Raw genomic sequence first — 70,256 nt, forward strand, 5'->3', positions numbered from 1 at the left:
GCTTCAAGTGTCCATGGCCAGTCTGGCTGTGGCTTGGAGGAACCTGCGATAGTGGAAGGTGTCCCTGCCTACGCGAGGGCATGGAAGTAGTGTCATTAGTCTTTCCAACCCAAATATTCCATGATTCAATGATCTTCATTCAATGTAATCTAAATTGGACTCATTTTCTTCCATATCCAAAAGTTCGGGAATAATAGAATGTGATTGGTTGTTATAACATAAGTGTCAGAAGAAGTGTGTTAGACAAGTTTATTTAAGCATGCTGGTTGAGTCCTGTGGTTTCTTTTGTCTCTGTTAGCCTAAGACTGATGTCTTAAACAAACTGGGGTTTAGCCAGCATGAGGGAGAAGACCAAGAAGAATCAGATCTGGTGGAGGTGGGGCAAATTTCTTCTTTCTCATGGGGCCCAACTGACGGAACAAAGCAGGGCCAGCAGTGGTCACATCATTAGAAGGGGCCATAAACCATCAAAGATCCCCAAAGTGTCCCCCAACTCCACAGTGCTGCATGACCCAGTGTAAAAACCCTCCCAGGGGAAAAGTGGGGAAACCCCACATAATCCTGAATTCACAGAACCCATTGGACTCTTTGTTGCACAGGACCCTACCTCCAAAGGATCAAGAGTAAGGACATCAAAGTTGCTGTCTCATTGCAGGAGCCATGGGGGTATCTTGTACGACCTGTTGGCACCTCTACCCACATTTTCATCCTCACTTGTTAGAGAAGTATGTGGAGTGTGATGCTGACACTTGTGCGGGTGTTATGGCATCTTCTGTTCATGTTTGGACACTGAACCTCCTGTCAGGATGGGCATTGTTACTTTACTGCTGGTGGAAATTTCAGTGGGAAGCAACTTGTGGTTTATAGATGAAGTGAACCTGCAATCCAGCACTGCAGCAAGTAAACTTTATTGTGAATGCCTGTGTTGGGACTGAGCAAGGTGAAGGTCACAGCCCTTACACTGCTCTGTTGGTAGCTGCACAGGTGTTGATAAGAGACCAGTTTTTTGGCTACTGCAAAGCAGCACTGTCCCTCTGACATTCCTTCCCCCATCAAAGGGGATGGGAGTGGGCAAGTTCCTGGGCGGGGACACAACTAGGCCAGCTGACCTAAATTAGCCAAAGAAATATTCCATAGCACTTGACTTCAGCTCAGGTATATAAGCTAAGGGAGAGAGAATGAAGGAGGGGTGTGTGTGAGTGTTCAATGCTGGCCTTCTAGAGGAATTGTGCCCTGCTTCCCAGGAAGTGTCTGAACATCATTGTTGATGTGAAGTAATGACTGGATTTTGCTCTCTTTAGCTCTTGCACACCAGGCACACACCTTCCTGGAGTGTGTGTGCGTGTGTGGAGATTCCTCCTTGGAGTGGAGATGCCTCTCAAGGTCACTTCTCGAGGCTGAGCCAATGAGATTTGATCATAGTCATTGGTATGGGTGATCTCTATTTAATTGGTTTTGCTGGTTTTAATGTAACTGCTTTAATGCATTTGCTTCAATACTGCCTCATAGAGCACTATATTATACTAGTAGTTATAGCTTCCATACTGTGAACTAAATAATTCTGATTGGCATATTTTTGCCTTATCATTATAATCTTAAACCATATATAATTATGTAAATATGTAGGGTTTGCAATCCTCATACCTACGGGACAAGTTGTATAAAGTTACAATTACATCTAGATCAATCCTTTAGATGGAAACAATTGACAAAATCTGGGGCTCAGATTGGATCCAGCTGAACCTGGATCCAGCTGAACCAGGGATCCAGCTCCCTGAGAAGGAGTTTACAAAGCCATGGAGTCCTTTCTGCAGCTCATGACTCAACAGTAAAGTTTCACTATTAACCTTTGCCTGAAGCTCCCATTCTGCCCACAAAACCATTTTCAAGGAAAAGGAACTCCCCACAAGATCCCTAAATGTTCATGGTCAAAAGGAACAACAATCAGAAGACATCTAAAATTCCACAAGGCTTTATTAGTATATTACACACTTGGCGTTGAAATTGTTATGTTAGTTCCTAAACTACTCTATAAGCAAGTTGGCAGTAGGTATCCTTTTATATAAATTTTCCTGACCAGAAAACAGGTTTCTCACTTCTTAATTGAACATAGATATCATGTGACGTCTGCTCTCTCAGACCTTCCTGGAAATGAATCAGAGGTCTTTGGGAGCCTTGGGTTGTCTTGCTCCCTTCTACAGTCCATTTGTCCCCCTGTATTCTGTTCTGGTGAGACCTCACCTGCAGGGCTGCCTCCAGCTCTGGGATCCACAACAGAAGAAGGTGACAAAGCTGTTGGAGTCCAGAGGAGGCCACAAAGATGCTCCAAGAGCTGGAGCACATCTGCTCTGGAGAGACGGTGAGAGAGCTGAAGGTGAGGGAGCCTGGAGAAAGGACTCTTGGGAGAATTTGGATGCCTTCCAAATGGTTTTAAATGAGGAAGGGACTTTTGACAAGGGTCTGGAGTGATGGGATGCAAGGGAACAGCTTTAAACTGAAAGCAGATGGGGTTAGATGTTAAGAAGAAATTCTTTACTGTGAGAGTGGTGAGGCCCTGGCATAGGTGGTCCAGAGAAGTTGTGGCAGCTTCATCCCTGGAAGTGTTCAAAGCCAGGCTGGACAGTGCCACGGGCTGCTCCATCCCTGGAAGTGTTCAAAGCCAGGCTGGACAGTGACACAGGCTGACCGCTTGGAGATGACCACTGCTAGCCCAAGCTCCTGGCCCGTGCCAAGAGTGGCTGCTCCCCATCTGCCCCTTGGGCCGCTCTGGGGGGCAGTAAAGCAGGGCAGCCTCACCCTCAGAGGCAGCAAAGCTGCTCTGTGCAGCTGCTGCTAGAATCCTGAGTCAGGGAGTCCAGAGTGAAGGAAAAGAGAGGGATCACTTGGATAGGTTCTCAAAAGGCTTTAATCTGACAGGATCCAAGAACAAGTGACAGTTCCAACAGGGTAACAGCATTTTAAGTTTGGGGGAGGGAACATGGGGAGGATACAATCTTGGACCAATGGTGAGACACATGGGGAGGGGCACAAGGTGGGGTACACATCATGACATCCAATGGGACGCAACAGGGGAGGAGAGGAGGCCAAGCAGACAGAATAGGTATCTGGGATCCAGGATGGACACAGAAGTTTCTGGGAACAAAGATGGGGTTTCTGTGATGGACAAAAGAGGAAGGCAGGGTCTCCCTGAGTGTCAGGGAAGGTTCTGAAATAAGGGGTTGGTCTTTAGGTAGATGGACAGGGGAATGGGTGGACATTGCTCAGGAACAAACCAATATGTATGGGGTACAACTGGAACAAATAAATTTGAACTTATAACATCACAATTTCATAACAAAGAAACCTACTAGCACGGGACAGGGCTTGGAGCCACCAAGGATAGTGGAAGGTGTCCCTGCTCATGGCTCAGGAGCTGAGACTACAGGGACAGTCTTTGAAATTCCTTGAAACCGAAACCTTTCTGTGGTTCTATGACATATGGCAAAAGCTCCTGAGCCTATTCCAGCCAGGATGTGAGGCTTATTCTCGGGGACAGTCACTGTCAAACAGGGAAACCTGTCCCCTCCCATAGAGCTCAGTTAACGTGTCCTCCAGCTCTCCCAGTGTGAGGAGCTGAACCTGGTTCCTGTCGTTCTCAGCAATGACTGCCCAAGCCTTTATGTAGTTGTTGTCCACCACGCAGCAGGCAGCTGACCAAAGGTGGCTGGGTTTATTAACCCTCCCCTTGGCAATGTAGTTGTTCCCAGGCACAGCACCCACGATGACATAGGTGGTTTTGCAGTCCTGGGTCCTCCTGATCATCGTTTGCTGCTCGTAGTTGTTCCAGGCGCCGCCGTTGAGTTTCTCATCCTGGGGCACTATGTTAGTGAGGGTGAAGGTGGCCATCCTGCTGCTGTAGTCATCGTGGTGGCCATTGGGGTTCAAATGGCCCCGGTTCAGACCCGTCAGGTTCTTGTAGTCATGAAGGATAGCCTGGCTCTGGCTGAGTTTCTCTAAGGTGACATTGTATTGATTTAAGAGTGTCCACTCTTTTTCCATAGTTTTGGGATAAGTTGGGCCAATCAGCTTGACAGGAAATAAAAAGAAAAAGCTGTTAATGCTGGGGATGAGCATAATTGAACAGATTTCCCTAGAGCAGAAGTGTCTGAGTGTCAAGATCCTGTTTTTTGTCTGCTCCTGATGTGGTATAATACCAGATTAGTTGCTTGAGTTCCTATGAGGAACTCACAGTGCAATCAAACTGCAAATATTTTTTTTGTTTCAGAAATTAATTTCACATTTAGTGCATTATATTTAGCTGTCCTTTGGAACACTACATATGAGTTTCTTCTGTGGTTCATTTTCACCTAAATCAATCCTGCCCCTCTGTCTTTAGCAATGACAATAATTTCCTCTTTTTGTGCCCATTATTTGATTGGCCTGTTTTCCTAAAGTCCTGAAGTTTGACTGAAAGACATCTCGGAGATCTCTGTTGGTTTTGGAGTTCTGTCTGTCTGCTGGATCCTTCTAGACCAAGCCTGGGCCAAAGGTGCTCAGGGGTCACTGCCCATGGATGGAGATCACACCCTTGTGACTGGACCAACACTGATGCTCCTCACTTTGCACTGCCTGAAATGCCCCTCCAGAGATCCCTCCCCAGTTAACCTGACCCTCTCATGGCCAGTGCCTTTTCCCTCTGGGTTTTGTCCCTGGGCCATCTCTCTCCCTTCTGAGTTTCTCCTCACTTCTCTCACACCAATCACAAAGCGTGTTTAACACTTCACTGGGAGCAGTGAAGCTCTGCCAGGGGTGCAGAACAGCTCAGGGCAAAGTGGGAATCACAGCCCAGCAGGACTGTTGGTCCCTCAAGTTTTGCCTCTCCTGGATGCCTTTTCCCCATACCCAGCAGAGCAGGGCACAGGGAGGGGAAGCATTTGACTTTGTCATGTCATGCCAAGTAATGTGATTTGCTGTTCCTGTCAGGTGAAGGCAGAGAGCTGGGCACCTTTGGGATGTGATTCATCTCATGCTCCTGCTGATGTCTCAGGTGCGTCAGAGAAATCATGTGATGAACAAGTTTGAAGTAAAATGAGGAGAATCCTGTCCAGTGGGTCCATTTGCATGTGTATAGTGGGTTGGTACAAAATATAAATGGTTATTGTAATACTGCTTTTAATGACTGGAGGGTGTTGTGCTGTAAGAGAGACACTCACCTGCGGCTCAACCAGCCAAGTTTTAGGTCTTTTGCCTGGTCCAGGCTGGTAGATGTAAGCAGAGTAGACAGGAATACGCATCATCCTGTCATACAGGGTTGCAAAGTAGTACTGGTTCTTGTAGCGCTGGCAGATCCAGGCTGGTTTCTGTGGCTCCAGGGCTTCATTCGGGGGGATCTCCCGGAAAAAAAACTGAGGACATGAAGTTTCAAAGGAGTTCACCACCTCGCTGTGTCCCAGCCAGAGGCAGCTGGCCAACACCTGCAGCAGCAGCAGCCCCAGCATGGTGGCAGGATTTCAGTGAAGGGCTCTTGCTCCCCTGCAAGGCAAATGCAGAGGAGGGGACTATGAGAGACCAAGGAGGGGGTAACTTCTGTCCTCCTCGGTAAGGAAAAATCATCAATACCATGGGGTTGTGCAGGGAGTTGACTGGGGATAAAAGGATAGTGTTACAGGAGAAAATACAGTTGCTCCTCCCTGGATGAAACACAGTCAGCATGCCTGGCCTCGCACACACAAGGAGGACTAAATCTAAGGTGGGCCTAAACAGCAGGTGGAGTGGAGACACCATGGCCAGGCTCTGTCAAAACCCTTGCAGAGGAGACACCTTGGTGGCGTTTTCTAGCTGATAATCTGCATGACAAGTGAAAACCATAGGAGACAAATGAAGATGTCCTGCTGCTGAATCAGCAACCATAGCAAAATCCTCTCCTTGGACTGAAAGACATGCCCATCCCAAGGTTACTGCAGGTACTTTACTGAGATATCCACCCCGAGGCATGAGAGCCTCTCACTGAAAAAGATGTTTGACTACATGCAAACACCACCTAAATGTAAAGAAATAGTATAAAAGTGAATTAAAAATGAAAAGAAGTGATGGAAGACTCCATTGTAACTACTGGAGTTAATTGATGGGCTGAACCTGCCTTCTCTCCCTTAGAGATGCCTATTGGGTAAGAATCCTACTTTAAGCATGCTAAATGATTATCTCAAGCCAGCTTTTGCTGAGGAATATATTGTTCTGAATTAATATCTCACTTTGAATGTCTCTTTGCAGTCAGATACTTTCACTGGCAAGTCTCAAACCTCAACCTGTCACAGTTTTATTAATAGTGTTACTCTGTAAACAGTTAAAGTGAGTCCTTCAGGGGCACTGGCAGTTTCTGGCAGTGGGTAAAGGTGTGCAGACCCAGGAGGGCTTTCTCTGGTTGGTGTGTGACCCTGAACAAGTCAGTCAAACCCTCCAACCCAGAGAACTGCTCAGTGAAGGGTCCCTACGACAGGACACCAACAGGCTGAGAAGGGTTTTGGCTTTCATGTGGCAGTAACAGGCTGAACACACACTGAAGGTTTGAGTACATCTCCCTTTTTCACATGAGAGGATGAAATCTAAAATAGGTTTTAAGTGCCCAGAGGAGGCAATGGTGGGGGCATAGTCTGTCCGAGGGGTGTTCCAAACTCACCCAATGCCTAAACAGCTCTCAAGGCAAAGTTATCATGAAACTGAGATATGGCACTGGGACAAGGTCACCTTTTCCAGCCTATTTCAGTTGAGCTCAGAGCTCAGCTTTGCACTGGCACTGGAGAAAAAAACCCTTTGACAAAACAGGGCTGGGAAGCCCCTATTTCCAAACGTGATCTCATAGAATCACAGAAGATGCTGAGTTGGAATGGACCCATCAGGATCATTTGGTCCAACTTCTGGCCCTGCCCAGGACAGCCCCAGAAATCCAACCATGTTCCTGACAGTATTGTACAAACACATTTTGTACTCAGGCAGGTGTGGTGATGTGACCAGTTCCCAGGGGAGCCTGTTTCAGGACTCAGCCACTTTGTGGGTGAAAACCTTCTTCCTCATATCCAGCTTAAATCTTCCCTGACTCAGTTTTAGGCCATTCTCAGTCCCTCCTGCTCTCAGCACCTTCCCACAGCACACACCTGCAGCTGGGCACAGACTCTGCTCAGCCCCCTGCCATGCTGGGCTGGGCTTTAATCTCATGGGCCATTGGGCAGGCAAAGAACAGCAATGCTGCACTGCCTGTAGCTCTCTGGCCCCATCCAGGTTCACACAGACACTCAGCTCTTCCAGTCAGACCCAATACTGAACCCCAAATCATGCACCTGGGCTCCTGCCTCTCAGCTGACGTTGGGGTATTAAGCTGCATATCCCCTTGGCTCTGATGCAAGACATCTAATCCTTTTTCTCTTTAGCAATCCTGCATCAGTAAACTGGAAACTAAGAACTCTTTAGCAACCCTGTGACCAGTAAGCTGGAAACTAAGAACAGGAAGAACAAGTGGTGACTTTTTACAGTACTCTGCAGAACATGCCCACAGCTGCCCCAAATCAAGTAGACAAGTTCCTGAAAAGTCCTTTTGTATGATGCCCTCCACAAGTTTAAAATGTATTTAGCTGACTTAATGTCTAACTTAATATCAGATATATAGAAACCAGCCTACCGTGGGAAGGAGTGGCGCAGGATTCTGCTTGAGCCCCAAAGTGGCAGAGGAGTCTCAAATGCCTCTGCTGCAGTCTCAGACTGGCTGCTTCTATATGATCTCCAAGTAGGCAGAGCTGTTAGGTTTCCCACAGTGTTTAGAGGGATTTTGTCCAGGAGTTCAGCCACCTGTGTTTGTCCAGAGGCCTCTTGCAAGGTCATGGGTGGAGTTTTAGTGCTCAATAAACTCCTTCTTGTTAACAGTTTTAGTCTCAAAAAGAGCAGGCTCAGGGAACACTACAATTTCCTGAAAGGAGGTTGTAATGAGGTTGAATTTGGTCTCTTCTATCATGCCAGTAGTGAGAGGACTAGAGGAAAAGGCTTTAAGATGAGACAGGGGAAATTCATATTAGATGTTAGAAAAAACACTTTCAACTGTCGTGTTGCCAAACAATGGAAAAGGTTGCCCAGAGAGGCGCTGGAGTCACCATCCCTGGAGGTTTCAGAGGCATTTGGATTTGGCACTGGGTGATATAGATTAGTGGTTTAAGGTTTACAGTGATATTGCTGAGAGGATGGTGTGACAGGTTGACCTTTGAGGTGTATTTCAACCTTGAGTTCTGTCATTCAGTAATTCTGTGAAACTGATTCCTTCTTTTTGGCTTCCCAAGCATTTCACAAGCTTGCTGTGGAGGACAGGGCATTTCTGGGTACTGCCAGGGGTAAAGGTCCCCAGGACAGCCCAAGGAGGTGATGGAGGTGGCATTGATGGCGTTGGTCAATCATTCATAGTTCCAGAGCCTGGAAAGCTGAAGCAGTGGACATGGAATGAGCAGGAGTGAGGATGAGTGTGGTCTCAAGCCCCAGCCAGTGTGCAGAGGTGGGTGAGCAAGTCAGAGGCAGCCCCTGAGGTACTGGAATGTCTTTCAGCCTGAAATAGCACTGATGTCGTGGGAACTGTGACATTATTGGTAGTAGAAATTTCAGCAAGAAGGAACTTGTGGTTTATACATGAGATGACCCTGCAAACCAGAACTGCAGCAAATAATTTTTATTGTGAACCACTTAAGAAGTAAATGATGTGTCCTGTGATGATCTTTTGATTATGACATTGAATACATTGAACACATTTCTCCAAATCGGTTCCCAGTAATTTTGCAAAAAAGCTTCAGAAGCAGGTCAGAGAATTAAGGTATCCAAACATTGCATCACAGAAATTTATCTTTGGCTGCTCAAAGCTTCCTTTATATCTAATGCCTCATCCTGCCTGCCTGATACCACAGGTGCTGCTCTCAAGGTGCAGTTTCAAAAGCAATCAAACAAAAGCGTGTTTCACGATCACAGAATCACTGAATTGTTGTGTGTGGGAGGGACCTCTCAGAATCTTCCTGTCCATATCCTTGGTCAAGGATGGTCATCTAGAGCAGGTTGTCCAGAATCTTGTCCTTGCACCTGGAGTGCTGTGTCCAGGTCTGGGGCCCACAACAAGAGAAGGACTAAAAATATACTGGAGTGGACTCCAGTGGAGGCCATGAAGATGTTTCAAGGTCTGGAACATCTCTGTTCTGGAGACAGGCTGAGACAGCTGAGTGTCTTCAGCCTTGACAAGAAAAGGCTGTGGAGAGAAGTTCAATCCCCTTCCACTACCTAGAAGTTCACCAAGAGATCTGGAGAGGGATTTTGGACAAAGGGATGGAGTGACACGACAAGAGGGAATGGTTTCACACTGACAAAGGGCAGGGTTACATGAGATGTTAGGGAGAAATTTGATACTGAGGGGGTGGTGAGGCCCTGTCACAGAGTGAGCAGAGTAGCTGTGGCTGTCCCATCCCTGGAAGTGTCCAGGGCCAGGGTGGATGGGGCTTGGAGCAACCTGGTGTAGTGGAAGGTGTCACTGCACAAGGAAAGGGATGGAACAAGATGATCTTTGAAGTCCCATAACACACACAGCATTCTGTGATTCCAATGGCATGTGGGGAAAGCTCATGAGCCTTTTCCACCCAGGATATGAGGTTTGTTAGGGGGGACAGGCACTGTGGAACAGAGAAACCGGTCCCCTCCCATAGAGCTGGGTCAAGTTGCCCTCCAGTTGTGATCGTGTGAGTTTCTGCACCCGGTTCATGTTGTTTTCAGCAATGACTGCCCAAGTCTTCATGGTGGTGCTGGTCTGGCAGCAGGCAGCCGACCAGATGTGGCTGGGCACATTAACCCTGTTATTGGAGATGTAGGTGTTCCCAGGCACAGCACCCGTGATCACGTAGGTCTTTATACAGCCCTGGGTATTCCGAGCCATCGTTTGGCTCTCGTAGTCTTCCCACTCGCCCTTGTTGAGTGCGCTGTTCTGGGGCACTATGTTGGTGAGGGTGAAGGTAGCCCACTTGCTGTTGTTGCCACTTTGGTGGCCACTGGGGCTCAAGTGACCACGGTCCAAACCCTGGAGCTTGTTGTAGTCTTGGTTGATAGCCTGACTCTGGCCAATTTGCTGTAGAGTGATCTTGTATCGATTACGGATGGACTTCTGTGTATCTATATCCTTGGAATAAGTTGGGTTGATCAGCTTGAGAGGGTAAGAAGAGAAAAAGGTTGTCAGTACTGAGGATGCATGTAATGAAACTGATTTTCATGGAGCAGAACGCTATAATGCTCAAAATTCCATTTATTGTCATCTCAGTGTAGGAAAATGAATGAATCTGAGAGAAATCATATGTTTTCACCCTCCTGCATGAAGGCAAGAGCTTTAAAGAGAAAGCAGCTCAGAATCTGCCTGCTCTCAGTTTGACTTTTTGATCCTTTGTGATCCAGCCTGCAGCCTTTTCTGGGAGCATGGATGATTGCATGAGACAAGGAGCATTTCCCACTCCTAGGGTTTAAAGGTGACTTTGGTGATTCACCTCCCCTGCCAAATCTGCTTCCCTTTCCTCCTGTCTCCACAGCCCAAATCTACCCAGGACTCTCCCTGGATCCCCTCACACCACACTGTGATTCTGTGATTTGATGTGGGGTTGCTACAGGTGTAGCCCAGTCCTGGACCACCAGAGGTTGCCTCCTGTAACCCCATACACAGGGAGAAGTGTCAGGAAATCAGTCCTGGAGCTGAGCTATGCATGGGAGGGCTGCAGTTCATTCAAGGATGAAGAGTTTTGCTCAGTAGGCAAAAAGATCTCAATGTGAAATGGAATCTGTTACAGCAGTGCCGGGAATGTGTCTCAGAGCTTATCTGGACTAGGGGGAATTTTCTGCAGCATCATGGGTATGAAATAAAAAAACATCAACTTCTGAGAGGAGCCTGTAATCCCAAAAGAGTCCCGGGGGAACTAAATAGCCAAAAATGCCTCTGGAGAAAGTTACTAAAATCAAGGTTTTTCAGGTATCCTGTGTCCAGGGTGTAGGAACATAAGGCCAGTGATGTGTTTGGAGCATGCTGGTCTGGTGGCACATCACCTGTCCCATGCAGGGGGTTTGGATTGAGATGAAATTTAAGGTTCCTTTCAGCACAGACCACTCTATGTTTCTATGATTCTACAAAATGACAGAAGTTTTTTCCCTCCCTAATGTGGAGACTCCGGTGGTGCAAGACCAAATTAGTTCCATATGTTCATGTGAGTAACAAGTGCAAATGGTTATTTTTTTCATATCTTCAGTACCTTGTTGTTCATCTTTAGGGAAACATATTTAGCCTTCCTCTGGAATGGGACATTACGACCTTGCACATTTTCACCAAAAACTCTCCAACAACTCTGCTCATGGAAAGGTCCTGAATGTGTTGTTCTTCTTTTCCTTAGGTGGACTGGCCTGTCCTACTGAAATTTGTCTTCAAGGACATTTGTCTCCTCTAGAGCTTGTGGTCTGTCTGCTGGATCCTTCTGGACCAAGCCTGAGCCAAAGGTGCTCAGGGGTCACTGCCCATGGATGGAGATCCCACCCTTGTGACTGGACCAACACTGATGCTCCTCACTTTGCACTGCCTGAAATGTCACTCCAGAAATCCCTGCACAGTTAACCTGACCCTCTCATCTCCAGTGCCTTTTCCCTCGAGGCTTTGTCCCTGGGCCATCTCACACCCTTCTGAGTTTCTCCTCACTTCTCTAACACCAATCACAAAACCTGTTTAACACTTCACTGGGAGCAGATAAACTCTGCCAGGCATGCAGAACAGCTCAGGGCAAAGTGGGGATCACAGCCCAGCAGGACTGTTGGTCCCTCAAGTTTTGCCTCTCCTGGATGCCTTTTCCCCATCACTTAGTCACCCAGCAGAGCAGGGCACAGGGAGGGGAAGCATTTGACTTTGTCATGTCATGCCCAGTAATGTGATTTGCTGTTCCTGTCAGGTGAAGGCAGAGAGCTGGGCACCTTTGGGATGTGATTCATCTCATGCTCCTGCTGATGTCTCAGATGCATCAGAGGAATCATGTGATGAATGTGTTTGAAGTAAAATGAGGAGAATCCTGTCCAGTGTGTCCATTTGCATGTGTGTAGGGAAGGGGGAGGAAATAGAAAAATCGTGTTGAATGCTGCAGCTCATCTCTGAGTGGCTGGAGGGTGTTGTGCTGTAAGAGACACACTCACCTGAGGCTCAACATACCACCATTTAGCTCTTTTTCCAGATCCAGGCTTATAGATATAAGCAGAGTACACTGGAATTCTCCTGTTTCTGTCATACAGGGTGGCATAGTGATACGAGTTCCTGAAGCGCTGACAGATCCAGGCTGGGTTCTGTGGGTTCAGGGCATTATTTGGAGGGGTCTCCGAATAGAAGAACTGAGGACAACTCGCAAAGGGTGTCACCACCTCGCTGTGTCCCAGCCAGAGGCAGCTGGCCAACACCTGCAGCAGCAGCAGCCCCAGCATGGTGGCAGGATTTCAGTGAAGGGCTCTTGCTCCCTGGAAGGCAAATGCAGAGAGACACTCAGCTTGGAGAGAGCAGGTCATGGCCTGGAGCCTTTTGGTGCAGGGGGACAGAGCTGGCAGAGCAGGGGATTGTGAGAGATCAGGAAAGGAGTCATTTCTGTCCTCCTGCATGTGGAAAAATCACAAGGGCAATAAGGGTAAAACCTAAAACAGAGTTTAGGTGCCCAGAGGAGGCAGCAGTGGGAGCACTCAGCCTGTAGGAAGAAGGAGCCAAACCCACCAGGACTGCAATCAGCTCTCACAGCAAAGGGATCTTGCAACTGAGGCACAGCCCTGGGACAAGGTCACCTTTGCCCACCTCCCTCCTGCTCTCAGCACCTTCCCACAGCACACACCTGCAGCTGGGCACAGACTCTGCTCAGCCCCCTGCCATGTTGAGCTGGGCTTCAATCTCATGGGCCATTGGGCAGGCAAAGAACAGCAATGCTGCACTGCCTACAGCTCTCTGGCCCCATCCAGGTTCACACAGACACTCAGCTCTTCCAGTCAGACCCAACACTGAACCCCAAATCATGCACCTGGGCTCCTGCCTCTCAGCTGACATTGGGCCATGGGTGTCCTGCTGCTCACCTTGCATTTCCACGTCATCCATTCCCAGACTCTGAACTTGCAGGCACATGGAGGGAGCAAATGAAGGGGCCAAGCAGATGGGAGCAGCAAGCATGAGGGATAACACCTCTGTCTTATCAGCACAGTGGCTGCTACAATGCAAGCCCTGAGGGGCAGCTCTTGTTCTGGTTGCTTGGGATTCCTGCTGATGCCCATCTTCAGCTTTGCTGATTGATTTCTCTGTACAGATAAAGGCACCACTGCAGGAATTTCTTGGACAGCCACCTGTCCTGTCTTTCTCAGTGGTGACATGATTTTCAGTAGTCATTAAGGTCATTCCTTTATGAGAAACCTGCTGAAAGTACCTTGGGATGCTGGCAAGCAAACAAGGGGCTTTGTCTCCTTTCAGAGGCAGCACAGGTTTGGGAGAGCAGGGATGCTTCCATTTGCATTGCCAGACACTCACTGGACAGATTTAATATCATCAACATTTGGGATAAGGCAGCTGGGAGAGGCAGTTCAAAGGGTTCCTGGCACACAAAGCTGCCACAGCCTCTAAAGCACAAAGCCCACCTTGGGCTGGCCAGGGGCTGAGCTCAGCACTGCTGAAGGCTTCACAGGTCACCTTGCACATTTGCCCTTGTCTTGTTCTTCTCCCTGCCCCACTTCTCTCCATTTACACTGGATTCAGGATGCTGAGCTGCACACAGCCCTGCTCTGACCCAAGGTATCTGGTCCTTTTTTCTCTTGCTCAGCCCTGGATCAGGAATGTGGTGACCAATGAGCTGCAAACTGAGAACTGCAACTACAGGTTCGCATTTTTACGGTACTTTGCAGAGCATGCCCAAAGCTGCCCCAAATCAAGCAGAGAAGGGTCTTCTGAAAAGTCCTTCTGCATGACCCACTCCATGAGATTAAAATAAATCTTACTAAGGTAATATCTAATATAACACATTCATAGAAAACAGCCTACCGTGAGAAGGAGTGGCACAGGATTCTGCTTGCAGCCCCAAAGTGGCAGAGGAGTCTCAAATGCCTCTGCTGCAGTGTCAAACTCTCTGGGTTTATATGCTCTCCAGGAAGAGGCAGTTGTTGGATTTTGCAAGAAGCTTTTTGAGTAAATTTTCCTGGAGATTTAGACCACACCTGTGTTTGTCCAGAGGTTTTTTTGAAAGGTCATGTGTGGAGTTTCAGTACTCAATAATCTCCCACATTTTTCTTGTTCAGCTGTTTGTTAGTTTTCAGATTAATTCAAAAGTGATTAATTTTCAGGTGAGCTGGCTTGAGTTTCTTTCCCAAATCACTTCCACTGTCCTTGCCCTCCTTAATGACAGAAAATACTCAAGTCTTACAAACTTCAGTGCATGCATAAGCTCTGATTGCCCCTTGGAGCTCAGCATCTCCAGCCTCACGTTTGCATATGTATATTTATTTCAAAACTCCTGTGTATATTTATTACAAAACTTTGAATATTGGAGGCATGTTTGACGAAGAAGCAAGAGCTTACCTTGATGCAGAATCTTAGAACAGTCAGCTGAATCATTCCTTCTGTTTTCTCCCTGGAGGAAGGAGAGTTTGAATCCCCAGGAGTGCACCTGCAATATATATCCAGGCATAAATTTGCCCTTTCTTAGAAACAGGGAATTCCACAAAAAGGAGAAGTTTTCTATTTTTATTTACAGAGTTTGTTCATACTCCCCCTGAAAGTGGTTGACAGTTGTTTTAGTGTCCCCAGACTTTCTCCCAAATTTGCTGACTTGCAGCATGGTGTCGAAGTCGAGGCAGTCACGACATAAAGCAGAGACCACAAGCAGTCTCAGTTGGTAACACTTGGCAACAGTTTATTAATGAAAATGGCTGATCTTTTATACACTTTCCAGTTGTTTGCCCTTCTTCTACCTTAGCTATTGGCCACAATAATTCAATATCATGCCATTGGTGAAAAGTTACTCTGACTCCACCTAACTTTCTAAAATCGCTTCATCCAGCTGCAGAATGCTCTTATCTTCCTTCTCTCGATCTCCTTGGTTACGGCCTTGGAGAAAGCTCCTTATCAGCTTCTTCTTCTTCTTACTTCTTGCTCCTTTAGCTAACAGGCCCGCTGCTAGCCCCTTCCACAGCATAGTATGTCAGGATCAGCTAACAGGGTCTGGTGGGTTCCTTGATCATTTCATCAGTCCCACCAGCTGCAGCTGCTGCTGCTCCAGCACCTACACGTGTTTCTGCTCCCAACAGAAATGCTCTGCTGACATTGGATGCACTGGCCTGACTCTGATACACTCAGATATTCACAGTCTGTCCTTCTGCAGCCTCCCCTGAACATCATTCCCATGGTCAGGCTACAAATATTCTCTTGCCTGGTTGCCAGGGCTGTGTGACAGCTCCATCCCAGCAGCCTGGGAAGGAGAAGGCTCTGGGGATACCTCAGAGCACCTGCCAGTACTTTAGGAGTCTACAGGAGAGCTGGAGACAGACTCTGCACAAGGGCTTGGAGCTGACAGGTGTGCTGGGTTCAGAGTTAGTTTTCTTGTCAGTGGCAGGTGTAGGGCTGTGTTTTGGAGTTGTGCTGAACACAGAGTTGATAACACAGAGATGTTTCTGGTATTTCTGGGCAGAGCTTTCACAGGCCAAGGCCTTTTCTGCTTTTTGTACGGCCAGGCTGGTGAGGAGGCTGGGGGTACTTGGGAGTTTGGGAGGAGACACAGCCAGGACAGGTGAGCCCAACTGACCAGAGGATATTCCAGACCATGAGACATCATGCTGAGGATACAAAGTGAGGGGAAGGAGGAGGAAGGAGGGGGCATTTGAAGTGGTGGGTTTTGTCTTCCCAGGTAGCTGTTAAGTGGCATGGGGCCCTGTTCTCCTGGAGGTGGCTGAACACCTTTCTATCAATGGGAAATGGTGAGGGAAATCCTTGATGTGCCTTGCTTGTGTGTACAGCTTTTGCTTTCCCTGTTAAACTGTCTCTATCTCCACCCAGGAGTTTTCCACCTTTTCCCTTTCCAGTGCTCTCCCTGATCATGGTGGTCAGGGAGGGAGGGAGTGGCTGCGTGGGACGTGGCTGCTGGCTGATGTTAAACCACACCATTAGGACAGAATTCACAGAATTCACAGAATGACTTCGTTGGGAGAGAGCCTCAAGATGATCAAGTCCAACTCATGCCCCAACATCTTAACTAAACCATGGCACTGAGTGCCATATCCAGTCTTTTTTTAAACACTTCCATGGATGGTGACTCCACCACCACCCTGGTAAGATCATTGCAGAACTTCTTCACTCTTTCAGTGAAAAACTTTTTCCTGGTATCCAGCCTGTATTTCCCTTGACACAGCTTGAGACAAGGTGAAACAGCTTGAAATGGAAGGAGTGTTGGTTTAGAGTGGATATTAGGAAGGTATTTGTGACTGTGGAGCTGGTGAAGCCCCAGCAGAGGCATCCCACAGAAGCTGAGACTGCCCCAATGCTTCAAGTGTCCATGGCCAGTCTAGCTGTGGCTTGGAGGAACCTGAGATAGTGGAAGGTGTCCCTGCCTATGCGAGGGCATGGAAGTAGGCTGGTCATTAAGGTCCTTTCCAACCCGAAATATTCCATGATTCAATGATCATTCATTCAATATAATCTAAATTGGACTCATTTTCTTCCATATCCAAAAGTCCAGGAATAATAGAATGATGAGTTGGTTGTTATAACCATAAGTGTCCAGAAGAAGTGTGTTAGACCAAAGTTTATTTAAGCATGCTGGTTGAGTCCTGTGGTTTCTTTTGTCTCTGTTAACCTGGGACTGATGTCTTAAACAAAGTGGGGTTTAGCCAGCATGAGGGAGAAGGCCAAGAAGAATCAGATCTGGTGGAGGTGGGGCAAATTCCTCCTTTCTGATGGGGCCCAACTGACAGAACAAAGCAGGAGCAGCAGTGGTCACATCATTAGAAGGGGCCATAAACCATCAAAGATCCCCAAAGTGTCCCCCAACTCCACAGTGCTGCATGACCCAGTGTAAAACCCCTCCCAGGGGAAAAGTGGGGAAACCCCACAAAATCCTGAATTCACAGAACCCATTGGACTCTTTGTTGCACAGGACCCTACCTCCAAAGGATCAAGAGTAAGGACATCAAAGTTGCTGTCTCATTGCAGGAGCCATGGGGGTATCTTGTACGACCTGTTGGCACCTCGACCCACATTTTCATCCTCACTTGTTAGAGAAGTATGTGGAGTGTGATGCTGACACTTGTGCGGGTGTTATGGCATCTTCTGTTCATGTTTGGACACTGAACCTCCTGTCAGGATGGGCATTGTTACTTTACTGCTGGTGGAAATTTCAGTGGGAAGCAACTTGTGGTTTATAGATGAAGTGAACCTGCAATCCAGCACTGCAGCAAGTAAACTTTATTGTGAATGCCTGTGTTGGGACTGAGCAAGGTGAAGGTCACAGCCCTTGCACTGCTCTGCTGGTAGCTGCACAGGTGTTGATAAGAGACCAGTTTTTTGGCTACTGCAAAGCAGCACTGTCCCTCTGACATTCCTTCCCCCATCAAAGGGGATGGGAGTGGGCAAGTTCCTGGGCGGGGACACAACTAGGCCAGCTGACCTAAATTAGCCAAAGAAATATTTCATAGCACTTGACTTCAGCTCAGATATATAAGCTAAGGGAGAGAGAATGAAGGAGTGGTGTGTGTGAGTGTTCAATGCTGGCCTTCTAGAGGAATTGTGCCCTGCTTCCCAGGAAGTGTCTGAACATCATTGTTGATGTGAAGTAATGACTGGATTTTGCTCTCTTTAGCTCTTGCACACCAGGCACACACCTTCCTGGAGTGTGTGTGTGTGTGTGGAGATTCCTCCTTGGAGTGGAGATGCCTCTCAAGGTCACTTCTCGAGACTGAGCCAATGAGGTTTGATCATGGTCATTGGTATGGGTGATCTCTATTGAATTGGTTTTGCTGGTTTTAATATAACTGCTTTAATGTATTTGCTTCAATACTGCTTCATAGAGCACTATATTATACTAGTAGTTATAGCTTCCATACTGTGAACTAAATAATTCTGATTGACATATTTTTGCCTTATCATTATAATCTTAAACCATATATAATTATGTAAATATATATGGTTTGCAATCCTCATATCTATGGGACAAGTTGTATAAAGTTTCAATTACATCTACATCAATCCTTTAGATGGAAAGAATTGATGAAATCTGGGGATAAGACTGGATCCAGATGAACCCACACAGCTCCCTGAGGAGGAATTTACCAAGCCACAGGGTCCTTTTTGCAGCTCATAACTCAACAGGAAGATTTCTCTATTAACTTTTGCCTGACACTCCCAAAACCACTTTCAAGGCAAAGGGACCCCCACCCCCGCTCAAGAAACCTAAATGGTCATGGTCAAAAGGAACAAGAAAAATCAGAAGATATGTAAAATTCTACATGGTTTTATTAGTATATTACACACTTGGCATGGAAATTGTTATGTTAGTCCCTAAACTACTCTATAAGCAAGTGGCAGTGGGTACCCTTTTATATATAAATTTTCCTGACCTGAAAACAGGTTTCTCACTTCTTAATGGAACATAGATATCATGTGACATCTGCTCTCTCAGACCTTCCTGGAAATGAATCAGAGGTCTTTAGGAGCCTTGGGTTGTCTTGCTCCCTTCTACAGTCCATTTGTCCCCCTATATTCTGTTCTGGTGAGACCTCACCTGCAGGGCTGCCTCCAGCTCTGGGATCCACAACAGAAGAAGGTGACAAAGCTGTTGGAGTCCAGAGGAGGCCACAAAGATGCTCCAAGAGCTGGAGCACATCTGCTCTGGAGAGAGCTGAAGGTGAGGGAGCCTGGAGAAAGGACTCTTTGGAGAATTTGGACGCCTTCCAAATGGTTTTAAATGAGGAAGGGACTTTGCACTAGGGTCTGGAGTGATGGGACAAGAGGGAACAGCTTTAAACTGAAAGCAGATGGGGTTAGATTAGATGTTAAGAAGAAATTCTTTACTGTGAGAATGGTGAGGCCCTGCCATAGGTGGTCCAGAGAAGTTGTGGCAGCTTCATCCCTGGAAGTGTTCAAAGGCACGCTGGACAGTGCCACGGGCTGCTCCATCCCTGGAAGTGTTCAAAGCCAGGCTGGACAGTGACACAGGCTGACCGCTTGGAGATGACCACTGCTAGCCCAAGCTCCTGGCCCATGCCAAGAGTGGCTGCTCCCCATCTGCCCCTTGGGCCGCTCTGGGGGGCAGTAAAGCAGGGCAGCCTCACCCTCAGAGGCAGCAAAGCTGCTCTGTGCAGCTGCTGCTAGAATCCTGAGTCAGGGAGTCCAGAGTAAAGGAAAAGAGAGGGATCACTTGTATAGGTTCTCAAAAGGCTTTAATCCGACAGGATCCAGAAACAAGTGACAGTTCCAACAGGGTAACAGCATCTTAAGTATGGGGGAGGGAACAGGGGAGGATACAAACTTGGACCAGTACTGAGACACATGGGGAGGGGCACAAGGTGGGGTACACATCATGACATCCAATGGGACACAACAGGGGAGGAGAGCAGGCCAAGCAGACCAATAGGTATCGTGGGATCCAGGATGGACACAGAAGTTTCTGGAAACAAAGATGGGGTTTCTGTGAAGGACAAAGGATGAGGGCAGGGTCTCCCTCAGTGTCAGGAAAGGTTCTGAAATAAGGGGTTGGTCTTTAAGTAGATGGACAGGGGAATGGGTGGACATTGCTCAGGAACAAACCCATATGTATTTTATAACATCACAGTTTCATAACAAAGAAACTTACTAGCACGGGACAGTGCTTGGAGCCACCAAGGATAGTGGAAGGTGTCCCTGCTCATGGCTCAGGAGCTGAGACTACAGGTACGGTCTTTGAAATTCCTTGAAACCGAAACCTTTCTGTGGTTCTATGACATATGGCAAAAGCTCCTGAGCCAGTTCCAGCCAGGATGTGAGGCTTATTCTCGGGGGCAGTCACTGTCAAACAGGGAAACCTGTCCCCTCCCATAGAGCTCAGTTAACGTGTCCTCCAGCTCTCCCAGTGTGAGGAGCTGAACCTGGTTCCTGTCATTCTCAGCAATGACTGCCCAAGCCTTTATGTAGTTGTTGTCCACCACGCAGCAGGCAGCTGACCAAAGGTGGCTGGGTTTATTAACCCTCCCTTTGGCAATGTAGTTGTTCCCAGGCACAGCACCCACGATGACATAGGTGGTTTTGCAGTCCTGGGTCCTCCTGATCATCGTTTGCTGCTCATAGTTGTTCCAGGCGCCGCCGTTGAGTTTCTCATCCTGGGGCACTATGTTGGTGAGGGTGAAGGTGGCCATCCTGCTGCTGTAGTCATCGTGGTGGCCATTGGGGTTCAAATGGCCCCGGTTCAAACCCGTCAGGTTCTTGTAGTCATGAAGGATAGCCTGGCTCTGGCTGAGTTTCTCTAAGGTGACATTGTATTGATTTAAGAGTGTCCACTCTTTTTCCATAGTTTTGGGATAAGTTGGGCCAATCAGCTTGACAGGAAATAAAAAGAAAAAGGTGTTAGTACTGGGGATGAGCATAATTGAACAGATTTCCCTAGAGCAGAAGTGTCTGAGTGTCAAGATCCTGTTTTTTGTCTGCTCCTGATGTGGTACAATACCAGATTAGTTGCTTGAGTTCCTATGAGGAACTCAAAGTGCAATCAAACTGCAAATATTTTTTTTTGTTTCAGAAATTAATTTCACATTTAGTGCATTATATTTAGCTGTCCTTTGGAACACTACATATGAGTTTCTTCTGTGGTTCATTTTCACCTAAATCAATCCTGCCCCTCTGTCTTTAGCAATGACAATAATTTCCTCTTTTTGTGCCCATTATTTGATTGGCCTGTTTTCCTAAAGTCCTGAAGTTTGACTGAAAGACATCTCGGAGATCTCTGTTGGTTTTGGAGTTCTGCCTGTCTGCTGGATCCTTCTAGATCAAGCCTGGGCCAAAGGTGCTCAGGGGTCACTGCCCATGGATGGAGATCCCACCCTTGTGACTGGACCAACACTGATGCTCCTCACTTTGCACTGCCAGAAATGTCACTCCAGAAATCCCTGCACAGTTAACCTGACCCCCTCATCTCTGGTGCCTTTTCCCTCAAGGCTTTGTCCCCTGGCCATCTCACCCTTTCTGAGTTTCTCCTCACTTCTCTAACATCAATCACAAAGCCTGTTTAACACTTCACTGGGAGCAGTGAAGCTCTGCCAGGGATGCAGAACAGCTCAGGGCAAAGTGGGGATCAGATCCCAGGAGGACTATTGGTCCCTCAAGTGTTGCCTCTCCTGGATGCCTTTTCCCCATCACTTGGTCACCCAGCAGAGCAGGGCACAGGGAGGGGAAGCATTTGACTTTGTCATGTCATGCCAAGTAATGTGATTTGCTGTTCCTGTCAGGTGTAGGCAGAGAGCTGGGCACCTTTGGGATGTTATTCATCTCATGCTCCTGCTGATGTCTCAGGTGCATCAGAGGAATCATGTGATGAAGATGTTTGAAGTAAAATGAGGAGAATCCTGTCCAGTGTGTCCATTTGCATGTGTATAGTGGGTTGGTACAAAATAGAAGTGGTAATTGTAATACTGCTTGTAATGACTGGAGGGTGATGTTCTGTATGAGAGACACTCACCTGAGGCTCAACCAGCCAAGTTTTAGGTCTTTTGCCTGGTCCAGGCTGGTAGATGTAAGCAGAGTAGACAGGAATACGCATCATCCTGTCATACAGGGTGGCAAAGTAGTACTGGTTCTTGTAGCGCTGGCAGATCCAGGCTGGTTTCTGTGGCTCCAGGGCTTCATTCGGGGGGATCTCCCGGAAAAAAAACTGAGGACATGAAGTTTCAAAGGAGTTCACCACCTCGCTGTGTCCCAGCCAGAGGCAGCTGGCCAACACCTGCAGCAGCAGCAGCCCCAGCATGGTGGCAGGATTTCAGTGAAGGGCTCTTGCTCCCCTGCAAGGCAAATGCAGAGGAGGGGACTATGAGAGACCAAGGAGGGGGTAACTTCTGTCCTCCTCGGTATGGAAAAATCATCAATACCATGGGGTTGTGCAGGGAGTTGACTGGGGATAAAAGGATAGTGTTACAGGAGAAAATACAGTTGCTCCTCCCTGGATGAAACACAGTCAGCATGCCTGGCCTCGCACACACAAGGAGGACTAAATCTAAGGTGGGCCTAAACAGCAGGTGGAGTGGAGACACCATGGCCAGGCTCTGTCAAAACCCTTGCAGAGGAGACACCTTGGTGGCGTTTTCTAGCTGATAATCTGCATGACAAGTGAAAACCATAGGAGACAAATGAAGATGTCCTGCTGCTGAATCAGCAACCATAGCAAAATTCCTCTCCTTGGACTGAAAGACATGCCCATCCCAAGGTTACTGCAGGTACTTTACTGAGATATCCACCCCGAGGCATGAGAGCCTCTCACTGAAAAAGATGTTTGACTACATGCAAACACCACCTAAATGTAAAGAAATAGTATAAAAGTGAATTAAAAATGAAAAGAAGTGATGGAAGACTCCATTGTAACTACTGGAGTTAATTGATGGGCTGAACCTGCCTTCTCTCCCTTAGAGATGCCTATTGGGTAAGAATCCTACTTTAAGCATGCTAAATGATTATCTCAAGCCAGCTTTTGCTGAGGAATATATTGTTCTGAATTAATATCTCACTTTGAATGTCTCTTTGCAGTCAGATACTTTCACTGGCAAGTCTCAAACCTCAACCTGTCACAGTTTTATTAATAGTGTTACTCTGTAAACAGTTAAAGTGAGTCCTTCAGGGGCACTGGCAGTTTCTGGCAGTGGGTAAAGGTGTGCAGACCCAGGAGGGCTTTCTCTGGTTGGTGTGTGACCCTGAACAAGTCAGTCAAACCCTCCAACCCAGAGAACTGCTCAGTGAAGGGTCCCTACGACAGGACACCAACAGGCTGAGAAGGGTTTTGGCTTTCATGTGGCAGTAACAGGCTGAACACACACTGAAGGTTTGAGTACATCTCCCTTTTTCACATGAGAGGATGAAATCTAAAATAGGTTTTAAGTGCCCAGAGGAGGCAATGGTGGGGGCATAGTCTGTCCGAGGGGTGTTCCAAACTCACCCAATGCCTAAACAGCTCTCAAGGCAAAGTTATCATGAAACTGAGATATGGCACTGGGACAAGGTCACCTTTTCCAGCCTATTTCAGTTGAGCTCAGAGCTCAGCTTTGCACTGGCACTGGAGAAAAAAACCCTTTGACAAAACAGGGCTAGGAAGCCCCTATTTCCAAACATGATCTCATAGAATCACAGAAGATGCTGAGTTGGAATGGACCCATCAGGATCATTGGGTCCAACTTCTGGCCCTGCCTAGGACAGCCCCAGAAATCCAAACATGTTCCTGACAGTATTGTACAAACATATTTTGTACTCAGGCAGGGGTGGTGATGTGACCACTTCCCAGGGGAGCCTGTTTCAGGACTCAACCACTTTGTGGGTGAAAACCTTCTTCCTCATATCCAGCTTAAATCTTCCCTGACTCAGTTTCAGGCCATTCTCAGTCCCTCCTGCTCTCAGCACCTTCCCACAGCACACACCTGCAGATGGGCACGGACTCTGCTCAGCCCCCTGCCATGCTGAGCTGGGCTTTAATCTCATGGGCCATTGGGCAGGCAAAGAACAGCAATGCTGCACTGCCTACAGCTCTCTGGCCCCATCCAGGTTCACACAGACACTCAGCTCTTCCAGTCAGACCCAATACTGAACCCCAAATCATCCACCTGGGCTCCTGCCTCTCAGCTGACATTGGGGTATTAAGCTACATATACTCTTGGCTCTGATGCAAGACATCTGGTCCTTTTTCTCTTTAGCAATCCTGCATCAGTAAGCTGGAAACTAAGAACTCTTTAGCAACCCTGTGACCAGTAAGCTGGAAACTAAGAACAGGAAGAACAAGTGGTGACTTTTTACAGTACTCTGCAGAACATGCCCACAGCTGCCCCAAATCAAGTAGACAAGTTCCTGAAAAGTCCTTTTGTATGATGCCCTCCACAAGCTTAAAATGTATTTAGCTAACTTAATGTCTAACTTAATATCAGATATATAGAAACCAGCCTACCGTGGGAAGGAGTGGCGCAGGATTCTGCTTGAGCCCCAAAGTGGCAGAGGAGTCTCAAATGCCTCTGCTGCAGTCTCAGACTGGCTGATTCTATATGATCTCCAAGTAGGCAGAGCTGTTAGGTTTCCCACAGTGTTTAGAGGGATTTTGTCCAGGAGTTCAGCCACCTGTGTTTGTCCAGAGGCCTCTTGCAAGGTCATGGGTGGAGTTTTAGTGCTCAATAAACTTACCCCTCCTTCTTATTAACAGTTTGATGTTAATTTTCCAAGTGACTTGGCTTGAGTTTCATTCCCAAATCATTCCTTCTGTACTCCTTTACAGAAAGTGTTAAAGAGCTGCAAAATTCACTGCATGCATAAACTCTCCTTGCTCCTTGGAGAGCAGATGTTGGAACTCAGCAACTCTGACCTAGGCTTTGCCTATATGTATTTATTCCAAAGCTCAGGAAAGTCCCGAAATATTGGAGTAAATGGTGAGAAAGGGAAAGGAGCTTACCTTAAAGCAGAGTCTCAGAACAGGCAGCTGAAGAGTTCCTTTCTTCTTCTCCCTGGAGAAACACTTGGCTGGTCCCTCAGGAGTCCCAGTGCAATATATACCTGGTCATAAATCTGGCCGTTGTCATAAACAGGGAATTTCACTGAAAAGAAAGTTTTTCTGTTATTATTCAAGGAGATTTGTTCATGACCACCCTGAAGTGGGGTGACAGTTGCTATTTGCAATTTCCTCAGGATTTCTCCCAGGTTCTTGCAGCATCATGTGTCAGGGGAAAATAACTGGGTCTGGTGACTTATCTGTTCATTTCCTCATTCCCTATGAATGGGGACCTACATGTGTTTCTGTTCCTGGCAGAACATCTCTTGTGGCATGAGGCTGACTGGCCTGTCTCCGAGTACACCCAGATGTTCACTGCTCTTCTGCAGCCTCTCAGAACACAGTTAGTAGGGTCAGGCTGCATATTTTCCCTTGCCTGATTGCAAAGGCTTTGTAAGAGCCCTTATTCATGGATAGCCTTCTGCTGGGAAGGCTCTGGGAGACCTTAGAGCTCCTTCAGTACTTGAGAGTGGTTCACGTGGAGAGGAGCTTTTGAGAAAGGTTTGGAGTGACAGGACAACAGGGAGCAGTTCTAAACTGACAGAAGGCAGAGCTAGATTAGATGTTAGGATTAGATTTTAGTTTCAAAAAGAGCAGGCTCAGGGCAATCTACAATTGCCTGAAAGGAGGTTGTAATGAGGTTGAAATTGGTCTCTTCTACCATGCCAGTAGTGAGAGGACTAGAGGAAAAGGCTTTAAGATGAGACAGGGGAAATTCATATTAGATGTTAGAAAAAACACTTTCAACTGTCGTGTTGCCAAACAATGGAAAAGGTTGCCCAGAGAGGTGCTGGAGTCACCATCCCTGGAGGTGTTTCAGAGGCATTTGGATTTGGCACTGGGTGATATAGATTAGTGGTTTAAGGTTTACAGTGATATTGCTGAGAGGATGGTGTGACAGGATGACCTTTGAGGTGTATTTCAACCTTGAGTTCTGTCATTCAGTAATTCTGTGAAACTGATTCCTTCTTCTTTTTTGCTTCCCAAGTATTTCACAAGCTTGCTGTGGAGGACAGGGCATTTCTGGGTACTGCCAGAGGTAAAGGTCCCCAGGACAGCCCAAGGAGGTGGTGGAGGTGGGATTGATGGGGTTGGTCAATCATTCATAGCTCCAGAGCCTGGAAAACTGAAGCAGTGGACATGGGATGAGTAGGAATGAGGATGAGTGTGGTCTCAAGCCCCAGCCAGTGTGCAGAGGTGGGTGAGCAAGTCAGAGGCAGCCCCTGAGGTACTGGAATGTCTTTCAGCCTGAAATAGCACTGATGTCCTGGGAACTATGACATTATTGGTAGTAGAAATTTCAGCAAGAAGGAACTTGTGGTTTATACATGAGATGACCCTGCAAACCAGCACTGCAGCAAATAATTTTTATTGTGAACTACTCAGGAACTAAATGATCTGTCCTGTGATGATCTTTTGATTATGACATTGAATACTGTTGGGATATATAAAATTAGAGGGTTTTGAGAAAGTGGTAAAAGAGACAGGCTTCAGACAGCAGATTTGTGAACATTGCTAATGCAGCGGGAAAAGTTTTCTAAGCTGTAGTGCAGACGTGAGAAATAGAACAATAGGCTTATGTGATTTGCCCTTTTAGGTTGCAACAAGTTTATTTAGTGTATTTCTTTAGAATGTTAATATGAATGAGTCTCTGTGCTTTGTCTCTCATAAACGAAGCATTGTGTTAGAGAATAGGTCTCTGTTGTGTTAACTACAGTTACGTGTGCTTCATATGATTAAATAGAATTATTGTCAATATGTTTTTGCTCTATGTGTGATTGGCTGAAACTTGGACTGAGATGGCTTTATGCTATGCTGTAACGTTACTTTTCCTTGGCATTCTATTTGAATCAGCGAGCTGTTCACATCTTTTGTCTCCATTGTCATAACAATGTACTGAGACTGATGCTTGCAATAAACAGCTCACGACACTGATTCTAGTGTCTCATCTCTGTTCATAGTTGTATATAAGCTGCTGACAGCAAATGGTGCTTCGTGTGAGGATGATAAAGCTAGACTAAGATAAAAAAGAAAATCTTAGAAAAACTCGGCCGTCAGAGACCCAAGTGTTAATCAAGAGAAATATTTCATCTTCTAGTCGTTTGCATCTTATGTGTTTGTAAGTAATTCTTTCTAGGAGCTCCTGAGTTACAAAAATAAGAAATCATTTATCTAAAACAGAATAAATTTTTTTTACCAACTTAAGAAAATTTTACAAGATAAAAGACGTTCAGATATCTCAAAAACTGAACTGAAAGATTTACTCGTTTAGGTGAAAATGAACATTCAAAATATAAATTTACAGTCTGCTTTTATCTTTGATTTTTGAGATCAAATAAACTAGAAAATCTATATTTTGTTCTCTCAAAAAAAAAACAAACAAGAATGTAAGCAAACTTATCCCTGCCTCCAAAGCTTTGCTGGAGTGTCTCAAACAAACTGACAGTAACCAAGACAGTTCTGAATCACAAAACAAAATATCTTGCTCAGACTCTTTAAATCCAAGTGAAATTGAGCCTGCGTCCCTCTCTGAGAAGATTCCAACTTTCTGTCTAGGTGATTCTCTCCTGATTCGTCCAGTGCTTCTCCCAGAAATGCTAGCTGCGTCCCGTCCTCCAAAAACTGAGAACCAGAACAGCTTTTAGATTAAGTAATATCCTCTATCTATCTCCCCCGAGTCTCTCTGTGCCCCTTCAGCAGAAAATAATCTCTCTATCACCCCTCCAAAAAATGATGAACTCTTTCCATGTCAAGAAAAGCGTTCAGAATTTTTGTTGTGTTCCAAGAACATAAGAGTTCATGAAATTTGTTTGAAAGCAAGTGCAAGCCGTGCAGAGGAGAGAGATGTGAATTTGCAGAAGTTTTGTGATAAAAAAATTATGTGTTCTGAAATTGTACAAGCAATGACAGCTGAAACTAGTTTAGAGTCTGTTTTGTCTAGTCAGGGAGATGTAGAAGTCGCTCCTGTCACTGTTTTCCCTTTTTGAAAAGACAACCCCTCAGATTCGGTTCAAGCAAGTAGAGTGCTTTGTGATTCAGAGAGTTCTTTTTTGGTAAATTGTTCAAATAAGCCTCTACCAAGTTTTTCTGTTGTTCGCAAGACAAGGCAAAGAAGAAGACAAATGCAGCAAGCAGCAGCCAGGAATTGAGTCAAACTAGAGAGACTCTGCCCAGACAGAAGTTTGAAAAAAGAGCAAGAGATTTTCTAAAAGTTTTTGAAAAGAAACAAGCTGAGATTTTAAAGAATTTGAAATCTATTTCTTTTGCTGTTGAGAGAAAAGATAAGATGTTAAATTCTCAGTCTGATGTTAGCTGTTCTCCAGCTGAATCTCCACAAACAAAAAGACTTTGTGAAACATGCCATTGTTCTTTAGAAATTATCAAAAGTACAAACCCAAAGTCGCTTTCCCAGAAGAGTTTGAATTTCAGCTTTTCTCCACGATCCAAAGAACAAGCCCTTTGCCCAGCCCCTCTTAGCAGAGTTTCAGAGAGAGCGTAGTCTCTCGATGATGCCTCTGCCAAGAATTCAGTCTTCTCCTGCCCACACTAGCAGAGTTCCCGAAAAATTTTGTTGCTACAGCACCCTCCCTGCCAAGAATTCAGATACTAGCAAAGTTCCCAAAACAGCTACTGTCAGTGAAATTGTCTATTCCCCTGAATCAGAAAAAGTATTGATGAAAGATAGAAATAAAATGCAAGCTACAATTAGACAAGGTGAAGCAAAATCCTATAGTTCTTTTTTAGATAGATTAACTCAAGCAGTTGAAAAGCGATGCCCAGATGAATAAGCCCATTCCTATATTATTCAAAACCTTGCTTTTGTAAATGCTAATGATAAATGTAGAAAAATTATTTCAACTTTGCGTGATCAGCCTCCAACCATTACACAGATGCTAACAGCTTGCAACAGACTTATGAACCCACAAAATCTTGCAAATTTACAAGTCAATGCTTTAAGTAAAACATTAGAAGATATTTCGACACAACAAATAGATAAATTTGAAAAGCTTTTAGAAAAGCAAGTAAAGATTTAAGAAAATTCTGTTAGCACTGTGCAGTTGAACTCTGAGAAAAAGCGTCATTGCTTTGCTTGTTGTGAACCTAATCATGTTAAAAAAAGATTGTCATGTGTAAACATTCTAACCAAAACAACTTTCTACCTGTCATAAGATATAGTTGTCATAATGTATATAATTTGCTAATATTTTGTTGTACAAGATTTGTCTTCAGTTCAACAGAAGTTTCCAAGATCCATAATTCTGCACTCCAAAGATGATTTGCTCATCACAGCTCCAATGCAGAGAGAGATGAAACCATGCTTGTCTTGTGTCTGAAATCCGAAACAGTAGACTAGACATTTCTACAACGAAGATCCAAAGCTGCGACATCAACTCTTCAAAGACGACAAGCTCATCACTGCATTCCAGAAAAGCCTTTCTTTTTTGCAGTTTTAGGAGAAAAGATGCAACTTTGTGGTCTCATTTTTCAGTGAGACCCTTCTGAGCCAGATCCTTTGTTAATAATAAATTAGATTTTTCCTCCCTACAAGTTTCCAAAGACTATTTTCACAGTTTTAGAAATAGTTGCACACATTGTAATTAAAGCCAGAACCAGATTGTTAACTTTAGCAAGCCAAGAATTTTCAGTTATCTATTTACCATTGAAAAAAGATGACCTTAATTAGGCAATGCAAAATTCTGATAATTTACAATATGCATTCTTAAGTTTCCCAAGTGTTTGTTCTGTTCACTACCCAGCTCACAAACTATTGCAAGCAAAACTTAGTTTCTGAGAAAAACCCAAATTAAGTGAAAAACCTTTAAATGCAGTAACCCTCTTCAATGATAGCTCTAACAAAAGTCACGAATCAGTCATAACTTAGTTAAATCAAAAAACTAATGCTTAAGAGTCCAACATTCAAATAGTAGAAAAGTCTCCTCAAATTGTTGAGCTTACTGCTGTAGTTCAAGCTTTTTCAGCTTTTCCCTCAACCTTTTAATTTAATCACAGATTCTGCTTTTGTTGCTAATGTAGTTAAGAGATTAGAAGAGTCAATTTTAAAAGATGTTAGTAATGAAACTTTATATTGTTAGCTTTCATGTCTTTTTACAACTTTGCAATATAGAACTAATCTATATTTTGTTTCTTACATCAGAGCTCATTCTTCACTTCCTAGATTTTTAGTAAAAAGAAATGCAAGACTAGACAAACTGACAGTGATTATTTCAAACACTTTGCCAAACATTTTTAAACAAGCAAAATTGAGTCATGCTTTTTTCCACCAAAACGCACAAGCACTTGTGCGAATGTTTCAAATCTCTAAAATTCAAGCTAAAGCTATTGTCAGTACTTGCCCTGACTGTCAGCTTGTGCAACCTCCTGTTTCTACAAAAACTGTCAACCCACGGTTTGCAAAGTCTGCAGTTGTAGCAAACAGACATCACTAAATACCCTTCCTTTAGTAAATTTAAAAATATTCATGTCTCAGTAGACATGTTCTCTAGTGCAATTTTTACCTCTCTTCACACTAGTGAAACAAACAATCACACCTATCATCATTTTCTGGAAGCTTTTGCTTCATTGAGTGTACCCCAAGAAGTAAAAACTGACAATAGTCCCACATATATATCTCAAAAATTAGGCACGTTTCTAAATGCATGGGGGGTTTGGCACATCTCTGGTATTCCTCACTCTCCCACAAGCCAAGCAATTATTGAAAGAGCACATCAAACATTAAAACGCATTTTAAATCAACAGAGAGGGGGAGTTGAGGTCACACCACAGATGAGGCTGAACAAAGTTTTGTATGTTTGTATGTTTTTAATTTTCTAAACAGTTCCAGTGCAGAACCTGATCCACCAGTCTTTAGGCACTTTTCAAATAACACACAGCCAAAACTGAAAGAAAATCCTCCTGTTTTAATTAGAAACCCTGAATCTGGACAAATTGAAGGTCCTTTTCGATTAATAATCTGGGGCAAAGGGTATGCTTCTGTCTCTATAGGTGCTGGAATTAAGTGGGTCCCTGTCAAAAACATCAAACCATATCGCACCCCAGAACGTGTTGACGAGCCCAGAACAGAGGAAGCAAGTACGCAGATGTGAGCCGAATCGAAGGATCCTAGGTCTCACCTGACGTTCCTTGTGCCTGATGTTCTTTGTGCATCAGTGGAACCTGCAAACTCTGATTTTGTGTTAATGTTATTTATGAGTATGCCAATTGTATGCTGAATGTTTGTTTAGCAGAGCTGATTTTTGGCAAATGTTTAGGTTTTTGTTTTTGTGGAGAGCAAAATTTTAAAATTGATATTTATGTAAAGATTCTGCCAAAACTTAGCTCATGAAAAAGATGGAGCAAATGCAAGTTGTATGTTGGTATTGGTGGATTTTAATTGTTTTTTGTCGTGTAGATTTTCCTGTGGAACAACCGAAAACAAATGTTTGGGTGACCTTAGCCAAGGCAGCTGGCTCAGATACTATATGTTTGTCTAATTCAGAACCAGAAAAACCTTTTTCAACCTGTCTGGTTAGTGTGCCAGTAAAAGAGTTGCCTTTAGTCAAAAAACAATCCAATAGCAGGCCAAGTAGAATTGACAATAGAAACAATCCCTCATGGAATAAGAATGTTTGGTCCAAAAAACTTCCCAAGGCAGCATCTGAACCTCAAGAATTAGAAATCCTTAGTTCTTTAACAATGGATTTTTGTTTTACTTTCATAACTAGTGCTTGGCGAAAAGGTGATGCTCCAAAGTACAATGTTACTCCCCATTATTTTGCATACAGAAATTTGAGGTTTTGGTGTAATTTTTCAAATAGTTGAGATGTGCTTTCTGAAGCTGACCAATATCCACGGCAATTGCCGGAGGGACATTGGTTCATTTGTGGAGATAGAGCTTAGCAAGGCATTCCAGCACACCTTGAAGTGGCCCTTGTAGCATTGAGATGCTCACTATAATTGCGCCCACAGCTAAAGCAGTCATGAAAAAGAAACAAAGGAGAACAAGAGCTGTTCCTCATTATGAGGAGAACTGTCAGAGTGATTTCAGGCCTTAGAAAGCTGCAAGAAAAGTTTCAGCAAGTATATTTTTACCCCAATTACCTTCAGCAGTGGCATTGAAATGATTAGATCGGGTTAGATGTTAGCAGAGCAAACAAGCTAGTGCCATAACCTCTGCAATTAGTGATATGTTAACCGACGTTGATAGTGTTAGACATGCTACCCTTCAAAATAGAGCAACAATTGATTTTCTTTTACTGGCACAGAAGCATAGTTGTGAAGAATTTGAAAGATTGTGTTGTATGAATTTGTCCGATCATTCTGAATCCATTCACAAAAGCATAAAAAAACTGAAAGATTTGACAGCTCAAATTAAAGAATATAGTAGCTCCTAGCTAGATGATTTGTTTCAAGAATAGAGCTTTGCACCTTAGCTAAGGCAACTTTGCAAGATAAGTCTTTATGTATTAGGTGTTGTGGTAGTGATATTGATAGTAATTCCCTGCATACTTCAGTGTGTGCAGCGAATGATGAACAAAACAGCCAGAGAAGCTTTTGTCATACAAGAGAAAGAATTAAGAAGTAGAAGCACAGAAAGTATTAGAAATCTCACGAAAATAGTAGACGAAATTGTAGAGATAGGAGAAAGTTTTGAGTTAAGACCCTAGAATCGACAAGAGTTTTTTGAACAAGGACTTGTAACTATTGCCAGACGTGATTCATATCTCTTTCACTGACTAGGCCTTCACAGCATTAAGTTGCTGTACTGTAATAAAACAATGCTTAAGGTCAGCAAGAATAAGCCTCAATCAGATAGTAAACAAAAATTTTATAATAGGGCTATAAAATGCAAGTAGTAAACAACACGAGTATGAAGGTTTCTTTTTAAGTCAACAGAAAAAGGGAATTGTTGGGATCCTTAAAATTAGAGGGTTTTGAGAAAGTAGTAAAAAAGACAAGCTTCAGACAGCAGATTTGTGAACATTGCTAATGCAGCGGAAAAAGTTTTCTAAGCTGTAGAGCAGACGTGAGAAATAGAACAATAGGCCTATGTGATTTGCCCTTTTAGGTTGCAACAAGTTTATTTAGTGTATTTCTTTAGAAGGTTAATATGAATGAGTCTCTGTGCTTTGTCTCTCATAAACAAAGCATTGTGTTAGAGAATAAGTCTCTGTTGTGTTAACTACAGTTACGTGTGCTTCATATGATTAAATAGAATTATTGTCAATATGTTTTTGCTCTATGTGTGATTGGCTGAAACTTGGACTGAGATGGCTTTATGCTATGCTGTAACGTTACTTTTCCTTGGCATTCTATTTGAATCAGCGAGCTGTTCACATCTTTTGTCTCCATTGTCATAACAATGTACTGAGACTGAGCTTGCAATAAACAGCTCACAACACTGATTCTAGTGTCTCGTCTCTGTTCATAGTTGTATATAAGCTGCTGATAGCAGAATACATTGAATACATTGAATACATTGAACACATTTCCCCAAATCAGTTCCCTGTACTTTTGCAGAAAAGCTTCAGAAGCAGGGCAGAGAATTAAGGTATCCAAACATTGCATCACAGAAATTTATCTTTGGCTGCTCAAAGCTTCCTTTATATCTAATGCCTCATCCTGCCTGCCTGATACCACAGGTGCTGCTCTCAAGGTGCACTTTCAAAAGCAATCAAACAGAAGCATGTCTCAGGATCACAGAATCACTGAATTGTTGAGTGTGGGAGGGACCACTCAGAATCTTCCTGTCCATATCCTTGGTCAAGGAGGGTCATCTAGAGCAGGTTGTCCAGAATCTTGTCCTTGCACCTGGAGTGCTGTGTCCAGGTCTGGGGCCCACAACAGGAGAAGGACTAAAAATATACTGGAGTGGAGTCCAGTGGAGGCCACGAAGATGTTTCAAGGTCTGGAACATCTCTGTTCTGGAGACAGGCTGAGACAGCTGAGTGTCTTCAGCCTTGACAAGAAAAGGCTGTGGAGAGAAGTTCAATCCCCTTCCACTACCTAGAAGTTCACCAAGAGATCTGGAGAGGGATTTTGGACAAAGGGATGAAGTGACAGGACAAGAGGGAATGGTTTCGCACTGACAAAGGGCAGGGTTACATGAGATGTTAGGGAGAAATTCTATACTGAGAGGGTGGTGAGGCCCTGTCACAGAGTGAGCAGAGTAGCTGTGGCTGTCCCATCCCTGGAAATGTCCAGGGCCAGGGTGGATGGGGCTTGGAGCAACCTGGTGTAGTGGAAGGTGTCGCTGCACAAGGAAAGGGATGGAACAAGATGATCTTTGAAGTCCCATAACACACAAAGCATTCTGTGATTCCAATGGCATGTAGGAAAAGCTCATGAGCCTTTTCCACCCAGGATATGAGGTTTGTCAGGGGGGACAGGCACTGTGGAACAGAGAAACCTGTCCCCTCCCATAGAGCTGGGTCAAGTTGGCCTCCAGTTGTGATCGTGTGAGGTTCTGCACCCGGTTCCTGTTGTTTTCAGCAATAACCGCCCAAGTCCTCCTGATGGTGTTGGTCTGGCAGCAGGCAGCTGACCAGATGTGGCTGGGCACATTAACCCTGTTATTGGAGATGTAGGTGTTCCCAGGCACAGCACCCGTGATCACGTAGGTCTCTATGCAGCCTTGGGTATTCCGAGCCGTCATTTGGCTCTCGTAGTAGTTCCACTGGCCCTTGTTGAGTGCGCTGTTCTGGGGCACTATGTTGGTGAGGGTGAAGGTAGCCCACTTGCTGTTGTTGCCACTTTGGTGGCCACTGGGGCTCAAGTGACCACGGTCCAAACCCCGGAGATTGTTGTAGTCTTGGTTGATAGCCTGACTCTGGCCAATTTGCTGTAGAGTGATCTTGTATCGATTACGGATGGACTTCTCTGTATCTATATCCTTGGAATAAGTTGGGTTGATCAGCTTGACAGGGTAAGAAGAGGAAAAGGTGTCAGTACTGAGGATGCCTGTAATGAAACAGATTACCGTAGAGCAGAAGGCTCTGATGCTCAAAATTCCATTTTTTGTCATCTCAGTGTAGGAAACATATGAATCTGAGAGAAATCATACACATCATCCTCCTGCATGAATGCAAGAGCTTTAAAGAGCAAGCAGCTCAGAATCTGCCTGCTTTCAGTTTGATTTGTGACCTTTGTGATCCAGCCTGCAGCCTGTGCTGGGAGCATGGATGCATGCACAAGAAAAGGAGCATTTCCCACTCCTAGGACTGAAAGGTTGCATACAAGAAAAGGAGCATTTCCCACTCCTAGGACTGAAAGGTTGCATTGGTGATTCACCTCCCCTGCCAAATCTGCTTTCCTTTCCTCCTGTCTCCACAGCCCAAATCTGCCCAGGGCTCTCCCTGGATCCCCTCACACCACACTGTGATTCTGTGATTTGATGTGGGGTTGCTACAGGTGTAGCGCAGTCCTGGACCACCAGAGGTTGGCTCCTGTAACCCCATTCACAGGGAGAAGTGTCAGGAAATCAGTCCTGGAGCTGAGGTTTCCCTGGGAGCACTACAGTTCATTCAAGGATGAACAGGTTTGCTCCATAAGCAAAGAGATCTCAGTGTGAATGGAATCTGTTACAGCAGTGCTGAGAATGTGGCTCAGAGCTGATCTGGGCCAGGGAGAATTTTCTGCAGCATCATTGGTATGAAATAAAAAAACATCAGCTTCTGAGAGGAGGCTGTAATCCCAAAAGAGTCCTGGGCAAACAAAATATTCCAAAAATGCCTTTGGAGAAAGTTACTAAAATCAAAGGTTTTTCAGGTATCCTGTGTTCAGGGTGTAGGAACATAAGGCCAGTGATGTGTTTGGAGCATGCTGGTCTGGTGACACATCACCTGTCCCATGCAGGGGGTTTGGACTGAGATGATATTTAAGGTTCCATCCAACAGAAACTCCTCTATGATTCTATGATTCTACAAAAACAGAGAAGTTTTTTCCCCTCCTTAATGTGGAGACTGCAGTGGTGCAAGACCAAATTAGTTCCTCATGTTCATGTGAGTAACAAGTGCAAATGGTTATTTTTTTCTTATCTTCAATACCTTGTTGTTCATTTTTAGGGAAGCATATTTAGCCTTCCTCTGGAACTGGACATTAAGATCTTGCACATTTTCACTAAAATCTCTCCTCCTACTCTGCTCATAGAAAGGTCCTGAACTTATTGTTCTTCTTTTCCTCAATTAGCCTGGCCTGTCTTGAAGGACATTTGTCTCCTCTAGAGCTTGTGGAGTTCTGTCTGTCTTCTGGATCCTTCTGGACCATGCTTGAGCCAAAGGTGCTCAGGGGTCACTGCCCATGGGTGAAGATCCCACCCTTGTGACTGGACCAACACTGATGCTCCTCACTTTGCACTGCCTGAAATGTCCCTCCAGAAATCCCTGCACAGTTGACCTGACCCTCTCATCTCCAGTGCCTTTTCCCTCGAGGCTTTGTCCCTGGGCCATCTCATCCCATTTTGTGTTTCTCTTCACTTCTCTCACACCAATCAAAGCCTGTTTGACACATCACTGGGAGCAGTGAAGCTCTGCCAGGGATGCAGAACAGCTCAGGGCAAAGTGAGAATCACAGCCCAGCAGGACTGTTGGTCCCTCAAGTTTTGCCTCTCCTGGATGCCTTTTCCCCATCACTTGGTCACCCAGCAGAGCAGGGCACAGGGAGGGGAAGCATTTGACTTTGTCATGTCATGCCAAGTAATGTGATTTGCTGTTCCTGTCAGGTGAAGGCAGAGAGCTGGGCACCTTTGGGATGTGATTCATCTCATGCTCCTGTTGATGTCTCAGGTGCGTCAGAGGAATCATGTGATGAAGATGTTTGAAGTTCAATTACAAGAATCTTGTCCAGTGGGTCCATGTGTACATGTGTGCATGTGTGTAGGGAAGTGGGAGGAAATAGAAAAGTTGGGTTGAATGCTGCAGCTCATCTCTGAGTGGCTGGAGGGTGATGTGCTGTACGAGAGACACCCACCTGAGGCTCAGCATACCACAATTTAGATCTGTTTCCCGGTCCAGGCTCATATTTGTAAGCAGAGTACACTGGAATTCTCCTGTCTCTGTCGTACAGCGTGGCATAGTGATACGAGTTGTTGAAGTGCTGACAGATCCAGGCTGGGTTCTGTGGATTCAGGGCATTATTCGGGGGAATCCTATCAGAGAAGAACCCATGACAGCTACCAAAGGAGGTCACCACCTCGCTGTGTCCCAGCCAGAGGCAGCTGGCCAACACCTGCAGCAGCAGCAGCCCCAGCATGGTGGCAAGATTTCAGTGAAGGGCTCTTGCTCCCTGGAAGGCAAATGCAGAGGGACACTCAGCTGGGAGAGCTGATAATACACCGTACAGATGGGACATAGCTGGCAGAGGAGCTGACTATTCCCACTGCTCATTCATTGACAACTCAACTGGATTCATTTTCCTCCACTTCGAAAACTCCAGGAATGCAGTAATAACGTGTTGGTTGTTATAACCAGATATGGTTATGAAGTATCTCTCAAACAATTCCTGAGGTCTATGAGCTCATGGTTTTGCATTTCACTGTTTTTTAATAAAAATTTCTGCTCCAGTACCTATTTACTGGATCTTCTCTGCGTGTCAAGTTAGTGGAGGCACTGCCTACATGTTGCCCTTAACTGTGTACTTTCTGGATGAGAGATGTTCACTGAGCTCTGCTGCCCAATGATCCAACTCCTCTGTGGTCTGTTCCATAAGAAAAACCTCCATTTCTTCTACTTGTAAAAAATTCTCTTGGATCCTCCAGTCTTCGTACAGTTGTGAGATCAGAGAGTCCTACATGAAGTACTTTTGGTAAGTTTTCCATATCATGGCAAAAAAAAGACCTAACAGAATTTACAGCACTTTTTAGTGAAATTGTTTTGAAGTCTCGATCTGGCTTCTCCCAGTGGATGTTCTCCAGATTTCTTCCTCAGTTTTCTTTCTATCAGATGCTAAATGCAGCAGTCCAACCTCATGGTAAAACAGGGCAAGTTGGCAAGTAGGTGAGCAAATGCAGGGAAATGGAAACAACTCTTATGACTGCAGTGGTGGAAAGAGGGGGTTTTGAACCACAGGGCAGTACTGTTTCTACTTTAATGACTGGATGTGGCCCTCAGTGCCATGGTCTGAGTGACAAGGTGGTGATTGATCAAAGTTGTGACTTGATGATCTTGGACATCTTTTCCAACCTAAATGATGCTGTGATTCTACTGTAAAAAAAAATGAGATGTCATCAAAGCCTTCAAAGCCTTCTCCTGAGTTTTCAGTCCCTGTGGAAAAAGAAAGTGAATAGCTGAAGAGATACTAAGTACATGGAAGGCTGCAGGTCTTCAGGTCAAAGTAAATCACAGAAGCCAAATGTACATGAGAAAACAAAATGCAAGAAACAGGAATGTTGCTTGGACAGGTGGATTGAGGAGATTTGTGGTCTTCTGGACTGTTCTTCTTCAAGGGCAGCAAAGATCCCATGGCCACAGGCAGGATCTGTGAGTGAGGACAGAGGGAGTGTAGGTACCTCAAGGCCAGCACTCTTTACATCAGCCAGGATGGTGATACATGCAGGTCTCACCTTACGTGCTAGGTGTGTTCATAGAATCACAGAAAGAATCATGGAATGGTTTGCATTGGGAGGGACCTTAGGGATCATCCATTTCCAAACCCCCTGTTTTGACACCTTCCACTTGACCAGGTTTCCTTTGCTCAAAGTTCAATCCATCCCGGCCTTGAACACTTCCAGGGATGGGGCATTCACATGTTCACCTTTGCCAGGTGTACAAATGAGAGTGAGCTTCAAGTGATGGGTAAAACACTGACCCAATCAGACCAAAGATTAGAGGGTCACAGAAAAGGCAACAGCTGCTTCTTCTGTTCTTCCCCTGTGTCCAGAAGTGACCCTAAAGCAGCTCTGCTGTGCAACTCCCCCTCAAGGAACATTTTCCATGTAAAAAATATACCCCTTGTCCAGAGCCATATGAAAAGTATCAATTTTATGGAGAAAAGTGCAAGGAAAAGTAAGGATATAAAAGTTTGACTAAATACCACCCCCCCCAAAAGACAGCAGATGTACATTATCCATTTTAAACAATTTTCCTCAAGCCTTTCTATGCAACACTCCAAATGCTGGCTCATGGCAATCCTTGAATTTTGGAGATAAATTATTCAATCAATTTTTTTTCCTCACAAGGATCAACAACTTTTTTAATATTATACAGTTCAGTTAAAAAATTTGGTATGGGATTTGGATATCTTTGGTTACATTAACTCCATCAGACCAAGTGCCATGGTCCCTGTGCATGCAGAGCAGGTAACACTGAGGTGACAGAAAGGTCACCTCCTTGCCACCAATGAAACACCAACCTGCTACTAACACTCACAGCTGAGAGCTGTCAGGCTTCCTGGGGTTACACTCTTTTAGTTTCTTTTGGCTTTGGAGACCAAAAATCAGTACATTATTTTCACTTTCAGATCCTCACGTGGTAAAACCTCTGAACTGCATAAGACAGAGGTAGTGAGCAGCCACCGTGGGAGGCTACAAGCCAGTTTTTGAGCTAAATAAGGGAGAAGAATGATAAGAAGCAGACCCTGTGGAGGTAGGATGGTGTTTTTATCATGGCAATTGTACTCCCTTACACAACTGGCTCAGCTGTAGAAGTCCCACCCCTTGCCCTTGGGGAAGGTCGCATTCGCACCTGAGGGTTTTCATCCCTTCTGATGAGTCATGCATCAACTGCCCTGATGTGAGAGGCAGCTGAGAAGAGGTCATAAACCATCAAAGAGCCCCTGAAGTGTCCTCAGACTCATTCCTGAGGCCTTCCACCAAAAGACTGAAAGCTCCCCCCCAGGTGAAGTACCTGGGCATTCCCACCCAGCCTGAGCATATTTTAACTCACTGGACTTTTTGTTTGGGGGCTTTTCCCCCCACACCTGATGGATCAAGACTGTGACCATCACTTCAACCAACAGACATCAAAATAGCAACAATAAAATCTTGTCCCTGGATCCATGGGAGGTGAGGTCTTTCTACTTTTATCCTTTCTTTCTTTTTTTCCTTTATGTATTTCCTTAAGTGATATTTTAATGGATATATACAGATATATATGGATATATATATTTAAAAAATAAAAATATGGATATATATATATATGGAGATATCTATACATACATATATATATTATATAAAGTATGGATATATAGTATGGATATTAATAAAGATAATACTAACCAAAATTACTACATACCTCCTTTCCATTGCAACCAAATTGTTCTAAAATAAACCCTTCTGCATATATGTCTTCTTAAAAACACTGGTCATTCAGTGTTGTTTCATTCTAATCCACCCCAAGGGATCTATTAACAAAAACCTGGGTTACCCTTCCTTTCTGCTCTCTCACACTCTGCAGTTGTTCCTCAGGTAAAATGGAAGTTCCAGCATATTAATGCAACTCTGGAGCCTGAATTCTGAATTTGTGGAATTTTATTTCCACCATGCAGTGATAACAACACACTTCCTCATAAGCTATAGCAGCAGTCATAACTGCGCTTCAATTTCAATCACATTTTGGTCTGTATACAAATTAATCCATGCTGTGGTTTCATACAGATACATTCTTAGGAGGATGAAATACCTTTACTTATTAATACAACCTGCTTATAAAGCTTCATTTGTTTTTTTCTTTTCCTGGAAAATGTTTGTATATTAGGATTTCACCATGTATATGGACTCCTAAATGCTGTTGAGATTTGGCTGCTTTGAAGTTGCTCTCAGATATGCTACCAAGGTGGTCTGAGGCAGGGAGCACACACCTTCAGAAAGGGATTCACACCTTGCGAAAGGAATTATGACCTTGAGTTTAGCCTGGCCAAAGGGAGGCTGAAGGGCAGCCCAACAGCCGCCTACAGCTACTCAAAAAGTCAAGAACACCAAACCTGAGCTCTTTGTGGCAGAGCCAGGCACTGCAACAAAGAGCAGCACCCACAGACTGGCTTTGGAGGTTGCACAGCAGGATAAAAATTGCCTCTAGGCACCTACTACAGCACTGGAACAGCTTGTTGGGAAATGACAAATGATGGATTGCAGAGGTGACTCAAGGCTCAGCCAGAAGAAAACAGCTGAATTAGAGTCCTGTGGCTGATGTTGCCAAACAGCATTTCTTTGATCCTGTGGTAGATATATCTCCCATCTTCTCCTCATCCCACCCCACCCTGGCCTGCCACACTCAGATATTGCCGGGAAAATTATGTCAACACAGGCCAAATCCTCTGGTCCCGAGAGTTATACTTTTAAGTCTTTCTGTAGCCCAAAGTCATAAAAAACACACCACATACCTCAGAGAGCCAGGAGGAGGACACACTTCCAGAATCCTGGTTCAGACTCTTCTGGGGGAAAGACAGCAACTAGATGAGACCCCAGCCACTCATCTCTTTCCTTTAGGAGAGACTGATCTTGTTCAACAGTGTCTGCACCAATTTGGTTCCTCTGCCAGCCATCCCCACACTCCAATAAATACAAGCTTTGCTGCTGCACATTAGTTATGCCAAGGGTAATTAGCAGTTACGTCAACATGGTTTCCAGTTTGACTGCTGGCTGACTCCACGTGGACATGAGGCTGTTGATTGCAAGAGGAAATATGTCAGACCAGGCCTCAGAGGAAAAGCCTTGTTGCTCATGAGGAAGAGCAGCCCTTGTGCTCAGGGTCTGTGGTCATCTCTGCTGGGCTTGGCATCCCCTCGAGCCCGTGGATGTGGCAGAGAAGGGAGGGCCAGCTGTGTGCAGTGGGCAATGCTGATCAACCCTCACCTCTGAAGGTGCCACTCAGAGCTCACTGCCTCCAGCCAGAAAAGATGTGATAATGCTGTGTTGTAGGAGGTGGCAGACTCAAATCCTGGCCTAATTAAGAACATGTCTTCATTATAATGAGTTCACAAGAAACTGATCCTTGAGGACAGACTAACACAAGCAAACAGCTGTAGGAACTTGCTCCTTGCTCACCCCATCTAAATGACTTGTAGTCCTAGGAGCTCTGGTTTTGGCTAAGCAGGATTCACCCTGTTTAAGGGCTGGTTCTCAGCACTCCCTATAGAGTTAATACAAGAGGAATATCCATATTCCCAGGGCACAGCTCACATCTGGAAGATGAAGAGAATTGCACTCTAAAAGTGTTTCTTCCTCTCTGATGACCATGAGGATTCACAGAGGGCCAAGCTCTGACTTACACCTCCAACATTACATGAGATGAGTCCTGATTTATGTTGCCATCTCTAAATCCATGATGTCTATATCATGTTACTTAGCCAAAGCATAACAGAAAAATACAAAAGCCATCCATTTCCAAGGCCCTTTCCTTTGGGACAGACCTTCAGAGCAAACAGCCTCCCCTCATTCATTTTCTTGATGTGTCAATCCAGCAGGCATTTCAGGGGAGTTTTGTAACCTGTGTGGGAGGATGTTTTCTTGAGAGCATAACAAACAAATAATCAGCAGAGCAAGGAACAGGGGGGAAGGATGCACTTCATGGAATTAAGTCTGAGTGTTCTCAGACCAAGATGTTTCACGTGATTGTGGAAGACAACAGAGGGTAACGAACTGAGATTATTTTTCTTACTTCCTGGCAGGGTTAGCTGTGTGTTTTAAGCCTTACTCAAGCCCAAAAGAGCAGATACAAGATCACCTGGTCTGAAAATGAGCTCATGCTAAACTGGCCATGAACTAGATGCAAATTTGGGTTCTTGAGAAGTGAAGTCAAAAGTTTTTTGTACAGGTGACTTGCTCTGAGTCAGACCTCCTGCTGGACTAAGAACAAGCTCATGGATGCAATGAAGCAAGTCAAGAGTCACCCTAGGCCTTCTTTGGGCTCCCCTTGTGATCCAGCCTTAGTCTGCAACACTCTTCTTCCATCTCAAACAGGTGACCTGTGATGCCTTCTTTGTGACTTGGTTTTCTGCTGCAGATACCATTTCATGGGACATGACCATTGCCAATGGGCTGTGTGAGAAAATCCTGAGTCTGGATGCTATGGATGCCCAATTTTATGCTTCTTTTTGCTCAGAAAGATCCAGAGAACAAGATTATTGTAAAAATATACCTCTGTCCATAACAAGCATCTATGGAAATTTTAAATGGGTATTTCCAGCACTAGGTCAACAAGATGTGATGAGTCACAAAATGTGGTAAGCAAACTCAGAATTTCCTTTGTTTTGTGGGATTCTGCACTGAGGTGGTTCTGGAAGTGTTGTACATGGGCAGCATCTCATTTCCCAAGTAGGAGAGAGAGGAATGGGAACATGGAGTAGGGTGGATGAGTTTGCAGGGGTAGCTTGGAACAGGATGAGAAAATCAGTCATAAGAATAGGCAAAGGTTTCAGTGATGAGCCAAGATTTTCCTCAAACCAAACCAGACAGGAACCTATCAGGGAAAAGCAGAAATCTGAATGTAGCCAGCTTAGCCCTCACCTCAGCCATCTCTTGGACAATGAAGGCACTTCCCCAGAACACAGTCTTCCCACCAGGGGCTGAGTGCCAGGACTCAGCTCTCAGTGAGGGATATTTTCTGGGGCAGGGGAGGCAGCTGATGAGGTTAAGGAAGTGCAGGGCAGCAGTACCCACAGCCCAGCTATAGGTCTAAGGAGAGGCTATTTCATTCTTGAGAAACAAAAGCAAAAGCATCTGCTGTCACAAGTAAGGAAACTGGCCCAGAAAAACTGGTTTACAGGAGATGAATTGAAATCCAGACTGCTGATAAGAGGCAGATTCCATAACAATGAAATTTTGCAGAGCTTTTGAGGTGTTTGTGCCAGTTTAACCTCTGGGGTTAGACCACACCTGGTTGCCCTCACTGGAGGTCTTGGTTACCTTGGTAGAAAATGTCAGATTCACCAGTTCTGCTACAGGCTGTTGTGCCTGGACAATGCAAGAGCAAATGTTACCATCATAATTTGGGTATGGGGAACCCTAAACCAGAAACCCATCAACCTCAAAGTGGAGGTACTGAATACAAAGACATGGATTTGATCCAATTGTCCTGTGGGAAACCTTGGATACAACATGAAGCTCAGGATGGAGCCAATCTTGTGCAGTCTGGTGATAGATCCAGCACTGGTGATAGATCTGCTGAAAGGATCTCAATTATCTTAGAGGTCTTTTCCAGCCTAAATGATTCTATGATGCTAAAAAAATACCTTTCTGGTTACAGAGGTTGGTGCAGAGGTTTCACTTCTGAGAATGATGGGGAGAAGGAGTTGGTGTGAGTCAAGTCCAGCCTCAAATGTCAAAAGGCAAATCTTTATGCAACCATTGGTTTTGTGGGGAAAAAAAAAAAGTGTGCAGTTATTCAAAATAATACCAAAATGCAGGTCAACGTGGGCAAAGCTGGAGCAATAAGAAGATTGAAAATACCAGGTTTAGCACTCAGTTTCTATGTGCTGGTTCTTGTTTTTCAGTCAGCTGCAGATCAAAATCACAGAAATCAGCACAAAATGCAATGGTTGATACTTTCATGGTTTTTATAACAACTGTTTCTTATAAATACAGAGCTGCTATTGTCAGCCCCAACAGAGGATCTTGGGAGGCTGTACTACAGGAAACACAGTGCTGAGAACATGACTCTTTCTTCTCATACCACTGTCACACTTGTTCCTGAGTATTATAATCACAGAATCACATAAGGGTTTGAATTGAAAGGGAACTTCAAGATCATCTCATTCCAATCCCCTTCCATGGGCAGGGACATCTTTGAGAAGATGAGATTTCTCTAAGCCCCATCCAACCTGGCCTTGGACACTTCCAAGGCAGGGGCAGCCACAGCTTCTCTGGGTAACCCCTGCCAGGGCCTGCCCACCCTCACAGGGAAAAATTTCTTCCCAATATCCCACTTAAGCCTGCCCTCTGGCAGTTGGAAGCCATTCCCCTTTGTCTTGTGCTTCCAGGCCCTTGTCCAACATCCCTTTCCAGCTCTCCTGGAGCCTTCTCTTCTCCAGACTGAACACTCCCAACCCTCTCAGACTGTCTCCTGAGCAGAGGTGTTCCAGCCCTCCATCCATTCCCTGTGGATGCATTATTTGGAAGGCACGATGAGATTAGTGGCACAAACTTGCCATTAAAGTCCATGCAATTATTTAATATCAACCTTTCAAAGCAATGTTTTTCTGCAGGATTAAAAAGGGAACACCCCTCTTTATTGTAACCTAGGGCAACTGCTCAGCAGATTATTCCATTACAGAGCTCTGCTCTCCTAAAGATCACAGGTGCCCTGCAGCTACTTGGGCATTATCTGTTAGTGCTTTTACTATGAAGTCTTCTGCTAATTTGAGATTCTTTCTCTGTGTGTTATATTGTGTATTGAACTTTGGTTTTTACTCTTGGAAATCACTCAAATGTTCAGAAAACACAGGAACAGACATAAAGGTATTATTTACTCTCAAACTACTCCTTTATTCTCCAAATTATTTTCATTTAGCATCTATTCAGGCAGCTCATCTTTAAAAGGCTGCATGTTTTTTATCCTCAGTCATCCAAAGTAACCTGCAGAAACAACCTGTCCCAAAGATAAGGAACTAACATTTAGTAAAGGCAGGTAAAAACTCACAACTTTTATTGGTCTCTCTGTCAGAGACTAACTTCGCTGTAGAAGACAAATTTCAGTGTGCTACGAACACTGCAATTAATAATTTTCAATTTCAATTTTGCAATTAGTTGTAATAAAGTTAGATGATTTTACCGATAACCTTTGAGGAAAAAATAATATGCCAGTATGGAGAATTTCTTTGTCTACTTTCTGCCCGGTGATGTTCAAGGGCAAAACACACAAGGTATAAAAACTCCAGACATTTTGTTGCCTGACTCTGTTCTTTGAAGAAACCTCATCGTGAAAGTCCCGTCTTCCCAACCCCAAAGCTGACAGGCTTTCAGGAACTGACACCAGCAATAAAACACAAGGCGATCAAGTTTTACTTTCAAAAAGCCCCAACTGTTTTTAGTACATACATTTCACTCCATCCTACCCAGAGCACTGCAAAGATGTCGCAAGGAGAAGGAACAAAGCCAGGCCGCCACGTCATGTTCTGCAGATGGGGAAGAGGCTGGAGAAGAGGCTTTCCTGGAACCAGGGATGCTTTTAGGCCATTTTTTTTTTTTAGGAGAAGCAGAAGAGTGTCAACAGCCCTGGCACAGGAAGGGGGCTGCCTGTGCTAGACCGTGCTCAGCGATTGCGCGCAGGAAGTGGCGCAACTCTTCCCCGTTCGCGGCGGCTGCTGAGACCGCGGCACCCTGGTTTTGGTTGGGGATTGACACTGTTAGGAGAATTAATCTGCAAACACCAGAGGTTTATGTCCAAAACGGAGACAGAGGAGTGCTTTTACTTTATTGGAATAAAGGGAGAGGCCATGGGGCATTCCCCTAGGATCTCTCAAATTTTTGGAGGACGCAGCTTCCTTTTTATCCCAATTTCCTGGCGACATTTCTCTTCTCTCTTTCTCCATTGGTATTTGAGAGGTGCAGACTTCCCGATACACCTGATACCAAAGATTTCCCAAAAATTTCTCTACAATGTATAACCCTCCCTTTTAATTTTTAACTCTTATGTAATTTAGGGGTTTTTCTTCCCCACTGTTTCTTTCATCTCTCAATGTCTAATTTCATTTATTAGCAAACCTAAAGTTTATTTGCAAAAGCAAATATCTTTTTTCATTCTTCAGTCAGTGGAATTCTTCCCATGGTTTCTTTTATCTTCCAGAGCTGGTTTTATCTACCAGCAGACCCACAGCTTGTTTGTAAAGACAAATCCACTATTCCTCTCAACATGAGCCCCATGAAGCAGCTGTATGGGATCCTTGCCTTGAAGCAGAAAACCTCTTTGTCTTTGCTGTGAGCCACTCCAGCCAGCAAGAGTTTCACTGGCAAAGCACAATGGTGTGCGCTCAACTTGTGAACACAAGTGAAATTCTTTGTGAGAAATGTCAGGCTTGGTCTTCCTTTGACTCGTCTCTGCTGTTATGAACAGCACCCTGCCAGCTGCAGGGTGGGAGCCAGGGTTTCCTGAGCTCTGACCTCAGCTTTCACAGGTATGTGCCAAAGGACCATTGCAAACTCCTAAATCCTCTGCCTCAGCCTCCCTACCTTGATATGACCGACATGAAACACTTGGGAGCTTGTGAGTGTCCCAAATGGCACAGCAGATTGTCCTGAAAAGGGCACTTATCTCACCACCAACCTCCAGAAAAGTTCAATCCAGAATACACCAGCCCTGGCAGCTGCCCGTCCCTTCAACTCACAAAAAATTCATTGTTGTAGACTCCACCACATGCCTGGGCAGCACATCCTTACCTGCATTACCTAACTGCATTGGCTGCCCTTACTGCTGGGTTATTATTTTATTCCTTTTGTAAATCCTAAACATGTTAATTACTGACATTGCTGAAAGGTTGATTTAACATTCTGTCCATCAGCCCATCAAGGAGAAAGAGGTCAGCATTATTATAAAATTATTTAGGTTGGAAAAGCCTTCTAAGGTCACCAAGTGCTAACCCAGCACTGCCAAGGCCACCACTAAACCTCATCCCCAAATGCCACATTTACACATCTTTCAGATCCTTCCAGGGATGGTGACTCCACCACTGCCCTGGGCAGCCTATCCAACACTTGACAGCCCTTTCAGTGAATAAATTTTTTGCTAATATACAATCTAAACCTCCCCAGGCGCAATTTGAGGCCATTTCCTGTACTGCAATTGGTGATTCAGGACAGCTTTCAATAACTGAAAAGATTTTTTACACTAGTCAGGCCAAAGGGGAAACAACCTACAAATTCACCCTTTATTTCAAGTCCTAAAATCTGCTCTTTCACTTAGTCAATAGTTCTATGACTAACCATAATTTTTCTTCTTTAAAGGTGTTTTGGAAGAGTTTTGAAATTCAGGTTTGCAAATGCTTATAGCTGAACATACATATGCCTGTCCTTTTGACTCATTTCTAACATAAAATAAATTATAAGAACTCAAGGTCAGAGTTCTGCAAAGTGAAGGAAAGAAGCATCACTACAGGCCAGATAAATCTCAAGCTTTTCACTGACCTCAGCTTCAGGGTGGCATGAAGTAGAAACCAGGTCAACTTCAAAGAGATGAGCTCCTTATGTTGAGCTTACTGGGAATAAATGAGAAAGGCCAAACACAGCTCACACCTGATCTGAGGCAATGGAAAATCCCTTTTTAGGTGCTCTGACCATCATCATATGGCCAGGAGGAACTCTGAATGTGCTGCTCAGTGCACAGGGTGGTTATTGATGGGGACATCTACAAAGCAGAGAGTACCCAGGAGCAGGAGATGCCTTCACCTTGCCTGAGTCAGGGACTTCTCTGCAATGCTTAAAAACAGCTGCTAGAAATTGACTTGAGGAATTTGAGCAGGGTAAGAAAATGCTTTCACATGAAGAAAGAGGGGAAGTAGTGCTTGTCTTTAGAAATAAAGGGGTTGGAAGGAAAAGATGGACCCCAAAACCTATAAACCTGGGAGGATGAGCTTCATTTAATTCCAAAACAACTGCTGAGGCCACCTTTCTGCAAGCACCTGTAAAGTAGCATGAGAGAGAGGGTTTGTAAAGACCAGATTTTCTCAGACCAGTCTCATTTCTTCTTGTGAGCTGGTAGCAGACCTTGTGGGTAAAGGAGAGACAGATGATTTCATATTGCTTCTTCTTATAAAGACTTTGGATCATGTCTCCTGTGGCAATGTTTGAGAGACCAGAGGCTGACACAATGTGTTGGGACATCTGTGGGTCTCGGAATCTCTGCTGGTGACCCTGAGATAGGTTAGAAAATCTCTTTTCCCAGCCCAGCAGTCGAAGAAGAAGTCAGGATTCTTCTGTTCTCGTTCTCAAGGTTGTTTATTGTTTCTTATCTATAAAATTATTTCTCCTGGCCTGCTGAGGTCTGCTCAGCAGGTCAGACAGAGGCACTCTGACTGCCCCTGGGGCATTGTCTTTTATACTGAAAACTACATGTACATTATTTACCATAACTTCCCAATACCTATCACCTATGTTAGACAGTGAGCTTCTACTCTAAACCAATCCAAAAGTGCCACCATCACCCAGAAGATGGAGGATAGGAAGAAGAAAGAAGAAGGTCAGGGCATGCCTAAATTGCTCCATCTTGGGACCCTGAGCCCCCATTCTAAAAACCTCAAAAATCTATTTTTCACCCTGTGACAAACTAACTATTATTCTACTTAAACTTTCTACTTAAACTTTTTACTCTACTTAAACTTCTTGACTTGTAATTCTTCATATAAATGTTGGTAATTGTTTTTTCTAAGGGCTAAATCAAAGGCACAGGTGTCTTGGGCTCTGTGCCGAGGTCTCTGAGCCCTCTGGGCAGGGGCTCAAGCCATCCAGGACAGTCAGAGGATTTTCCTGGGTTCTGACATGTGGGAAGTGATGGGAAGTGCTCCCAGAGTACTGTGGCCTTTAATGGTCCCCACCAGAGTGGAAGAACATGGGTTTCCACACAGTCTCCCAAGGTCCTGTTCAATGCCTTCACTGGTAGCTCAGCTGATGGAGGAAACCATTTCCTTGTTAAATTCACATTCTCTTCCAAGCAGGAAAGGAGTTTAAGGACTTGAGGGAGCAGGATTAATATTTAACAGGATCAAAACAAGCTAGAGAGATATTCTAGGTGGAAAAACATCACCTTGAAATTCATGATGATGATAACAGCATTGCAGCCATCTATTTTCTGCAGACACTCCTAGAAATTGTCTCCGAAGCACCAAGTGCCATTTCACAGCAGGAGCCCTCACAAACAAGGAGGAGGAGGAGGAGGAGGAGGAGGAGGGGTTTGCAATTCAATCCCCTAAATGTCTCACACCCCACTGATTCCCAAAGCATCAGTGAACTCTTGTTGGTGGTCAATGGCAACTCAAATCCCTGGAGCAAATACTGGCCAAGGATGGGAAGTGGAGGGAAGTTTTCTTTCCTGTGTTTTCTCTGCTGCAAGGAGCTTTGGCCATGAAAGGGAAACTTGGTGACTAGGAGCATGTGGGGTCACCAGCAAGATGCTTACCAGGCAAAAGTGAAAAGCAGAAGTTGAGAAGGTCAGATTTCTTACACTTGAGTTCGAAAGAACTAAAATTTTCCCTTTTAAAGACATCTGGGTGCAGCCAGGGGCCAGGAGGTGCCTCAGTCAAGTGTTGTCCAGCAGCTCACTGGGCATTATTCCCAGTCACTTCCTACAAGACAGAGCCATATTTGCTGTGGGTCTTTGCTAGGCTCCTCCAAAACCCTAATCACTCTTGGGAGCAATCTCAGTGTGACCCCCTTCCTTTGGGGAAGTGCCACCAAAGGGAGAGAGCAGCAATTTTATGTGGGCACTGTGGGGTGGATAAAGCCCTGTGGGACCAGATAAAAAGCCATAATTCCTGGAGATTGGAGATGAACTGGCAGGCAAGCATTAGCCCTGCAGTCCCTTGGCATGCCGAGTGCTGTTTTCCATCATTCCCTGCTGTCAGGTTTCTCCTGCAGCAGTGCCAGTGATGTGCAAATCCATGCAACACCTACAACAACTCCCCCGCCAGGCCCACTGGCCAGCCCCAAAGAGGCATCTCCCCTCCAAACAGCTTTCTGGCCAGAAATTCGCTTCCTTTCATGAGACCTGGCAGAGAGGAAGGGCTGGCTGAATGCCTGCCCTCAAGTTTTGCCCCAGTGGGCTCAGCACTGCATCCTCTGGACTCCAGAGTGGTGTCCAGAGGTACCAGGGGATGACTGGGGGTCCTGGGGACAGGGCAGGACCCTAACCCTGGTTGCCCATGTCTATATCATGAGTCTATAGGTTTTTGTCTGGCTACACGGTGTGTGCTTAAATATAAATAACCATAACTGCAGCAACCGACACAAATCAGCACTTGTGCATAGAAAAGCTTCAACTGCAGCTCTTCACTTAGAAAGTGACCCATTGGACTAATTTTCCTTGCTCTTTCCCCCTTGTGAAAATGATGTTGGAGCAGACTTGCTGTCCCTGCTGTGCACTGTGTCCATCAGCACAGTCCTGGCTGAATTTTCACATTTTGTTACAGAATCACAGAATCTTTAATGATGAAATGGAGGCCTTGAGATCAACCCTCCTGCCTGCCCAGAGCAGGTTACACAGCACACCCAGGTGAGGTTGGAATGTCTCTAGAGAAGGATTCTCCACACCCTCCCTGGGCAGCCTTTTCCAGTGCAACCCTCACTGTAAAGGAGTTCTTCCTCATGTTGAGATGAAATTGCTTATGTTTTAGTTTATCGCCATTGCTACTTCTCCTTTCACTGGGCACCACTGAGAAGAGTCTAGAACCATCCTCTTGGCACACACCTTTATATTTTTAGGTATTGGTGACATCTTAGGCTTGCAAGGTCCTCCTGATCCACTGTGGGTAACAGGAGACAGGGATAGGAGAACCCAGATGTCCTGACAAAGAGCAGAGGATAAAAAAAATCCCCAAACATTCCTGAATCCAGCTCTTACAGCTGCCTGTGAAACTTCATATGTTCAGTGGAGCTGAACATGTGAAGGCAGCTACTTAATTCTGCTGCTAATGGCAGCCCAAGAAACCTTGGTAAAAAAGAGGAAAACGGCCAACAAAACGAGTGGCAAACCCAATGAGTCGATGTCAGGAGTGAACCTGTGCCCTTCAAACTCACAGAATGGTTCTGTACCTGGGGTAATGTCATTAAGGACCAGCTCCAGAGGCACCATAAAAATGGAGAAAATGCCCCAGGGTACAGGTTGTGGGTGCAGAGGATGTGTTATCACCCAAATTATGAAGTCTGTCCCTAGGCTGAACTCAACCTAATGGAAAAGTTGTCCCTAACAACTCTGCTGGTCCATAGCTTTGGAAGGAAAGCTATGTCCATGGTCCATAGCCTTGGAAGGAACAGGTGACCAGTGACATAGCCAGTGTACAAGCTGGTCTCTCTGGCTTTTAGGGTCAATTAAAGGTTGATTTAACCTTCACTGGGAGGTCCAGGTACAGGGGAACACAAAGCCATCAGTGGTGCTGGAAAGTATCCATAGTCATGGCATTCCATGGCATTGATTTCCACTGTGTGGGACTTTGAGATTCGGTAGGAAACTTAAGCACTGATTTGCTCTTTCTTTGATTTAGACTTCAAGTGTTTGGTTTGGCTGGTGACTGGGGCCACTTAAGCAGGCTGAAGCAGCCCTTGCCACGTGCCCATCTGTCCAGGAGTTTGGCACCACAGAACCAGTTTTCAACCAGCTCCTTCTCAAACAGCAAATCTGAAAGAAAGAAATAATAATTAAAAAAAAAAAAAAAGAAAAAGAAAGAAGAAAAAGGAGCAGCTGCACTTGTTTTTGCTGTAGGAAGTTCTCTGATGGGGAGAAAACTTCCTTTTAAAAACAAGGCATTCGTTAGCACTTCTTGTTCTTGTTCTTTTGCCTTCAGGTCATTGCAGTATCGCAGGCTTTTTGCACCCATCACCCAGCCTGCTGTTGCTCCAGTGGACAGTGATCCCCCCAGGAGTTCCAGTGGCCTCCACTCCTCTGGAACAAAACACAAAAAATACAACACTATTTTAACCTTGCAGTCTTTTTTTTTGTCTCTGTCCTCCCGTGCGAACCATTTTGCATACGTCTCTCCCTCCTCACCCAAATCACTCCTGCTGGCAGTAATTTTTAGCTGTTGAGCTCAAGATCTAATACCAGCTAATATTTTATCTCCTGTTTCCAAACCAGCACTTTATAGCAGACAAACAAACCTATTTCTTCATTGCAATGATTTTTTATGTACCATAAACCATCTCTGCAGCAGAGATGGCATTGAGAAAAATAGCAAGTTAACCTGTATTGCATGAGGTTGGCAGAGAGACACAGCCCTGTGCTGGCCAAAGCAGCAAGTCCTGGCATTTCCAGGCTCCATTACCTGCACTGGGAGAGCTACAATGATTGAGGCTTGTACTGACATGGGCAGAACTTTGTCAGCAAGAGTTGTTATTGAAGTAAACTCCTGGCAGCTGCTGGTGAATAGGTTGACTTTGAATCAAAAATCTCTCAGGAACAGTAATAAATGGAAGAAATTTACAGGATGCATTTGTTTCCAAGTATGCCAGGAAATATCTGATATGCAGCTGACAAATGCTTGGAGGAAGTTCTCCTCAGAGATGTGGATGGGCTGAAGGTGGGTTGTGGCCAAGGCAGCCACATGGGAGATCTCAGGCTGTAAGTAGATCCAAGCCCAGCGGGCAAGGAGAGGAGGGGAATCCTCCAAATCTCCAGGGGTGAAGGGGGAAATTACTATTTTGGCTGCTCATCTTAAAAAAGGAGAAAATCTCCAGGTCCCAGAGCAGCTGGTTTGGAGAGCAGCCTTGTCTGTGGGTGATGTGGCTTCCATGAGTGGGTGGTGCACATTCCCCGGGGTCCACAGACTGGCAGAACCACCAACAAAACCTGGTCACCCCCCCATAATCATCCTTACATGGTCATCCCTCCATGGCCATCCCTCCATGGTCATCCCTCCAGGGTCATCCTTACCTCATCATCTCTCATAGTCATCCCTTCATGGTCACCCCCCATGATCATCCCTTCATGGTAAACCTCCTCCATGGCCTTCTCCCCATGCACATTCCTCCAGGGTCATCCTTACCTTGTCATCCCTCTGTTATAAATGATCAAATCATGAGCCAAAATTATCAAAAATTTAGCAAAGATTTATTAATTTGTCTGCGAGACCGAAGTTCGGTCCTCGAAACCATCACAGCCAAAGATAGAGTGTCGAGCCTGGGGTTGACACTGGGTGAACCTGGATCTGACCTCCAGAGTGTCAAAGTCTCCCCCTTGGTTCACCAATGCTGCCTCTTGCAGCGGGTTTTATACAGTTTATTTTGCCCGAGGCAAAGATGACCGAATTTCCTCTGTATCTCTTCACATGCATAGCTGGACAAAGGCCGAGTCCAGGTGTGCCATCGACGTCAATTGGCTTCTGGGAAGCCGTGTATTCAGATGTATCAGTTTGGCGCTGTTGACTTACCTTGATAAATGCAATTGGCAAGGCGATAATTGCTCTTGGGTGGCTCCCGACAACTGAGAAACCATCGATCATCATCGCCCATGGAAGTTCTAGTCTTACGTTAAGGCGTTGATCATTATCTTAACTTGTGTCTGGGAACTAGTTGAATCTGAATAGGACAGCTGCTGCCAGCCAGGGTGGTCAAAAGACATGGTTTGGGTTTCACAGTACTTTATATGATATATTAATGGCATGAATTATCCCTACCATATACTACACCTCCATGGTCATCCCCATGGTCATCTCTCCATGGTCATCCCTCCATGGTCAACCCTCCAGGGTCATTCTTACCTGATTATCCCTCCGTGGTCATCCCTCATAGTCATCTCTCATGGTATCCCTTCACAGTCACCCCACCATGATGATCCCTTCATGGTCAACCTCCCATGGGCAACCCTCCAAGGGTCATCCTTGCCTGGTCATCCCCCCATGGTCATCACTCCACGGGCAGTCTGGGGCCCTGTCCCCTTCCTGCCATCTCGTGTCTCCTCCACCTTTGTCCCCAGACCCCATTAACCCATCCCAGGAGGGTGACAGCTCCCAGCAGGGTGGTGGCAGGGGGATGCCCTGCCTGATGAGCTGTCCCCACTGTCCCCAGGAGAATTGCCACCTCCTCGGCAAAGCAAATGGTGCTCCAAGTCCCCAGCCAGCCCTGCTGGCCACGACTCTGCATTATGGGGTGCCCCTGAACCCCATTTCAGCCCCCGGTGTCAGCTCTCCAGCAGCGAAGGCACTGCAGAGAGGGGACGCGGGACCCAAGTGTGTCCCTGGAGAGCCCAGCATGCCTTCAGCTGCTCCTTTCCCTGTCGCTGTCACCCACCGCCCCTCGCTGGCACCCTGCCCAGCCCAAGGGGACGAAGATGTTCCCTTTCTCCAGCTCAGAGCTGCTTTGGGTGTTTCTGCACGCCGTCCCCGGGCTGCCACGGCAGCTGCGGCGATGCCAGCCCAGCCCCGTGCTCGTGGTTCTGCTTCCCTCTAGTGACAGCACGGCGGCACATCAGCAGGACCACTGCTCTTCCCTGGAGCCCGTGGAGACCGGACCCTTGGGATTGGAGCAAAGCCCAAGGATGGGCGGTGGGAGCATCTCCATCCCCACTGAGGCGTGTAGAGCTTGACACGAATGCTTCTCTGTCCATGTGAATAATCTTAATTTCTCTGTCCATGTTCTCTGCTTGCAGCTGTCCATGGACATTCCCTTCCCCAGCACAGTGCTGGGATGCTCGAGACCTTTGGGATGGATGCTGGGAAAGGCTGATTTGGAGAGCAGCTGCACGGGAAGGGGGCAGTTGGTGGGACAAATGACCCCTTCCCACACACACACAGGCCCAGCTCCAAAGCCCTTCCAGCATTCATGATGTTGTGGTGTTGTGAGGGTCTATAGCACAAGGTGAGAGATGAGAATTTGACTTCAAGTTCTCAGAAGGCTGATTGATATATAATATTATATTATACTATATGATATTATGTTATGTTAGATATAATATATATCAATATATAAACATTATATGTAATTATATATAATTATTGTACATATAATATATAATAGTTATATATATTATATTATATTATATTATATTATATTATATTATATTATATTATATTATATTATATTATATTATATTATATTATATTATATTATATTATATTATATTATATACTAAAACTATACTACAGAAAGAGAAAGGATATATTAGAAGGCTAAAACAAGAATGGATAATAAAAAACTTGTGACTGACCAGAGTCTCAACACAGCTGGACTGCGACTGGTCATTAAATCAAAACAATTCACATGGAACCAATCAAAGATGCACCTGTCATATTCTAAAGCAGAAAAACATAGAGAAAAGCAATCAGATAATACTGTTTACATTTCTTTTCTGTGGCTTCTCAACTTCTCAGGAGAAAAAATCTTGGTGAAGGGATTTTTCAGAAAACAGCATGGTGACACGTGCCCACCATCCTTTTCCTAAAACAGCCTCATGGAACAGCAATGAGGGGACGGGTGAGGATGGAACAGGGACAGAGCTGGACTCCAGTCTAGTGTCTGGGCACTCAGCTTGGAAAAAAGCAGCCCCAAATTCTTTCTTTTCTGATAAAACACCCAAAACTCATGTACAAATCATGGTTCCTTGCTCTGCACAGGGTCTCTGCTATGGTGGCCAAAAGCAGCCATGTCCTGAGAAAAAAAATCTGTGTCTCTGCCAGATGCAATCTCTGTCACGTCTCACCACAGATTTTTTTTTTTTAAAACTTCTGTACACTAAGCATTTTCTTCAAGAAACCTGTTTCTCTCCATAATTTTTCTATGCTCTCCTCATCACTGTTTAAAAGCTAGACTGCTCCTTGAGGAGCTTCAAATGTACTTTCTATTAAATTTTAGCCACCCTCAAAGGTTGTTCCATCACCCAAACCATGATCCCAATATCTATTATCTGTGATACTCCAAATGCCTCATCCCATGCCCCAAAAATGTGTTTTGGAGCTTAGAGGGCTTTGCATCCTGGTCCCTGGGACCCACCACCCATCCCATGGCAGTGCCTAACACCCCCTCCCTCCTCTGCCCAGCTCAACATTTGCAGCCACTTCCCCAAGCCTGAGACTCCTTGTGCTCCCATCACCTGGGCACTGGCACCCAGCTCTGGAGGAGCATCTCCAGGTCCCCCACGTCCCCATGGCAGCTCTGCAGCCCCTCTGCTGGGTGGACACATCACTCCAGGAGCCTCTGGCAGCCAGGCCCCACCACCATGGCTTGTTCACTGTGATTTATCCACTCCCTGATTGACTCTCTGCCTTCTGATCAGCCAGTTCTGCATGTTTATTCACTGGGGGAAAACTTCTGTTCCTGTGCTTTCTGCTTCATCACTGCCTTGCTTCAGGAAAAGGGGCTTTTTGGGGAGGTGATTCATTGCTCTGTGGGTTTTCCTGCACACTCAGTTCATCAGCTGCCCCATCCTCTCCCCCTTGCTGCTGCTTCCCCCAGTTCACCCATTCCCCAGAGTGAATTGATTCACCATTGAGGTTTATTTTTGGCTTCCAGCTGTTGGGCTCCTTGCAGCTGCCTTGAGCTGGTAAATTCCTCTCTGTTCCCCTGAGTCTCTCCTCCTCCTCCTCACTTTCCTCCTTCTGCTACTCCTGGATATATTCCCCCATCTAATCCCCCTGCTTCCTTCTCCATGCAATGTTTAATGGTCTCAGTGTGCCCCACCGATGACAACCAGAAGCTGGAGGGCAGTAGGACATGTGGCATGAGCAGGGCTTCAGGGTAAGGTGCCACCAGCCTCTGGGCACCAGGCTGAAGGGCTGCCACCCATTCCCTGATCCAGGCTGAGCAAGATTAAGCCTATCCCTTCATTCCTCCATGTTCAGAAGGAATAAAATTCCATAGCTGTGATTTACCTGAGGTCATGCCACCAGCACAAGGTGTCCTGGGTGGCTTTAACCACTGGTACCCACCAGATCCAAAGGAGCTGCTGCCTTTGGAGACGTGGAGAGGGGGGATTTAGGTAGCTTGGTGCCAACTGCAACACCCAAAGCCAAGCCCTGGGTCTGTAAATCCCCCAGCTCAGCTGTTCTTTAATCCTGGAGGCGTCTCAGTTCTGCAATGCCATTGGCACAAGGGAGATCCTGGCCAGGCAGAGGCTGTGTCCCAGGCAGTCCCAGGGAGCTTCCCCTGAACCTTTCCTTGTGCCAAACCCTTTTTCTGACCCTTCCATTGTGCCAAACCCTCCTGGATGCGCAAACTCCTGTGGGATGTCAGCAGGGGGGTTTAGTCCTTGGGTGCTCTCCAAGCCAGGAGACCCAGGAACCAAGGCCACCCTTGGACCGCAGGACACAGTGGTGGTGGGCTGAAACCCACCCTCCTCATTTGGGTAACACACTGAGCTCAGCTTTCACCCTTTTGTGAGTTCTTCCTCACTCCTGAGGCTCTCCTTTAAAATCCTTCCTATTTTCCAGCCCCCTTTTTGCAGCATGGACCCCAAGCCTGGGCACAGCATTCCTGTGCCTTTCCCCACACGCTCTCCCTGCCCTGGTTTGGCATTCACTCACAGCAGCCCTTAGCTCAGGTGGTGTTTGTGTCTCCCATTTGGGTGATTATTGACCCAAAACCTCTGTTTTAGGGATTTTCCACTTCCCAAGTGCAGGTGCTCCAGCATTGGATCTCATCCCAGACAGTGCCAAGCTCAGGTTTACACAGCTGCAGGCACCAGGCAATTCATCTCATTCAGTGACTTGTTTTCCCCCCCATTTTTGCCCAGCAAACAGGTTTTTTCTCCAGTTCCAGTTCCTTCTGGGGCTGGATGGAGTAGCTGGGAGCACAGATCCAGTGCCAGGTGGGCCCTGCTGGGAGCAGACCTTTACCCACCCCGTTTGCAGTCACATTGGGGTTGTGCTGGGTTTGATGTGGGAACACAGGGATGCTCACAGCCTTTTCATGAGAATACATAACTCAGAATCACAGAACAGTTTGGGGTGGAAGGGACCTTAAAGATCATCTAGTTCCAACCCCCAGATGATTGAGGGCTAAGCTGAGCACCTTCTGGAAACCTGACCAGGCTACAGACCATGTTCTCAGGTGTCAAATCCTGTAAAAATAAGCTGCACTATCACACCTTTCTATGGTCCAGCCTCCACCAGGCACAAATTCCACAAACTTCTGCTTTCCCCTCGCCTGAATCAGCTCTGCCGTGACTCTGCACGTCTGGTTTTTCTCCACTAGGTCGCAGCATTAACTTCTATTTTCCTCTCCTTACTAAACCAACAAACTGGGGACTTTTTTTTTCTCAGCAGGCAGCTCTGCCTTGTCACCCGTCTGTCCCCTCCTGGTCCTGCACGGGGTTCCCGGGGGCTGTGGTGACTCAGTGTGGGGTGGCCAGAGAGTCCCCTGAGGTCCCTGCAGAAGGGCCTCGGCTCCTATTTGCATCTGGGCTCGCCTTGCTCATATTCATTGTGAAATTAAAAGTGAAAATATTTCTATTAATCACTAATTACATCACCAGCATGAAGCCTGGAGGAAGGGGACAATGAAGGACCACCAACGCACCCCTTCTCTCTCCTCCCAGAGAGCTCTTTCCCCCGGATGGTGATGACTGAGAAGCTTTTCCTGCTGATTTGCAGCTTCATCCTCATGAACTGGCACGTAGGAAGGTTTCTAGCATGGAAAACACGAGTGGTGTGTCCAACTCCTTGCCCTGGCCCAACCCTGCTGCCACCCCCTCCAAGGGCAGGACAGGATGCTCTGGATGTTGCCTCCTGGATGGGGCTGGGTCTAGCAGGAAATCTGGACCAGATGCTCCCTCCAGGGCTTCACATCTCTCCAGTTCAGCACTGTGGAGGTGTCTGGTTTGGGGGGAGCTGTGAGCTGCTCTCTGGACCCCTCTACATGGACAGAAAGGCCCCAGTGTGGCAGACAGGGCTGGTCCCATGGGAGATGCTGCTGCTGGTGACTCATCCCCCACAGGTGTGCCCACGGATGCTCTGGCTGCTGCCCTGGCTTAGGGGGAGCACAGCAGGGTTTGAAGGAGGCCTTCTGTGCTTTCACTGTGAGCAAATGGTGCTGAGAGTGGGGAGAGAGCCCTGCACAGCCCTGAGGAGATTATGATGGGCTAGGAACTGGCTACAACACAGCCAGATTCCTCCCTGTCGTGCTGGACTGTGACAAAAGGCACCGGTGGCAAAGTGGGACACAGGAGGCTCAGGCTGGATGTGGGAGACACATCCAGCGCTTACTGGGAGACACTGCTGCCCTGAGACACCTAAACTGTACCCCCCATCCTTAGGTGATTTAGGCCCAGAAAGTGGCTGACACCCTGGCTACAGTCCTGCTCAGAGCAGGTGGCCGGACTTAAGATGTTCCTTGGACTCAACATTTCTATGCACGTTTGATTAAAATAAAAAAAAAAATTGTTTTTCCTGCTTCTGTGTGTCCTCAAGCTGCTTTTGTGCTGTCTCTGCAGCCCTGAGCTCTCCAGCTTATGAAATACTGGTGTTTCCAACAGCAACAGTGATGCAGAGATCCAGAGGTGGAGGAAGCAGCAAGGAGGAGCACAGGAATCCCCTGTGGCAGCAGGAAATGCCTGGACAGATGGGTGCCAGGTCCCCTTCAGAGCCCTCCAGGCATTGTTCCATGGTGAATTACCATTCCTCCTGCTCCCAAGTCTTTCTCAGCTCTCTCCTACTCAAACCTACACTCTAGGGGCCTTCTGAGGTCTCAGCTCACTGGTGCTGTGCTCATCTCCCCAGCTCCTGTCCTGCATTTGGGATAGATCCTTTGCAGACCCACCAGCACTAATGCACTAATGCACTAATGCAGCCTCACAAATCCTCCCCTCACTGCCCCACTGCTTCCCTCTGCCAAAGCCAAGTGCGAGGTGCTGAGGCTGGAGAGTGTTTTCAGACATGGGACACAAAAAACCCTGCCTGGCCAGAGGGCTCTGCAGCAGCAGTGAAAGGTGGATGTGCTGAGGCTCCAGCTTGGAGGGAGCCCAGGACACGTGTCCGTGTGCGGATGGACCCGGCTGTGCCTGGGGCACTGAGAGCACACAGTGTTCAGCACTGCTGCTCCCAAGGGCTCCAGGGGCTGGAACATCTCAGGAGGAGCACTGCAGCCTCGCCCTCAGGGTTTTCCTGGCGTTTGACCAAGTCCCACAAGCACAAGCTATTCCCAACACAAGAAGCACATGCTGGGTACCGCTGGCTTCCCTCTGCCCTCCCACTCCTGCCGTGCTCGGCTCTGCTTCCACAAACACAATTCCTCCATCGCTGCCTCTGCTAAAGCAGCAATGGACCCAAGCCCTGAGCACCTGAGGTAACCCCCAGGTTTTTTATCCCAGATCCAGCTTTTTTGTGTTGCCCTTGCTCTGTGACAGGGTTCATAGGAGCCACAGAGGGGTAGGAGAGGTGAAGAGATCTCCACATTGCTCCTGAGTACTTTGGCTTGAATTATGTCCTGCTCTCTTCTTGCAGACCTGTGGCTTTTTACCTGCAGTGACCTTCCCTGACTCGCTGTTTACCTTGAGAGAAAGGGAACATTTGCTGCCTAGAGGAGCTCAGCTACAGCTTTTCAGTCAGCGATGAAAACACTCGAAAGCTAAGAGCAGCATTTGAATTTAAAAATCGTAATTACAGCGCCCAAGAGGCAGAAGTTGGAAGAGGGCAATGAACAAAGCAGGGGGTTGGAAGAAAACAAAGAAAGGCATGAGAGGAATCTGTGCTTTGAACACAGAGTCCTGAATATCTTGCACTGGCTACTTCAAAATGGGCACCCAAAATTAATAGATTCTTTGACCTTCGTTTCTCTGTGCTCTGGTTCTTTGTTTGTAAAGCAGAAACCACAATAGAGCCTCACCAAGGAAAAGAAAAGAAAGAAGATGTCATCAGAGCAACTGCTCCAGCCAAAGCACTCGGATGCTGCAGAGATGAAGATGAAGAAGGAAAAAAAAACCACCCAAACCCTGAATGGCTTTTCAGCAAGTGAGTACCAGCATCGCGTGCGGGGAGCGGGGCAGTGTCCTCTGGAATAAAAAATACCTCCCAAAAGTGTAATTAAGGATGAACCACACATGCCCACAAGGGTTCTGTGGGCAGCCTGAAGGCAGGCATCTCTTAACTTTTAAATGCTGTGTCAACCTAGTCACTTCTGGGGTTATTTTGATGCATTTTACGCATAGGACTCTGCTATATTAAGAGCATGTCTATGTATCTCACAAATAACCCTGCCTGCAGAGGAAAGCCTGGCACAAACAAACAGAGCCTCCAGGCTGCTCCCTCTGGTCTAAGGAGCTGGAGATATTGTGCTTGGGCAATTCCAAGAACAGAGAATGGATGGGGAGCAGCCCTGGGGAGGAGGATGTGGGGGTGTTGGTGGATGAGAAGCTCAACATGACCCAGCAATGGCTGATGGCAGCCCAGACACACGCCCAGTCCTGGGCTGCTTCACAAGGGTGGGCAGCAGGTCAGGGAGGGGATTCTGTTCTTCTGCTCCTTTTCAGGTGAGATCTCACCTGCAGAGCTGCCTCCAGCCCTGGGCCTCACAAGAGAGGGAAAAATAGGGATGCGTTGGAGTGAATCAGGAAGAGGCCACAAAGATGCTTGTAGGGATGCAGGCCCTCTGCTTTGGGGCCAGGCTGGGACAGCTGGGGGAAAAAAAAGGCTCCAGGAAAATCTGCCCCTTCCAGTGCCTAAAGGTGCTCCAAGAGAGTTGCAGAGGAACTTGGGACAACAGCATGGAGTGACAAGACAAGTGAAAATGGTTCCCACTGCCAGAGGGCAGGGTTAGGTGGGATACTGGGAAGAAATCCTTCCCTGTTAGAGTGGTGAGACCCTGGCAGCGGCTGCCCAGAGAAGCTGTGGCTGCCCCTTGGTCCCTGGAAGGGCCCAAGGCCAGGCTGGACAAGGCTTGGACCACTCTGGTCTAGTGGAAGTGGTTGGGAAGTTGAAACTAAGGGATTTTCAAGGTCCCTTCCAACCCAAACCATTCTGTGATTCTGTTTTGGTGATCATCACTGACCACACCATCACATTACTTCACTGGACCTCACTGCTAGATCCTGCTGGATTTATCACACCCTGGTCTTTGCAATGGCTGCTCTTGCTGCTATGGAGGATGCAAGAGGAAGGATAAAATCCACATGCCCTAATTCTGGAGTCCTGCTCCTTTAAAGAGATGTGGGAGGGAGGGTTGGTAAATCCTTGGACAGTTTTTCATCTTGCCTCGACTGGGCTGGGCTTTGGGCTCAGTCTGTTGTCTGGTCCCCTGTCACAGCTGCTGCTGTAATGATTCATCCATCTGGTTTTCTGGGAAAAGAAAATGAGCTAGGGAAATGTTGTTTGGTTGGTTTTTTTTTTTTCTGGCTGTATCTTTCCTGAAACAGTTACAACTTTGCACCCACTGGAGTTACGGGGGAAGAAGGAGTCTTACGCATCACTTTTCGCTGGCTGGAGCAGAGACAGAAGTGCTGAGAATCCCATTCCTCAAAGTCAGACCGTGACAGTTCTGTCCTGAACTGTGTCTTTAAAGGAATAAAAAGGATCCAGCAAAACCCAGCAGAAGATCCAGGCTGTATTCAGTGGGTGCACTGGACAAAACCTCGTGCTGATCACTCCAGGGACACCCACTCCTTCCACTGGCTCCTCACCTGCCTGAGCTCTCCAGAAATGATCTGGGATCAGCTGCAGGGAGGCAGCTTGGACACAAATCCATGTGGAAAACACAGACACTGAAGGTCTTCTCATTGGATTGAAAATGTTACTCTCATGAGTGGTGTAATTTATCACAAATCAGACAAATATTGGGGGAGAAAAATCCAAAGAGATCACACTGGGCAGTGTTCAGTCTCAAAGTGCAACAGGAATCCACACTGGACTTTTTCCTTGTCAGTGTGCACAGTAAGGATGAGACAATGCACAGTAAGGATGAGACAATGTGCTCACCCAACTGGGGACACCAAGGAAACCCACTTCTTCCTTAAGGAAAGTGGCACAATCAAGTCCCTTTTTCAGCAGCCCTTAAAAACACTTATAAACCAGCCAGCTCCAGAGGAGATCTCCTTCCTCTCCTCACTCCAGGAATGCATCTTCCTTGGTCCAAGCTTAGAAGTTGGCCTGGGGCAGCAGCAGCCTGCCTGAGAACAATAATTTCTCCATTCAGACACATGTTAATGAATTTTCATCAAAGGGGTCAGGTATCAAAGTTCTTTTCTATGCTGCTGGAGCAAACCTTCCTGTGACAAATTCCTGTCCTTATTCCGGCTCCGTATCTGTTACAAGTGACTCCTGTGAGAACCAAACCCACCAGCACAGGAACTACCCTCCTTGCTGGTCCAGCATCCTTCCTCTCCAGTCCCCCTCTTTTTTTTTTAGGTCTCCTTCTCCTCACCAGCCCTTCCTCACACTTGCCCGTTCCATGATTTCATCCGAGGTGGGTGGTGAGCTCGCTCTCCCCCGCGCAGCCTCTTCCCAGCGGCTCCGGGATCGCTGCCAGCTCCTCTCCACCCACGGCCTCTCCCGACGAGCCCTGCCCGTGCCAAGGCAGCATCTCACATCTGCTGGGCTGCCTCGGCCAGGGCCAGGGCAGCCAAGGAGAACTCCTCTATCCCCCTGCAACCATTCAGGGGTTGGCATCTTCACCTCTGCATCCCATGGGATTCCCGGCTTCCCACCCAGGACATGGTGATGTGTCACCGAAGTGACTCTTGAAAGCTTGAACGCTGCAAGCCCAAATTTGAGCTTAGAAAGCAGATTTGAGGGTTGAAAACCAAATGAAAACTGCCTTTTTTTTTTTTTTTTAACCCTTTTTTCTTGAGCTGCTCCTACACATAAAACCTCTGTGTGGATTTAAGCATTCCCAGCCTGGCCAAAGCAGGAGCAGCAGGCAGTGAAGACAGCTGGTCCCATGGCTTTGGAGACTTTGGAGCTGAAGATGACAAAGCAGATTTGAATCAGATCAGAATTTATTAAACCAAAGTATTAAAATTTAAACCAGAGCACAGGACAGCTTCTCAAACTTCTTGGGTTATTCCCTCCGCTCTTCTGCTATGATTTAAAAATATTAATCTTTTCACTATTCCTCCCAATGCCATTTCTGTGAGTCCATAAAACCATTTGCTCCTTGTCAGAGAATTCCGATGGCGGTGATTTATAGGCTTTGCTTGGAACGCAGCACGCAAGTACTTCACTTTTTCATTCGCCCTTTCTAAACGTTTTTAACGATCTGCTTCCTCAGATCTGTTTACATTTGGGACATTAAAAGCTAAGCAACAACTCCATTATGAGAAAGAACACCATAAAAATTCCACCATTGCCAGGAAACATCTCAATACAGTGACAAACGTAGCCACGCTCTCGTCCTGCTGCTCCATCCGTGGGAAGACTGGTTTATAAATTATTCATGAGTGCCTTAAAATTTCCAGGCTGATCTCAACTAAGAACTGGGGAGGGGGGGGTTTACACCATTGTTTCGCTCCAAAGTTCTTCAACTGGAATTTTGATTTGCATAGAGAAATCTTGAAAATTTACTTGCACTGAATTTCTCTTTCCTTCAAGTTGTGATTTCAGTTCTCACACTGGAAACAGAGTGGAGAGTCCTTACGTGACAACTTATTTGGAAGCCTGAAAATCCGTGATAATTCCCGTGAATTTCCTGAAAAACTGAGGTTTTTCCAGAGGTGATTTTTAAGCAGGTTTGAATTTATAAGGATTTTGGCACCTTTCAGCAGCCAATCCCATCACTCCTTGGTATTTTTAGTAATGATGGACCATATGGGGAAGTATCAAGCCATTCTCTTCCCAGTGTGTTTCACAGTAAGGACAGGCAAGACTGAAGATTAAATCATGGTAAAATCTGAGGAAATCACTTTGGGGTCGTCTGGAGGCTACTAACAGAGCAGCTCACTCACCTGTGCTCATGGATTTTACACCTGTCAGTCTGTTCTGGGATTTAATCCGCACGGTGGAATTGGAGTATCTTCGACATAAAATCATCAATTATAAATAAATCCCGCTGGGTTTTTATGCAGTAGTGTTATAGAAGAACAGACAGTCATGATATTTGAAGCAATGGAGTTAAAAGAGTTGCCTTACATTTCTCTTGATGTCCATGCTCTGCCATGCGTTGCTTGGCAAATTGTTGTCACAGCCGGCTCCTGCACACAGGTCTTTGATGCCCCTTCCCAGCCACTCCATCCCAGGCTGTGCTGCTCCAAATCAGGGTCAGTGTCTGGCTTTCCAGGCTGGAATCCAGCCAGAGTTACACAGGGCTTCACACACTGATTGCTTTGGCAAAGTAAAGAGCAAAATAATTGTTCCTCTGCAACAATATGTGAATAATTCTTCCCTGTGAGGGTGGGCAGGCCCTGGCACAGGGTGCCCAGAGCAGCTGTGGCTGCCCCTGGATCCCTGGAAGGGTCCAAGGCCAGGCTGGACAGGGCTTGGAGCACCCTGGGATAGTGGAAGGTGTTCTTGCCATGGCAGGGGGATGGAACTGGATGGGCTTTAAGGTCCCTCCAACCCAAACCAACCTGTGACCTTCACTAGCACCAAAATACTGAACTCAAATCTTTGCGATCCCAAGGCTCACCTCTCCCTTTTTTTGCCAAGGGGGCTTTAAAAAACTTCTTTGACACAGAGAAAATGGTTTGATTGACTTGTCCCCAGAACTGAAGACAGATCATCTGCTTCCATGGCAGGTTCTCCAGAGAAGAATCCTTTAGGGGAGACAGACATGCTGCTGAGAAGGCAGGACAGACAGAAACTGTACATAAGGGGACTTAAATACCCAGCAATCCAGGCAGCAGAGCAGGCAGCCACACATCTCTCCATGGACTGTTCTTGGAAAGTTGTTGGAGATCCAGTAGAGTGAGAATGACATCAGGAAAAACATTTTTTGTCTCCTATTTCAAGGAGCTGAGTGGGAGTATCTTCTGACCCAGGGTCTGTAACCACTTCACTGACCATTACACACCGAACATCCTCTTGCTCAGCAGCAGAGGTGGGAGCACACAGCTGGTCCAGCTTTTCTGCCTGAAGCCCCAAAGTTCTGGATGTCTCCAGAGGAGATGCACCTGCAGCACCTGGAGAAGAGAACCCAGCAGTTTGAGGGACCATTGTCAGAAACCAGGAGAGCAGAGCTGTCCTGGTGACACCTGAAAAGTGACCACCTCTTGCTGCAGGCAGGTTAACCCAGGTTACTTCACTGCCCTCACTGGATCTGATTCACCAGATAGATAGAAATTCTAACACTATTAGAAATTCTAAACACTATTTTCATTAGGATTACCCAAACAAGGAAGAATTTGCTCTGCTGGCACCTTCACACTGCTGTGAGCACTAAGAGCCAGTTTTACTGCGCAGCAAAGCTCTGCCAACACAAGCCTCTGCTGCTTCATACTCAGCAAAGGTCCCAGCAGGACTCAACCAGCCCACAGTAAAAGCCACAATTCCTGAATTTATCCTCCTCATACCCCTGCTGCCCATTCTGCCACTGGAAATGTGTTAAGGACACAGCAGATCCCACACAATTTTGGTTTAAGAAGTCCCAAATATTTTTGGTTAGGAAGTCTCAAACTGGCTTGAAAGAATCAGGGAGCATACCGTAGAATATCACAATTTTGTTTCATTTAGTATTCCACTCTTTCATAAGCATTTTATGCCTGGATGTTTCATCAATTAGTGTTGAATATTTTATCAATTATAATGAAAATTATAGTTCTGACCCTCAACTTATTTGCTGTGAAAACAAAGCAGTTTTTCACTATCACCCCAAGCCCCTGCTCAACATGATCAGGTTATTTTCCCCCCAGATTCCCAATATACAATGGATTTCACAGAACATCCTTATGGAGAAGCCTGACATTTTTGAGACTGTGATGCAAGATCACAAAAATTTCAGACAAATTAATTGCAACAATTGAAATTTCGGCTTGAAGTAGCAGAATGAAGTGGTTTAGGATTCATTAATAAAAAATGTGTACACTGTCAGACATTTCTGAAATATTTTTGTATTAAAAATTTCCCAGCAGACATTATCTTTCTCTCCCTCTCATCCAGCACATTTTATACAGATCCAGAAGCGAGAGGGTTTTTTGGGAGAAGCAGTTGACTTCCAGTGCTGCTTTTGGCTTAGTCCAAGTGCTGATTTCATTTTAACATCATTCCAGAACACTGGCAACGGGACAAACTTCTCTGGCCATGGAAACAATCTCCCTGTACATTGCATTTTGTGACTGCTGCAGGGTCTGTAAACGGGAGGATGGAGCAGATTTACAAACAAATAATTTCAGTTACCCATTGTGGTGCCTGACTGGCAGGTGCAGGTTTTGTAGGTGCCATTTTGCATCCAAATCTCTGTGACAAGGAAGACTTGTCTTCCAGTAGCTTCACTATTTTAAAAGGCCAGGAGTTGAGAGCAAATAGGATAAATTAAAAAACAAAACAAAACAAACCAACTAGTTGCATACGCTTCCCTCTTCCTCAGCCATATTTTATGCTGAAATTTTTTCTTCCTTTTTTCATCCTTTCTGCTCCTGTTGCTGTAAAGAAGATCCACCATGAGCAGGACACAATCCTGTGTGTGAGCACTCAGGCACACCACCAGCAGTGCTCATGTCTGAAAATCTCACTTTCACAAGATCCAAGCACTTGGCAGCTCCATTTTTCTGACTGTAGGGTGCAAAGAACCTCTTGCCTTTCAACAGAAAGAATTAAAATGTTATTAACCTTCTTCACCTGTTTCTGCACCACTTTGTAACTGGTTTGAACCTTAAGATTAGTTTTTGTGTTAATACGTTTCCTTGAAGTCCAGACATTTTGATCCTACAAGCACAGCACAAGCAGCAAAACTCCAAACAGATCCATCTGCTCCTTCAAGGACTTCCCACAAGAAATCATTTAAGCAATTGTCTGCATGGGAGCTACTTAGGCAGTGGATGTTCTTAAAACACGGTGATTACTTGCAAGTCACACTTCCAACACCACATCATTCTGCACAGCTTTTAACCTGCACAAGAACATCTGTCAAACCCCCTAAAACATACAGAGCTCTGCATCCTGCTGCAACCCCCCCCATGCTGCTAGCCAGTTTATGTTTTCCACGCTTCAAAAATTTGTTCCATTAATTTAAGGGCTTGACCTACAGTCTTTGGTACTAAACACAGTATTTACCACTTCTCAAAGCTCTGTCTGAAAACAGAGCATGAGGGTGGATTTCATGAATGGATGGGAAGCAAAAGACTTGAAAGAGGTCACAAAAGTCCCTTTTGGTTTTTGATTATCTTAATTAGAAATAAAGACCATAGGGACACCTTCCACTATCCTGGGTTGTTCCAAGCCCCATCCAACCTGGCCTTGGACACTGCCAGGGATCCAGGGAATAGTCCCAGCTTCTCTGGGCACCCTGTGCCAGGGCCTCACCAACCTCACAGGGGAAAATTTCCTCTTAATACCTAATCTAACCCGGCTCTGTGTTCAAAGCCATTCCCCCTTATCCTGTCACTCCATCTCCTTGCCAAAATTCCCTCTCCAGCTTTCAATATATTTCATACACATTAAAAAATCTGGAGGGGATAAAAGGAAGGTAGATTTGCATCCAACAATCAGCCACAACCTCAGAAATTCCTCTGAATATTCAAAAGTTGCTCCACTTGCTTACAAAAGCCCTTGCTTTTAGTTACCCCATATGGAACAGTGGGGAAAGTAAGCAGTACATTGCTGAACTCACCAGGACATCCAGGAAAACACTCCCTGCAGGTTGCTGTGTGATGTGTTGCTGTAGGCTGGCTGTGTTATTAACTCCCAAAAAGCTGGATGTAAAATGATCAGCTGATTGAAGGATGATTTTCAGAGATTATCTTCTTGGATAATGAGATCCTGCTGGAACTGGGGACAGGACCCACCTTTGACTCTGCCTCCAGCCAGCAGAGTCCCTGAACAGCTGAAATTTCAGAAGAATTCATATATTAAACACCCCTGGAGAGGTAACTCAGGTTATTTATGGCTTACTCTGTAAGGAATGTACAAGAGGAGAACGGAAGAAGCTCTCAGGCTGGCAGGGAAAACCTCCATGAGATCTTGCTTTCAGCACATCCAGAGTATGGGAGCTGCAGATTGGAAGGTTTCCTGCTGCTCCTTTTATTTCCTCATACCTCACAGATAGATCATTAAGGCAGCAGGGTGGGGTTCTTCTTCTTTGATCCAAAATCCACACTGGGAAACCATCTCCCTTGATCTTCCCTCCCAGCTCTGTAAGGTTTTCCAAACCATTCCAAGGATCATCTTCCACAGAGGACCTAAACCAAGATCTTGGGTTATACATTTTTGCAATTCTCCACCTCTCAAGAGTTTAAACTTGTAGCATTTCTGCAATTCCATTCACCAAAATAACACACTTCCCTGTTTTCATTCCATTAAAACTTCTCTCTGGAGCCTCTTCTGTGAAAATTCTCGAGGTGCAATTCCCCAATCACTATAACCGATTTCAAATGGTGCTAGAAATTATTATTGACTCTGAACACCAAAAGAAATCAGTCATCCTCTAAAGGGGTTATGGAGATCTGCAAGGATGAAGAGCTGTGTGCTGGACAGCATTTCACATTGGAGAATCCCCAAATACTTGATATAATTGTTATTAAAGCACTGGTGAGAAAACAGAGATTTAGAGAGTGAAAATTTTCAACATCAACCATCAGACACATTTTTTAGTACAGTAAAATACCTCAAAAAAAAAAAATTGGAAGACTTCTCCAGATGTCAGCAGACTTAGACAGTATGACCAACGACCTGTGGTCTAATTCTCAGTTGCTGGCCATTTCCATGAGCACATCCAACACCAACCAGCACTCTGGCAGGTCTTGTCACACAAAGTAAGTAACACATTTTGATCTGCCAAGCATGCCACAACAAAAAGCCAAACACACAGGAGGGATGCAAACAGCATCCAGAACTCCCAGTGCTTCAATGCAGAATTACCTG

At 45.8% G+C, this 70,256-nt stretch overlaps 4 protein-coding genes across 6 annotated transcripts; all 4 read right to left on the reverse strand.

Moving 5' to 3' along the window:
* Positions 1 to 2,888: 2,888 nt before the first annotated feature.
* On the reverse strand, positions 2,889 to 5,511 carry LOC135458198 (endonuclease domain-containing 1 protein-like). Its single transcript, XM_064733196.1, has 2 exons — positions 5,193 to 5,511; positions 2,889 to 4,065 (listed from the first exon to the last, which is right to left on the reverse strand). Exons 1-2 carry the CDS (start codon positions 5,475 to 5,477, stop codon positions 3,520 to 3,522), a joined length of 831 nt encoding a protein of 276 aa, XP_064589266.1. The 5' UTR covers positions 5,478 to 5,511; the 3' UTR covers positions 2,889 to 3,519.
* A 4,135-nt stretch (positions 5,512 to 9,646) lies between these two features.
* LOC135458611 (endonuclease domain-containing 1 protein-like) lies at positions 9,647 to 12,504 on the reverse strand. Its single transcript, XM_064733844.1, has 2 exons — positions 12,196 to 12,504; positions 9,647 to 10,186 (listed from the first exon to the last, which is right to left on the reverse strand). The coding sequence occupies exons 1-2, from the start codon at positions 12,475 to 12,477 to the stop codon at positions 9,647 to 9,649; spliced, it is 822 nt and encodes a 273-aa protein (XP_064589914.1). The 5' UTR covers positions 12,478 to 12,504.
* Positions 12,505 to 18,498: 5,994 nt separating this feature from the next.
* Positions 18,499 to 41,353, reverse strand: LOC135458204 (endonuclease domain-containing 1 protein-like). Of its 3 annotated transcripts, none has more exons than XM_064733227.1 (4): positions 41,073 to 41,353; positions 24,666 to 24,807; positions 21,711 to 22,029; positions 19,428 to 20,574 (listed from the first exon to the last, which is right to left on the reverse strand). In XM_064733227.1, exons 3-4 carry the CDS (start codon positions 21,993 to 21,995, stop codon positions 20,029 to 20,031), a joined length of 831 nt encoding a protein of 276 aa, XP_064589297.1. In that variant the 5' UTR covers positions 21,996 to 22,029; positions 24,666 to 24,807; positions 41,073 to 41,353; the 3' UTR covers positions 19,428 to 20,028. The 3 variants fall into 3 exon arrangements, with proteins under 3 accessions (XP_064589280.1, XP_064589297.1, XP_064589288.1); XM_064733218.1 differs by lacking the exon at positions 41,073 to 41,353 and adding an exon at positions 24,999 to 25,070; XM_064733210.1 differs by lacking the exon at positions 41,073 to 41,353 and having other exon boundaries at positions 18,499 to 20,574; positions 24,666 to 24,943.
* On the reverse strand, positions 34,135 to 37,007 carry LOC135458621 (endonuclease domain-containing 1 protein-like). The gene is made up of 2 exons (XM_064733857.1): positions 36,726 to 37,007; positions 34,135 to 34,674 (listed from the first exon to the last, which is right to left on the reverse strand). The coding sequence occupies exons 1-2, from the start codon at positions 37,005 to 37,007 to the stop codon at positions 34,135 to 34,137; spliced, it is 822 nt and encodes a 273-aa protein (XP_064589927.1).
* Positions 41,354 to 70,256: the final 28,903 nt, after the last annotated feature.

This window comes from Zonotrichia leucophrys, chromosome 1A (assembly GCF_028769735.1).
Source record: "Zonotrichia leucophrys gambelii isolate GWCS_2022_RI chromosome 1A, RI_Zleu_2.0, whole genome shotgun sequence".
In the NCBI taxonomy this organism is placed as follows: domain Eukaryota; kingdom Metazoa; phylum Chordata; class Aves; order Passeriformes; family Passerellidae; genus Zonotrichia; species Zonotrichia leucophrys.

Bases quoted from the DNA above. Each gene is read 5' to 3' on its own strand.
- LOC135458611 (XM_064733844.1), bottom strand. From the start codon at position 12,477: ATGCTGGGGCTGCTGCTGCTGCAGGTGTTGGCCAGCTGCCTCTGGCTG. The intron at 10,187-12,195 runs GTGAGTGTGTCT...TACCCTCTCAAG, and splicing joins GGTGGTATGTTGAGCCTCAG to CTGATCAACCCAACTTATTC.
- LOC135458204 (XM_064733210.1), bottom strand. From the start codon at position 21,995: ATGCTGGGGCTGCTGCTGCTGCAGGTGTTGGCCAGCTGCCTCTGGCTG. The intron at 20,575-21,710 runs GTGAGTGTCTCT...TTTCCTGTCAAG, and splicing joins CTTGGCTGGTTGAGCCTCAG to CTGATTGGCCCAACTTATCC.
- LOC135458621 (XM_064733857.1), bottom strand. From the start codon at position 37,007: ATGCTGGGGCTGCTGCTGCTGCAGGTGTTGGCCAGCTGCCTCTGGCTG. The intron at 34,675-36,725 runs GTGGGTGTCTCT...TACCCTGTCAAG, and splicing joins TGTGGTATGCTGAGCCTCAG to CTGATCAACCCAACTTATTC.
- LOC135458198 (XM_064733196.1), bottom strand. From the start codon at position 5,477: ATGCTGGGGCTGCTGCTGCTGCAGGTGTTGGCCAGCTGCCTCTGGCTG. The intron at 4,066-5,192 runs GTGAGTGTCTCT...TTTCCTGTCAAG, and splicing joins CTTGGCTGGTTGAGCCGCAG to CTGATTGGCCCAACTTATCC.